This window comes from Haemaphysalis longicornis, unplaced genomic scaffold, assembly GCF_048455015.1.
Source record: "Haemaphysalis longicornis isolate Haplotype H1 unplaced genomic scaffold, Haemaphysalis longicornis Haplotype H1 scaffold_1, whole genome shotgun sequence".
Taxonomy (NCBI): domain Eukaryota; kingdom Metazoa; phylum Arthropoda; class Arachnida; order Ixodida; family Ixodidae; genus Haemaphysalis; species Haemaphysalis longicornis.
The window spans coordinates 485,886,908-485,958,996 of NW_027526203.1; the positions used below are offsets into that span (position 1 = coordinate 485,886,908).

Below are 72,089 nucleotides of genomic sequence, written 5' to 3' on the forward strand. Positions count from 1 at the left end.
TCGGACTCAAACTCAGTCGGGATCACTTGGCTCAAACTCACTCAAGCTCAAACTCACCATGCCACACTAGCCTCGCACTCACTCAAACTCAAACTCACGCGTGAGTTTGAGTCCAAATGAGTCTGAGTGAGTGGACTCATGAGTGAGTTCGCCGACCTCTGGCCTCAACAGACTGCTCTTCGTCAACTCCAAACGAACACATACCCACACCCTACGAGGCTGCACGCTATACACCCCGCGCTCTATGATCCTCTGTCCCTGCCACGATTTACCACATGGTATGGCAATGCGATGTTGACCCCGACATTGACTCCATCCCAAACCCCTCCCGAGAGCAGTGGGAGAGAGAACTCGCTAGCTCTTGCCCCAGCAGACAGCTGCAGCTGATCGAACAGCCGAAGAGGGCGGGTCGCTCCAATGGCGCCTTGGACTGAGGGCTCCACCCACAAGACTTTTCGAAACAATAAAAGTTGTACTCCTCCTCTACCTCCTCCATGGTGAGCGCGTCAGCGGTCCGTTCCTTAATGAGCACCAGCTGGCCTACTGGGTGGGGGTGGTGGGGAGGTGGCGATTCCTTCCTGTCTGTAGCATAGGGGGATTTTAGCTCTAGCATGTGCTCGGCTCCCCATGAGTAAAGATGGTCCTGTAGTTCATTTCCCCGAAGTCCGGTGTCGATCAGGAATCCAATCGCCCGGGCTCCGGTTGATTTGGCAGGAGGCTGGCAGGGCGATGGTGTTGATGTTCTTGGAGATGGCGGTCGAATTGACGAACTCGAGGCGTTGGGGTTGATTAACTGAAACGGAGAGTTTATATACAGCTATTTACAGTAGGATAACTGGGTACATGAGTAATAAAAAGAAAAACTTCAAACTGCAGCTAGACGCTAGCTCCGAGTGCGCATAAATCACTCGAGCTCCTCAACTTCGTCTAACTCTGCTATTCTCGGAGCGTACACAAACCACTCGAGAAACGACGGCCGAGACCCTGTCTCGCCGCAGGATCCGTCTAGTTGCCCGGTACGGCGCTGCACCCTAAACCTCCTACGCGATCTTAACCTCGACTAGGGGGCTCACAAATCCCAACCTAGCTTTAACCGTCGAGACTCCTTGTCCCGCCGGGAACTGCCCAGCTCGGCGCTCAGACGAGAACGATTTCCAACGGCCAAGTTCGGCCTTATACAACCTCGAGATCACCCTCTCTCGGGAACGCCCCTGTAGCGTTCGTACATGCGTAAGGGAGTGCCCAAATTCACGTAGACAGCTGTCACTCAGCACGCCACGGAATATTCAATGAAGCGCCGCCATCTTTGGGTCAACGGCACGCTCGCAGACGAGCAGGTGCGCGTGACCCCGCGGGGTGAGAGCTAAACACGGCGACCGTGCACTGGGCCGGCCAGTGCGTGTTGACAATGCTGTCACGCGGGGCGCGCGCTTCGACGACGGTAATCCCACCACCTCCGTGCGTCATGCAGACCGTTCCCGGAATCCGGCGGCGCCGTCTGCTTTCTCAATGGGGGATTATCCCTGTGGTATGCGGTAGGCCAGACAATCCGTCTCCCGTGCGCGCCGTGACGAATTGGCGACGGCTGTAGCGTAGAGGCTACAGTGCTGGGCCACCAGACAGAGCGGCGGGTTCTCACGCGCAGGCCGGGCGCCTGGCCGCTAATCTCAAAAGTGGCCCGTACACCATGCTACCCCGATGCGGTTCAACGGGCGCTTTCGGTGCCTCCGGAGCACGTGAAGTGCCTCGAGCGTCGAAGCAGTCTGCTGCCCACCCTCCGCCGGCAGTGTGCCAGCCGCCTCCCAGTGAAGTGAGCTGGCCGGCGTAAGGCGGTTGCCCTCTCCCACGTTACTGTATAGATACGTGAGGGGACGGCAATTTACCACGACGTCCAATTCTGTCAAATTGGTGGCCACTTCATGCCAGCCGAAAACTCTCCTCGCGATCACTTTCTCCAGTGCCCCTTTCACTGAACGCACCAGCCCTTCGTAAAAGCCTCCCCGGCACGGTAAAAAGAAATTACGTTCCCTAAGGAATCGTGTTCATCGCACACATGTCATCTACAGTACTGGCAGCCGTGCCAGCCGAAGGGGCCGTACGAGACTTCTCTCCTGTCGGTCAATAGACATCAGAGTCGCCGGCGTTGCGCTCACCACGTGTAAAAAACAAGGCGTCAAGTGATTAGCTTCAGATTGTTGAAATATTGCCGCTTCCGCCCAAAGCGATGCGAGAGCTATCTGATCTCACACGGAACAGCAACCAACCCTGAGAGCTGCTAGCCGAATCTGACCTCGGACGTTCTGCGGCACGGCCATGGCACTCGAACGCGCCGCCGTAAACTTTCACACAGACCAAGCGGACCACCAGTTTCCTGACGGACTCACCGCCACGTTTACTTTAGCGATTGGATTGGGATTTTGGCTGGGAATTATTGTGCCACCTTTCCTTCGCATCATAGCAGCGCGATGACTGTGGTGTATTGTTACGGACCGGTTCCGACCAGTGTTGCGACCGAGTGGGGCACCCGATCCGAGCTCCGTGGCCTCCGACATACGAGTGGTAGCGTGTATGATGCGAGCGGCCAGCCGCTGTTGCAGCCGTGAAGAAGTCCAGAAGCCGTAGGCTAACGTAACTGTTTACTTCATAGTGAGAGGTGAGCCGAAGCCAAGGAACAATGCCCCGACGGGCGAGGTTACAATACAGGACTCGAGCAGAGTGACAGCATGGATTCGCTGCTCTAACAGGAATGGATTACAGCGCTTGGGCGGCTTCTATTTATACGCAAAAGCCGTAACGGTCAAAACGCCAACAAGCGGCAACACGCCACGAACGTCACAGACACACACAACGCTCTTTCCAGATTTCTGAGTCGTCGGTAACCTCGGTGCACGTTGAGTCCGAGAGAGGGGAGAGAAGAGGACTCCGCTGAGATCGCGAGGCCTCTGTGTCCTTGAACAAGTCTCGACGTGCCGCTGGCAACCGCCGGAGTTTGAAGCGCGTTGAAAGCGAGGCGTCTGGCCCGGCTTGTCGAAACTTGAATGATGAGTCACCGACATGGTGGCGCCTGACGGCTGAAAGGCTCACGCAGTGGCTTCGCCGCACAGCCGAGGAGTGATGCGGAAAAGTACGGCGGCGCTGGCCGATTCATAATACCAGTGACTCATCTTTGCACCGCTGGCGGGCCGACTCGTGTATTCTCACGCAGGGTTACTAACCGCCCCGATTTTGCGGTACTGTCCCGACTTTTCATACAACGCTCCGAGTCCCGCACCGTCCCTGTAGGGAGAGCTATAGGTCCCGGTTTTGTTCCGGACCACCCGGTCAACAATTTTTTTCATCCAAAGCACGCTCAACAAGGCGCGTCACGCTCCGGAACACAAAGTTAGCGCGAACTTGTCCAGACAGAGCTTCAGGTATCACTCTACAATTGGTCACGCGTAGTAAGCGTGAAATACGCTGCTTCGCTTCGCTAACTTCTTTTTTAGCACCACGTGACTCAAAATACGCGTTGTTTTCTTCCTTCCAAGCGTGAAGCGGGTCGAAAAGACCCACATTGGCTTTATGTTATGCGTGATGCAGGATTGTATGCGTCTGAACCGGAAAAACCACGCTTACGAAAACCCCGCACGGGCGATCGCGCCTCTTTTTATCACGCATATACGGCCTCCCAAATTTTTAGTAACATGGCGGGAGCGACGACCAACCGGCATGTCAGCGCCTTATCACGGTGTTCGGCAGCAAAACAGGCGAGAGTACGCGCACGCGCATATAGCTACCTGCTGTATAAGTGTCGTCTGCTAGACTGTTTCCTTGAGAGTGGTACACCCCCTACCACTGCATCTGAATCACTTTGTGCCCCACGCAGCTTAGCTACCTTTGGCGGTAGCGACACGGCCTTGCAAGATAAGAGAAAGAGGGGGGTGCGGTCCTGAGAAAAACAGCGGAGCAGACCGCGCTCCCACAACAGATAGTTCTATGCTCGTGCGCGTACCCTCGCCCATTTTGCCGGTGATCACCGTGATAAGGTGCTGACATGCCGATCGGTCGTCGCTCCCGCTATATTATTAAAAATTTGGGAGGCCGTACATATTGATTGATTGATTGTAGGCTTTAACGCGCCGACGCAACGCACGCGATGAGGCGCGCCGTTGTGGAGGACTCCGGATTAATTTTGACCACCTGGGTATCTTTAACGTGCGCCGAAATCTTGTACACACGGGCGTTTTTGCTTTTCGCCTCCAGCAGAAAACACCCATATACATAGCGGGATACATATCCCCAATGGGGCCGTGCGACGTGTTGCTGCATGCGGCTGTGACTCACGCTTATTTTGTTTCTTTTTTTTTTTAACGCGACGGCATTGAAAGGTGGCGCTCGCTTCAGTGATTTTGGCGGGAAAACGGTGTTAGAGCCGTGCGAGGCATCGCAGGAAGCAGGAGCTCTGTGCGTCGTGTCTGCCTCCCATTCAAGTGTGCACTGTGCGGACTGCTCGCTTTCTTGCGGCAACAATTTGCGAACAAGGAACCACCTGATGAGTAACTTGACATCGATTGGCCCGGTGGGGTGCCGCACGGTAGGTGCGAGAACACCGAGTGTCGACTTGCGGGAATTCTCGCGCGACTGGCCGGAATTCTCGCGTGGCATTCTTACAGTGGGCACTCAGCTGTCATGCACGGTCACTATATAGAACCATCCAGGTAAGCGACGAAATATTTACTCGTGTCTTTGCTCATGGTGTGTTTAGAACTATTTTCGGAATAACGACGTTTTTAGTGTGTTGTGTAGGTCTTTCTGTTGACCTTGGGACGTCGCATTAGTGCCAGGCCGAGTTCTGTTTGAAGCTTCTGTTTGACAAGGGTCATGCGCTCGACCGGCAAAGAGGACCAGAAAGACGGAAGGAGTGCGTTTCTCGTTGTCGCGGCTGTGAGTCGTTTCTCTCCTTCTCCGTCCGGTTTCTGCCCGTCTCCGTGTGTCGCGTTAGGCCTCTTCGGCGTTCTGGCGGTAAATTTCGCGGCTGCGCTCGCGGTTCTCGTCGGTGGCCGTTCTCGGGTGAAGAGGCGCCACACCGCCGATGAAAGAGCCGCCTGCTCTCTCCGTCCTCCGCAGAGCACCCAGAAAACGACGAAAATATTGTATACCGGAATTCACACAGTCGACGTGCACATTACGAAACATTGAAAATCGCGTCCCATTCTACAGAAACGGGCGTGTTTATGCTGCACACCGCAGCAGCAGTTTGTGTGTTGTATGACAGTTCGAATGCATCGTTCTACAAGGTGCCCCACATTATGCACCAAGATTTCAAAAAAGAGGAACGGCTTAACGCGAAGAAACCTAGTGCATAATGTTTCCAGAACAGTGGAGTAGCGGCCAGTAAATTATTTAATAAATAATTGTAAAATTGTAAATAATTTTAGAATTTGAGAAGTACTGTCCCAATCATTAAAGTGTAAATGGCGCACTTGTAGGTGCCCACGGGAGACATCTGACTGCTGAATTTTAAGCGACGTGCTTATTGCGTACTAATTTAATCTGACGGAAAGCCCGCGAAATATGAAAAATACCACGTGACTGCTCTTCAGACCGCCCCATAAAGCAGTGACATCGAACAGGCTCCCTCTGAGTTATAATGCAATAAACGAGAGAAAGAAAGAAGAAATCGTGACCTTGTTTGTGCCTTATCTGCCACATGCGCCCCGTGAAACTTGCTGTTGCTGCTCCTTCGTTGCATGCCATTATCAAGGTAATGCGCGGTCTCTTCGTGCGGGTGACAGGCGAAGCAGTTGCTTTAATAAGGACTGGTCCGCAGCCACGGGGTATTTTACATGTTTCGCTGGGTTTCTTTATCAGTCAAAATAAATTAGTACACAATTAGTACATCGCGGAGAATACTGCAGTTAGATGTTCCTCGTGGGCACCTTCAAGTGCCTCATTGACACTTTCGGGCTTGGGGCAGTACTTCTCGAGTTCAGCAATTAATTACAATTAGCTAATTAAATATTAACAACGAAAACAATTACTGGCCGCATGTCCACTGTACTGAAAACATTATGTACTAGGTTTTTTTTTTTAGTTACGCTATTGCTCTTTTTAAAACCTTGGTGCATGGCAGCAGGCACACCATGTATGACTATTATATTGAAGCCGCTTTTTTTTCTTTTCCAGGTTTCACCCGTGGACATCGTTTGCCGGGGCACTGCATGAGGCGACCACAAGCAGCTGGTATGCTGCAGAACCCAGAGAAGTTGTGAAGTTGCAACTGGACACTTCACTGGAAAAAGCCTTGGTGATGTGTTTGTGTGCGTTACATAGAGGAAGTTACGTATCCGTCTGCTTTTCGCAGGTGCTAGGATTTCTTCGGGTAGTAATTATACGTGATAGAATCGACGAAATTCCATGGGCGCTCAAAATGGTGCGTGATTTGTTGATGTAACTACACTTCGTCTGAGTTAAGGTCATAGCAACGTTCATGTGCTGCTTTAAAGCGACATGAAGAGTTCACCTGGAGCCCATTTTATGGTTCAGCTGTCTTTATTTATCGGATTTGTCTGTATGGAAGCAATTTTGTAAGTTATTGGGAATAAAGAGTTTCAGCCAAATTTCAATGTTGTTTAAATTTCTCGTTCTGTGTTGACCCTCAGCTTTGATTCAAAACCTCGACCTTCGCAGCAATCCTCACAGACGTTCTCACTTAATTTTCTTCATCTACGTATAGGTTATAACGCTGAAAGAATGCACGCTCCACGAGCTTAAGTGTATGGGATTAGCTTGGTACACTTGTTCAAAATGCTTTATGAACGTTTGTCTTCCACAGCCTTCAAGGGCGTTTAGACTTTATAACAACCGAAATTCAGAGCCAATCTTAAACCCTTTTGTTCTGCTTACATTACTGAGTTTGGGGCCGTGTATAACGAAGAATTAACGACGCAATCGCAATGCGGGTCTTGTCGATCCGTGACTGGCGACCTTCCTAACGCTTAGTGAAGGTTAAAAAAAGGATTTGTACGTACCGGATGCAGCATTCTCTAGCGGTGTATAAGACCCCTCTCTGACCATCAGAAATTATTTAGAAATAAAGCTAAAAGGACACAACGTTTGCTCTGCTGTGTTTATGGGTTTGGTGGGTGCTCCAAGCTACACAGGCCATAAATACGGCACCGAAACTATTGTCTTCTTTCAACTTTATTTTGCTCAACTTTACATGCTCCAGCAAAAGCAATTGTTGCGAGCAGAATTTAGCCAGATGAAGTATTACTTAAAGAGGCCGCAACCCTAAAGAAACAATGAATTTGTCTGGAAGATACTGCCATAAAGAAAACTAAGTTCGTTGCCTCCCTATGTAAGAGTAAGCCTAACCTGGTGGCTGCACCCGTGCGCAGAGTTCCTCCGTTCCGACAACGAGAAGCCGGAGGCCAAACTTAAAAAGTGTAGCATAAAGTTACAGCAGACAAGCCTGCGGGAAAAAGGCCAGCATAAACTCTCAAACACTCTGAAGCTCTGTTATCGGGGCTCTGGCTCAGATGCTCGCGCGTGCCAGAATTTAAGGAGCAATCCAGTTCGGTCAAAGATATGCGCACGGAACCACATAGTGTTTGAGCGGGCGTCAAACAAAGTAAACAGAAAACAGTCACCGTCCATGGCAAGCGCGCGTTCTATGCTAGCACACGCCGGGCGCATGCGGAGGCAGTCTCCTGTGCCTGATGGACCGAACCAACTTATCCTCATGTATAACAAGGTAGCACCCTCAAGAGCTTTCGTGGTATGGCTCTTCAACATTGCCAACGAAGTGTTGACGAAAAAACGGGTTTGTCTGTCCGACACCAACATCGAAATGCAACTCGTGCTGAGTTCAAACAAAGGACTCTACTAAGTTGTGAATATGTATTCTGGACATTCTTTTTTCACTCAGACTGTAATATTTAATCACCACTCATTAAACATTCTATGTATTGTTCGTTTCGATGCGGTTTCTTATGCAAGACATTTATGTTCGTGCAGATGAGTAACTTTCTTTTTGCACATCAGAAGCGCAGTATCCTGACTGCCCATTTGAAGACCCAAGTGGCAAGCGCCATACGCGTTGAACTTGTAATAGACGAGCGCCACCCTTGCAGTTAAACATGTCTGGAATATGTGCGCTGCTCCGTGAAAAAATTCGTCTAGGAACGTTTCTTCGAATTCATTTTATCTCCGGAAAATCTTCTGCCGGCGGTGTTCATATACGCACAATATACATAGTTCGATGAGACTGTTAAATTGCTCACTTCATGTCGCCCTAGGATTACCCCACACCGGATTTTAATTTCTAAATCAAATGTAACGTTAACGTAATGACACGTTACACTGTCCGAAGTGTAACTGGAACGCGTTCCTTTCTCAATGTAGGAAATTGTAACGGGAACTCGTTGCAAAAATGGGAAGGAACGAGGAACGAGCTTTCGTTCGGATTTTAGAGGAACGTGTACAACACTGCAGTATACCGTTGTGCCTCACGACACCCACCAAGCACTTCCCACAAGGGAAAGTGCAGGACAAACTGCTCAACGCCGCAAAGAAGATCCCTAAGGACCAGGACGAGGTCCAGGGAGACAAGAAGCACACCATTACAGGATCATCCGTGTTTGGCCAGGCCAGGTAAGACGGATACATCTGTCGCACACAGGCTGCTCAGGTCCGGCGAATGGAAAGCCAAACGCCAACCCTTTCCCATACCCCCCGAAAAAGGAAAAAGAGAACCACTCCAACGTAGGAGAAAAATGAAAAATGGCACTTTCCCTCCACGGGGTAGACCTTGATTGTCCCTCACCTCGCATGGCCAAGTCGTTTCTGATTACAACATACCCCCCCCCCCCGGGGGGATTGACGTATACCAATTATACTAAGGGAGGTTTACTTATGTCGTCTTCACTTACACAGCCCCTTAATGCTCCTTTCAGGGTATTACCCCTGGAACACCTCCATGGATCAACCATGCAACAAATATCAACCTCAGCATGTTACGTGGTTGTCTCTTTGACCGTGCAGTAGCCATCAAGTGCCCGATGTCGCACTGAACGATTTGCATAATATTGTTAAGGAGTTTTCCGAAAGAATAAAAAGAAAGAATGAGTAGTGCAGTTCAACTTCAGCAGGTAACCTCCGACCCTGACAGCCTCCACGCTCAGCTGTTCCCTCGTAATTGTTCTCATGGTAAATAAGGAGCACCCAACGACCTGGTGCCGCACGACTTATTTAGACAATATCGTACAACTATCAACCGTGTGTTCAATGAGCAGATCTAATCATCAGCCACAATTACGGCCCACGCCACCCAGGATGTGCTAACCAAGGCACGAGCAATTCTGGAATGTCCACCAGCATAACAGCACGCTAAACACGAACTCGAGAAAGAGAGGAACCGCCAGGAGTAACATATTAAATTCACGTAATAGCCAAATAAAAAGTGTTTCAAAATAATAATGCCGAGACTAACGAACGCAAGTCCTGCTCACTTCAGCGACGTGAATGTCCGTGGTCCAGTGCCGACGGTAGGAATGCCAGTCACGACGTGTACCGTTTCCGACCCTCCCCACTCCATTGCGTGCCCCATATATTCATCTCCGCCACCGTAGCGACCTCCCAAGAACGTCGTATCAACCACTCCAATTGCGAAAGTGCTCACGTGCGTCTCGGCTACAGCACCAGGGCGTGCCAAGGAGGCAGCCAATGCTCCTCGCAGATCTAGACCTGCCGCCACAGAGCAGTCGCTGGAGGGTTCCGAGCACGGTACTCATTCACGTACGGACTTAGAAACGTCACGAGGGCATGCCAAGGGGGCAGCAGATGCTCCCCACGGGCCAAAGACCGGCCGCCACGTGGAGTTTATGTGCCCTTTTCCAGAGAATGCGGGAGCACCGGCGGGAAAGCCTGGCGACCCTCGCTAGGTGCCGAGCACTAATGGGCTCGCTGTAACCACGTACAGTCCCTCGTCGTGCAAACGAAGGCAGGCGGGCTGAACCTCCCTTCAGTGAGACCCCTCACTGTATCAAGTGGGCTGGGGATACCTCAAGGCAAAGTTCGCCAATAGCCGCTTGTTGGAAAAGCAACCATCGAGATTCAATCAGTGCAGGGCATATGAAGATTTATGTGCTCAACCATATCCTTTAGGATATTCACCGCCCGCTGGTCACGCAGGAGCAGGGGTATCGGCTGGGCTAGAGAGAGAGAGAGAACAAACCTTTATTTAACGCAGGACTTAAGCCCAGGTGCTAATTTCGGTGTTCAATTCACCGGGTCCACGTAGTACTGCAGGAGGCCCGTGCTGATCTGGTGAACATGTTCATAGAGGACTCTCTGGGCAGCCTGGATGCTTACTGTCGACGGGGGAGACAACCAGAGCTCCCAGGAACTGATGGACGAGAGGGATGGGGCAAGAGATGGCGGGGTGCAGTCCCAATAAGAATGAGGGATTTATGGGTAGGAAGAACAGGTGGGCAGGAGGGATGGCTGCAAGGTACCGATAGATGCGGTATGTGATGGGTGGGGACTGAAGAGGTTTGAGCCGGCCGAATGACTCACGCAGCCTCACGAGTTAGACGGGAACTGTGAGTGGGTACAGGGTGTATGATAGGCATTGGGCGTGTAATTGGTGATGGCGAGAAGTGCGGTGCTTAGTAAGAACCATCGGCGGATGGTGATGATGGTAGGCAGCCGTTCATGATATGAGGGAACGAAAAAGGGAAGGGTAGTCAAGCGTGCGCGCTGAGCATACTGGCAAGGTCGGCGCTTACGGATCGTCGTTGCGCGCCGATGGTGTGCCGACGAGGAAAGGCGTCCGCACGGGAAGGGCTTTTGGCGTCGCCTACGACGTCGCCTGCGGTTGCAAAGCTGTAGTGCAGGGATGGTTGTAAAACCCCAGTTCGAGGCAGCGAAAAGGTCTTCTTGTGTACCTGTGTTGAGGTGCTGCGGTAGCTTAGCGTGGAAACGACTGGTACTTGAGTGACACAATAGTGCAGTCAATTCAGCCACGATTGGGGTGTCCACGATGGATCTAAGAGTGCTGAGAACCGACGTGTACGTAGGGACTGCAAGTGTACCCATGACGTCTTCTTTGATCAGGGTTTCAGGGCCACAGAAACTGGCACTGGATAACGTCATCAGCGTGCGAGGCACAGGACTTTCCCTACGTCGAGTAGGCGATATCACAGGGGACGTGCCTTGTCTGGCAGGCCGCCCTTGCGATAGAGTCCCGGCTTGTGTAGATGGCGCTTTTGGGAAGGATGGAATGGTCACGGAGCGCTAGCCTAAGCCCTTGCATGGGGTGGTAGAAGGGGAGGAGGAGGGCTGCGGCTGGTTGGCGTCCGTGACGTCATCGGCTGTGAGTATGGTCGGTGTAGGTGTGGCTCCGCGCTGGAGGTGGTGTCTACGATGGCGAAATGCGTGGCAGGAAACGACGCCGATGGTGCAGAAGGTACGATGTGCGACGGCGAAGCGTGCGTGGACAGCGCGGGTACCTTATCTGCTGCAGGCCGAAAGCAGTCGTCCCTGAAGCCGTAGTGCGCGAGCACGGCAGCGCGAAGGTCATCGTAGGGTGTTTCGCGGGGCGGTGGTAGGGCGAGGACGCAGCGGAGCTCGAGGGGAAGCGTCTCCCAGAGGATGGAGTGTTTGAGCGGCTGAATCGTGACGTAGTTCAGCGAGAAGGTGGCCTCAAGATTAAAAAACCAACCCCTGAGGTGGCGTGCGTCGAACACCGGTATCGGCGGGTACCCCCAAGTCACCATGTCGGTGTGCCGCTGGCCGGGTCACCACCTCTAGGAAAGGGAGCCGTCGATTAGGTGATGCATTGTGGCTTCCTACATTTATTCAGGTGCGTAAGGCCCGGCCGGAACTTAGATAGCGGCATAGACATGTGACCGCCCCTCGAGCGCAGTCGTGTACCAACTCCTGTGGCGCGTGGCACTGGTGACGCTGCCCGGCAAGCACCCCTGATGATGATGGTAGGCAGCCGTTCAGGATGAGGATAGTGGCTCTGATATTAAATGAAGCTACCACCACTAGAAGCTTATGAAAGCGGAGCTGCAACCGTGGGGTGCTGCAAATGTTGACGATGTGTAGTATGGTTCGGGCTGAATCGTTGGCGATGGGTTTTATGAGAGGGTGAGGAGAGGAAGTACCGTTAAGCTCCATAATATCGGCCGTAAGATTGCAGTGGACCGGTAAGGCTATTTCTGATTTTTTAGTGTCTTATATACCGTGAATTGTATCATCTGAGGTAGGTATTGTCGTCAGAGGATCAGTGGTGAGCGGGCAAATATGGTGTAGAGGTGTTAGGCCTAGCTCCGGCAAGCACTGTCACCCACCTTCACGATGACGAAACGCGGGCTCTCTGAGTGTCGATACTGATTCAGGCAGTGACCGGGTGCTTCTAACGATGACGGAAAACGAGGTTCTGGTCGTAAGTTTGATGCAGCATGTGCGGAGAAGTAAAATTCAGAGACGGTCCAGGCAGACCGAGCGATCGCGTCTTCGTCGTCGTCGTCTTACAGCTGGGGGATATGTCCGCCGCAATCGACCAGCCAATCGTTCGCAAAATGAGGAGGTGCCGGAGCACGTTGACTTGTAGTGATCTATGGAAAGCAAGTCGACCCGCTAAAACATGTTAGGGAGGGGAGCAGCGATAGACCATGCAGGTAAAAGCGGAACTTTCCGGGCCCCGTGATTAAAAAGATAACTCTCTTTTGGGGTGGAAAATTAGGTGGCAGAGACCATAGGTTAGGGATCCAATTAGAAAGTTTGGTATCCCTTTGGATTGCAGTTCATTCGGCGAACCAGTGCTTCCATATCTCGACCTGGAGCGCGGAGCGCACCGCGCGTGCGGAAAGAGCCGCCACCCGGCCTTCGCCCACTGAACATATGCGCAGTGCCAGATGGGCAGCCCGCTCATTCACGGATATACCCACATGTCGCCTGACATGAAACAGGTGGAGGTGGAGTCTTGTTGATAGCAAGGCGTTCAACGATCTGGTGTCCTCTACCTCATTACTGGGAGAGCGGAGCGATGGCCATGGTGAAAGAAAGGACAGACAGTCAGAGTATATGTGTAGAGGCTGGCCCGTGTTATATCCAACGAGATCGGCGGTGCCCGCTCGACAATGAATTTCCACTCTATCCCCGCGTGAGAAAAGTGGTTAATCGCGTCTGGATGGCGTAACACGTTCCACAGTTTGAGCAGTCATTTGCTGGCGCACTTGAATGCCGAGGCGTTGTCCGAGTACACGACGCGACAGAGCCCTCTCCGAGACCCAAATCGGCGGAAAGCTAACAAAAAACTTGCAGTTGTCATGCCATGTACCCGTTCTAAATGCACAGCTCGCGTAACCGCGCAGGTGAATACCGTTACATAGGCCTTGCGGGTGGCGCCATTGTCTCTAACGGAAAGTGGGCCCGCAAAGTCAGTGCGATCACTTCGAACGGATCTGATCGGGTTGTCCGATCACCCCTCAGTGCTCCAGTTGGGGCGCACACTGGCACGCACTACCTTTTTCACGAGTTCTCGGCCTCGCAGAATCCAGTATTTCTCCCGAAGCTGGGCGACGGTGTCTCTCACTCCTGCGTGCAGAACCTTTCGGTGGGCGTCGATAGTCAGCAGCGTTTATTATCTGTGCTGTTTGGGGAAGAAGATGGGGTTTCGCTTGTCGTAAGCTATGTTCGCCGAGTGAAGGCGACTCCTGATCGGAAGCACTCCGTCGTCCTTGAAGGTGATGAAGTCTCTGATAGAAGAATCACGTGGAGACTTGGTTCCTTCGGTCACACATTTTAGATCTGCTGAGAACGCTGACTGCTGCTCATTTCGCAGCCAGTGCGTTCGCGTTGATTAGATCTCCGTAGCGGTCACGGGTCCAGATCTTTTTTTCGGGGTTGTGGAGGAAGCGGAACATCCAAGCGGTCGTTCCGTTGGCCTTGGACGCCGAGCTGAATCTGGAAATGTCGAGCACTCCTGCAGATGGCTCCGGGACAATCTTTTACACATCAGCCCGCCGTAGCCGTTCCTGAAGTGGTCTTGTAAGAGGTCAGCGCGTTTTCCTTTCGGCCAATCAGTCGCCGGCAATGACAACCATTTCAGCCCTCTCCACCAAAGATCATGCGACACCAGTTTCGATGCCTTCAAACCTTGAGTCATCAGGTCGGCAGGATTGTCTTTCCCAGGTCAGTGATGCCATGTCCCCCAAGAATTGAGTGAGATTTCTTGCACGCGGTTTCGGGCGAAGAAGTTCCATCTGCTCGCGTCTCCCATTATCCAGTGCAAGGTAATCGAGGAATCGGTCCTAAAGTGAACGTCGTTCACCTCAATCTCGAGGCACGTTTTGACGTACTTATACAGCCTCGAAGCTATCAATCCGGCTATCAAGCCGGCTATCAGCTCGAGCCTCGGCAAGGTGACCTCTTTCGGCGGTGCCCCTCGGTCTTTTGCCCGAAGCAGCGTCGTCATTGGGGCTCCACGATCGTGGGTAGTTAGAAAGTAGACGACAGCTCCATAGGCCACCGTGCTGGCATCTGCGTAAATTTGCAGTGCTCGATGGGCCACGTCTCCCAGAAACTCCGTGGCGTAATACCTCGGCACGCTGATTCCCTTCAGGTTCGCAAGTTCATCACACCAAGCGATCCCTTCCTTCAGTAGCTGCTCGGGCAGTACGTCGTCCCATCGGTGGTTGCGTTTCCAGATCTCCTCAAGGAGGATTTTGGCCCTCACGACAAATGGTGACACAAGTCCGAGAGGGTCGTATAATCTGGCTGTCGTCTGGAGAACGAAACGATTTGTGTCTCCTTCGCGTTGTGCGAGCTCGAGGCGGTCGTCCCTGGGCTTCCAAGTCATTCCCTTGGAAAGAAGTTCCTGCGTTTTTGCAGCCACCTTTTTCCATAGGGGCTATTTCTTGTGCAACTGGCGAGTTGAAGCACAGCAAAGACGAGGACAGGAACACAGACGACGACACACAGGGTTCTGTTCCTGTCCTCGTCTTTGCTGCGCTTCAACTCGCCAGATGTACCAACTCGCCCAAACCAATACTTTCCTGTGCAAGCCGGGTGAACTTCCCAAGTGTTGTAGTCCCACACAAGGGCTGAGCGCCAGGCCGGGGAGCCGCTTGTACCTATTCCCCAAGGCACACGAATGCACATGGTGCCTTCCACAGCCACGATGGACGCTCAACTCGCAACCGCCTGTGGCAGGACATGTCGCCAGACTCTTTCACCCCCGGCAACGGCAGCCCCGCCAGATGGGCAAGGGTCAGGCGCCCCTCGCATGGGTAAAGGCAGCTTCCCAGACGTGAAGGGTCCGCACTCGCCCAGGGACGCCTGTACCCACTAAACAAACCGGTGGGTACTCGGTGGTACGTGGATTCGAACCCGGTACCTCCCGCATACGAGGCGAGTGCTGTACCTCTGAGCCATCGCTGCGGAAGACGAAGACGAAAACGGGCTACCGGTTCACTGCTTTCGCCGCTGTGTGAGTTTTCATTTCTTCGTGCCATTGCAAATCTTCCCGCCCAATATGCTGTGCAGTATGGCGTTATACATGACTACGGACGACGGCGACCCGGAATAACTTCGTCAAGAAAGCAATTCACGGTCCCAATAAGCGGTCCCTGCTTTTAAGCGAGGGGCCGCCATCACTGGTGCCTCATGACTCGATTATGGAGCCTTCTATTATGGCTACAACGTAAAGGAAGCACCGTACAACACCCCTGCCACCAGAGGACAAGGGTTTACTCAATGAACATGACCCACCCGCCGTGAAAAAGCGCGCCATCGAGGAACTACAACGTCACACAACCGTAGATCTACATACAGCTGAAGAGGAAAATCAGGCTGCATGTACTGTAGTCAGATGTAAGAAGTCTAGGCCTGCCCGCATCGCAGTTGTGATTCAACCAATGCAACCAGGTTATTTCTTCTGGAGTCTTGATCCCAATGTGCTTGCATCGGCAGTCGTCTCGACTACCCAGAAAAAGTTCTTACGCATCGCTTCAACAAGGATGGTGGTCTTTTCGTCACCGTATAGTCTCTCAACGCTGCCAACCGCCTTCTTGCCGTTACGGCGCTGGTTGGAATGGCGGTACAAGCTCGTCTACCACGTTCCTATTCTGCGACGTCTGGAAAGATTCATGACGTGCCTCCTGAGTACACAAAAAAAGAAGTACTTTCCTACCTGCGAGATCAAGGTGTTACATTTGCCAAAAGGCAAGCCTCTTATGATCGGGGCGAAAATGGTGTAGTTGCAGAGCGCAGCCAAAAAACAGTGTTTTTGGAGTTCCCAAACGGCTCTGCATTACCAAAGCGCATTTTCCTTGGCTTCTGCAGTTATCCCGTTGAGGAATACTTGGGAACAGCAACCCAGTGCTTCAAATGTCAAAGGCACGGTCACGTTGCGAAGAGTGCAATGCGCCCTTCCGATGCAAAATTTGCGCAGGCCCCCACCCGTACAAGGACTGCACTTCGCGCGCGCACCCTCGATGTGCGTATTGTGATGGACCACATCCTGCAACCTTCGGTGCCTGCCCAAGGGAAAAAGCTGCAACCCTTGCACGCGCAGTTGAGCAACTGCAAGAAAGAGCTTCCAAACAACGCGAGCCGCCCCGGAAGCCAGAAGTAGTTCGTGCAACACCTAGCTCTGCTCAGGGTTCGCTTATATCACACACCAACGCTACAACGAAAAAGTCCTATGCACCTACTGTTCATGAAAAGAATGGTCGCCATCCCGCCCTGCGAAAGTGGATGTCCGTCGAAGCTGTTGTAAATCACTACACGTGCTGATGGGGGAGGGTATGAAATGTTCTTCGTCTCGGCCGGCGTGTCGCTCGCACTCGACTTTTCTGCCAGCAAATGCTGGGTCCTGCCTAGCCTGACGCATGCGCTCCGAGTCTTGGGCAAGAATTGCTCTATTTAGTGACACTAGTTCTGCCTAGCCTTCAGACATAACCTTCAGATAAAATCTTTACCAGGAACACATAATGTGGGGCGTCCCATTGTTCATAGGCGCCTTATCATCGATAATGCGATTCAAATGCCTGTTTTGTGTTGCTTTTTAAATGAATACTGAGCCCTATGCTGTATGCCCGATTAGCCTGGCGCATGCGCTCTGCGTCTTAGGCGAGAACTGCTGAGTCCTGTCTGGGTTTTTTGCTTACGACACGAAATTTTCCGACCAACTAGAGGCTAACAGCCCCGCTATAAAAGCCCCAAAAGCCCCAGCCTGAAGAGCAACAACAATCGACATAAGCTTCAATTACCAATGTGCTACCCATTGCGACTCAGCGTGCAACCGAGCCGCCAGTGGAGACCCACGCTCCTAGAACGCAAGTCGACTTCAGTAAAGTGATAATTCCCCTGTTATTTGCGGCCTTATCTGCGCCATACCATCCTCAAGCAGCTTGCCTGAAGTTGCTGCTATCATGGCTCTGGAACCTCTGTTCACAGCATCTTACTCCCTACCTGGTGTGCCATTGACGATCGGTAGACAATGACGGCATCACCATCGCCAACAGTGTCCTTGAACAGTCACCTAAAATGATGCGTCATTTTCGAGTAGAACGATCGTGGTCTGCTGTCTAAGCTTGGTGATCTACGTCAGCTTCTTCAAACTTACCGATCCCCATTCATTGTCATTTCAGAGTCACGAGTAGATCAGTATTTCCGCCTGAGTGGTTACTATTTCATCCACTCACAAAGAGTAAACGGTACAGGCCGGCTTCTTATCGCTTTCCGTACTGACGTTCCGGCAGTTGAAATGCCAGGCTCGCCCCACGAAACAAATGAGTAGGTTTGCACAACTACAATTATTGGTTCTCAGACTTTCACATTCATCGCAGCGTACTTAAAACCCAACACCAAGTTTGATGAGACCAGGCTGGACAACCTCATTAGGTCGACTACCAAGCCGCACATTATCTTTGGGGTTTTAATACTCATAATCAACTTCGGGGCAGTTCCCAAATATGCCTACGTGGTGCAAAAGTCGCAGACCTCCTAATTAGACATGGCATTGAGCCCCTAAATGATGGCAGCATTACCTTCCTCAAATCCCTCAACATAACCAGCTGTATTGATCTATCATTCGTCACTGGTGGTTTTTCCGCAAAATTCACGTGCGTGCACACACTTAGACACAAGAGGAAGTGACCACTACCCGATTTTGATATCAACTCGTGACTTAACCTCACAGACTTACAAAGAACAGGTCGCGTGCACAGACTGGAGAGCCTTTGTGGAAGCTATACGCACCTGCATTACGGCTGCAACTCGAGATGACAAAATTACCCCAATGATACTTCCCTGTTTTCGGAAATCCGCATGCTTAAGAACAAAACGCTGAAATCAACCCAATAATGACGCTGAGTACCAATAATTGTGTTCCATTCGTCGCCGTGCGGAGCGAAAAACCCTCCGTACGAAATCTGTAGAAGATTTACGAGCTTCTCGAAGGGCTCAGAAGCACTTAATTCGTCACCTATACAAGCTTCAGCAACAACGGTGAAGGAACTTTTGTGCAATGTTAAATACTCACACACCATTGACGCGCATCTGGCGTGTTGTCAAAGGGTTACGCACGCAACCTAAGCAGCTGCGCCCTTTCATTGCCCTCTCTCTGCACGAGCACTCCCCTTTGAAGGTGGTCGCAGAAGAATATTGCAAGTTCCTCTCCTCATCAACGCTGAGTACACTTTCCCCTCTTAAGCCTCCCCAATCAGCTGTTCCAGCACTGGACCTGCCTTTTACATTACAAGAACTGACAGCAGCAATCTCCGATGTAAAACCAAGTCGTGTCCAGGTTGGGACTGCGTCAGTTACGCAACCTTCACGCACTTACCTCAGAATGCCCTGCTCCGTCTCCTAGAATCACTACAATTCATCTTGGGTGAGCGGTACGCTGCCCTCTGATTGAAAACTCCCGCGAATTAATTCTATTCTAAAACCTAGCCGGCCGCCATCGTCTTATTTCTCTTTTCGGCCTAAAGCTCTGTTGAACTATATTGGACAACTGATGGAGAAGATGGAACATATAAGATGTCCTAGTTTCTCGAAAGCAGACGCCTTTACCCGCAAGAGATGAGTGGATTCCGTATGCACAGATCGTCGATTGATAATATAATCACCCTTATCTCGTCAGTTGAGGAGCAATTGGTTTCTAGCCACATACCAATCGCAATTTTCTTAGACATAAAAGCAGCCTAGGACTCTGTCGCACACACAGCCTTTCTTAAAGCTCTTGCAGTACATGACTTTGGAGGAAGACTCAACGCCTGGAATGAGGATTACCTTGCTGGACGTCAGCTTTTTATGCGCACTTCGGACGGTGACACATCACGTTTCCCCGTCGAAAAAGGCGTTCCACAAGGAGCCGTTTTAATTCCACTGCTCTTTAATTTGACTCTCATACAACTGAAATGGTGCCTACCGCGGGGAGTCAACATCACGATTTACGCAGACGACATTTGTATTTGGTACGCATCACGCTGCCGACGCACCACTCGCCAACGTCTCCAGAAGGCCCTTTTCTGCATTTCAACCTACCTTGGTGCTCGTGGACTTCACCTATCGCACGAGAAAAGCGTAGCAATGCGTTTATCAGGAAGCACATGGATAGGTACCCAATTCTGTTGAGTGGGCGCGCACTCCCGTACGCCCGGACCCACACATATCTTGGCGTAATCATCGACCGCAATCTCTCCCGGTCGCCTGAGATAAAAAGACTGTGTGGCCGCATCTCTGCGACGTCTCTGGTTCTGAGATACCTGGCCGGTTTGCGATGGAAGAGCAATTTCGGCTCGATGTTACAGCTTCACAAAGCTTACGTCGATGGCTTCATACGCTATAGCCTTCCCTTACTACACCGTGCAGCGCCACTAACAAAATGAAGCTCGAAGTGGCGCGACGGAACAGCCTGCGCATTTGTCTTCGTCTACCCAGATGTTCCTCGGGTGCCGGGACCATCGCTGCAGCTCGTTGCTTGCCTCTGGACGCACTCCTGTTACAGGAGTCGCTCCGTGTCCATTACCTGCATCTACTTCAACCTACACCCCACTGTCTGAGCCTGTCACTGCGCCCCAGAGTTCTGGGTTTGGAGATGTTATTAGCGTTTTGTCCCTTCCCAAAACAACGCAACCACCGCGAGCAATGCTGTCTCAGTTTCCGCCCTGGACATTAGCGTCTACTCGTATAGGTTTACGCATCCCAGAGATGACAACTAAGAAGGTGACGCCCCACGCTGAACTGCTCCAAGTGGCCGTGGACTACATCCACACGTTGCATTCCACCAGGGCTGATGGGACCAGGGCTGATTTTCACTCATGGCTCTTCGTTGCCTCAAAGTTCCTCCTCTTGATTATACTTCCCATCGACTGGTAAACTCTTCTCCTGCCATTTAGAAAGACCAATGTCCTCGATATCAGCTCAACTACATTCCCTCAAAGAGGCAATCCGCTACATCCTCCGTCAAGTTCCGAATGAATGGACCATATTCACCGACTGTAAACCTGCCCTTTAGTGCGTGCTTAAGAGCGGCAAGCACCTTACATGTCAACATGCCGTTGAAGATACTCTCTATCTACACCATCTTGCAGTAGGCGCTGGGAATAATACTGTGTTTCAGTGGGTGCCTGGTCACTGTGGCATAACAGTAAACCAAAAAGCTGATGACGCTGCCTCTGGAGGCCGCACCTGCCGAAATATAAAAAGAATACCTTTTTACCAAACGCGACGCTTCCACCTTGTTCACACGCTACTTCCTTTCAGAGAGAAAGAGAATCTGGTCAGATCCTACCCACCACCACAAGTTTCTATACTCCCTTGACCCTTAGTTGTAGTCACGACTTCCTGACCAGCGCCCCCGGCATCTCGAAACATTATTTCACCTGCTCCGACTTATTGCAGCGTACACCAAAAGCTACCCTTTCCTCATTGGGCTATCTCCCGATTCCAGGTGCAACAACTGTGGATCGGAAGACACAATTGAGCATGTTGTACTCCACTGTCCTGCCTACAAGGACGGTAGATCAATCTTGCTACACAAAGTTGCGCGCATAGGTTTTACGCAAGGACCAGTGACTTTAAAACCATTTCAGGGCACTGGCCTTTTTTTCTCAGCAACGCCTAGCCCTAAAATTTCTGTTTTCATACCTCAGCGACACTGGATTAATGCAAAACTTTAAATTTCATCACTCTGAGACTTTTGCCCTAGCTTTTTGTTACCTAAGTTCGTTGGCGCTCTCGAAGCTTGTATCTCTTTTCTGCCCTGCTCTCTCTTGGGCCTTTCTTTCTTTTCCCCCTCCCCTAACAGAATAGCATGAAGGCGATTTTGTACGCCGGCTAAACACTCTGTTTTCTAATAAAGAGCTTCTCTCTCTCTCCCAAGTCATTACCAGCACTTTCTGCACGTTCGCTGCTTGGCCCAACTTTCTTTCACCGCCGTCGTTCTCTATAAACGTTTTTGTCCCAGTTGCACTATTTGAGCCCAACTTGTGGAGTCTCCTGCCTGCCAGCATGAATATTTCGTTCGCTTCGGCATACAGTCGCTTCCCCTCCTCTTCGCTGGCCGCTCCAGTCAACAAATTGCCAACCTACAGCGATTTCCTTAGCGACCATGCAGTGCCTGGGTAGGCGCTCTCAATCGCTTGGAAGTGGTGCTGAAGGGTAGGGGACGGCAAGAACGGACTTACGCACATTACGCACATAATTGCATCTGCTAACAAAACACTCGGGTTCTTAAAACACCATTTGAGTCACGCCCCTAACAATGTAAAATTACTAGCGTATCAATCTCTCGTAAGGACGAAGTTAGAATACGCATCAGCCATTTGGAACACACATAAAGTATATCTATCAATCAACTCGAGTCACTTTAAAATCGAGCCACACGATTTATTCATTTAAAGTTCTCTTACGACGTCAGCATATCGGCACGAAAAACAGACCCTGGCCTATCATTGCTTGCGTCTCGTCGCCGCATTTTTAGTCTTTGCCTTTTTCAATTTTTTTACAGCTCACTCGGCAGGCCACCATGCATTCTCCCTCCGGCACGCATCTCCCATCGCACCGATCACCAGCAAGAAGTTGCGCGCCCGCGTACGCGCACCGTCACTTTTTCGTCTTCATTCTTTTTTCGTGCAGCAACGGACTGGAACGGCCTTTCTAATGAAATCCCCACCATAACCTGTCCTTCGACCTTTTTGAACACCGTAACAAATAACCTTGCACTGTATGAAAATATGGCTTTCATGTTTTCATGTATGTACCCACCCTTATGTAATACCCCTTCAATGGGGTCTTTAAGGAAATAAAATGAAATGAAATGAAATGAGAAACGAGAAAGACTCGAGCTCTAGCGCCATTGCCTTCAGCACGATCGCTTGGGAACAATTCATGCTGCTTAAGCGTGACCCGTTCATCCATGGACCGCCCATCCGAAAACGGATTCCACCGCTTCGGATTCCACCGTCCGGTCATCGCAGTCCAGTAGTGGTAGAATCCCAGCAGCATTTGAACGCCTCACACTAAACTTTTTTACACCCTTTTGGCCAAAAAGGGCGTAAAATAATTGAAAAAAGGGTGTTGGGAGGCCCTTACGCCCTTTTTCTTGAATCTCAACACCCTTTTTTGTAGCTTTCCACCCTTTTTGCGTGAAAAAAAGGGTGTTGACCAACCTCAACGCCCCTTTTTTTTTAAGGGTGTTGAAAGGGTGGGGAAAAGGTGTTCAGATCATCATTGATTGAGGTCATGCATGCAATATAATTTCAAAAAGACATCCCATTGTACCATCCACCCAACCTCGTCAAAAATGTTCAAAAGCAAAAAAAAAAAAAAAAGCTGCCAAATTCAATAAAAAGCAGCGGCAGCACCGACGTTGAAACAGGAAAAATATCAGCCCTTGCTTATTACGACATCGACAGAATAACACTCCCCCTCCCACTTTTTGTTTCCTACAGCCTTGCACGGAGCACAGCACAGCCTTGAACTGTGACATCTGTATCATCATTCCGTCGTTCCCTGTTCCTCTCCTGCCCCACCAGCACAATCATAGCCCTCTCTGACAACAGTCATTCTCGTCACTCAGTGGAGTTATAACGTACTAGCAATCACAATTTTATTCCATTCTTATTGTTAGCGACCGTAAATATTGTGTACAAATGCAATAAACAGACCACCTAGTTTCTCCTGCAGAAACAACGTTGGAGAACAAGGCAGATATCAAAAGAAAACAAAAGTTGGGGAGGTAGGGGCATGAAATCGGGCGCTAAATAAACAGACGCCAAATAATAATACGATTACTTACACTAGAACACTGCCAAATTTCATTGCGCAGTGTTATCTTACTATCTGCTGCTTTTTTTAACGTTCAAATCGAGCGCCATAAGCTTCAGTTCGCGTTTTCTGTTTGTAAACTTTAAATATCTAAGCTTCTTTATTATAATACACACAGTAAATAATAAACCTAAAGATTATGTTATATTCAGTAAAAGAGGTAATTATTTATTGTTGTCGTTTTAATTTGTTTACGCAACTCCCTGCCAACGGCCGATATCTTGAGTACGGCGCGCGGCGGCGTGGCCGGATTCCGGAACAGATACCCCGTGACCCGTCTTTCATCGGATTGTTTACGTGTTTACTGTGGTGTGCGGTTAAACAAGCGCAGTTATTATGATTAATTGGGCACCTCGTCGTCTTTGGTTGTGTCTGTCGTGTTCGACTTCGCGATGAAGTATTTGAGAACAACTTTGCCACCTGAAGACGGCTGATTTCGCTTGGCGCTTGCCTCTGAACGTCGCTCGCTCTTCTGCGTCGGCTCCTCTCGGTAAGCTGTCGTCACATTTGCCGCCTTTCTTGTCACTGGATGTCGTTTGTAGCTGTCATCGCCGCTTTAAGGATTCGTTAGCAGGAGCACGCGTGTGTGAATTGTTTAACTGAACTGGCGAGGTTGAACCTAGAGGGCTCGTCTCTAGAAAGGCGATGTGCGAAAGATTGTGGTGCTTGCATTGAGCGCTAAACGCACTGGCGCTCAGTAACGCCGTGGCGCTCAGTAACTCAATAACGTTTCCCATTCCGGAGCACTATATTGAACAGCTTCAGAGTTCACCACTGCGAACCACGTCTTATGCGTAGTTTATCAGAACACGGGCGTCTACTCCTCTAAACTGTGCTGCGCAGCGTTTTCGGCTTCGTTGATCACCGCAGTCGTTTGTGCCGTGTTGGGAATTGCGAGGGAGAATCGTTTGCGAGCGAATGTGCGCGCCTGGCAAGCTTCGTTGCGTTTGCGGCGAGCCACCTCACCATGTGTACGGTGCGGCGGTACGCGGGCAGTGATTTTGGCTGAATGTTGTGTTGCCCGAGACGTAACATTCGTGCACCTAATCATTTCCATTCTTGCATGTGTGGTAATCATGTGTCATCCCGTTTTAGACCTCTGGACGGTCTGAGCGCATCACGTCCCTCCATTCAACCGGACAAGAGCCACAAGCATTGTCAACAGTGTTTGGCTGCCAGAACGTAAGTTTTCAAACACAGTTTTGGTAGCACAGTGGGCTATCATACTTGAATAAGGTTCGATCACTTGAATGTACAAGTTCTCTCCCCCGTAACAATTATTGGTGTTTCATGCATAACCTAACATGTAGGCGCTCAATGGCAACCTTTATTGTTAATTTCGGAAAACTCAAAAGTTTCACCCAAAATCATAATGTGGGCGTAGCAGTTAATCACCATGTATACGAACTTCCTGGTGTTAGTCATGTTTACGGTAAAGCCATATTTCTGAGGTGGTGACACAAAAATGTTATTACCTTTGTAGTTTAGTCTTCGATAAAGCCTTACCAGTTCTGTTTTCAGCTATTTTTTGGATGTTTATCATGTGAATTGACAGTCCTTGCAGTCCACTTTTTCAAATAGTTATGTAACTGCCTGTACCATTTAAACAGGCCTGATTGGGGTTCTGAAGGCTGCGATTTACGCACGCTAGTGCTGTACCGCCAATAAAGAAACATCCTTCCACAAAGAAAAAGATTTGAAAATGTAAAGTATCAGCAGCATTATTCTTAACTGGAACATGCTAATTGCTAGGCCTGGGGCTTTTCCTGAAAGCACTGTGGATGTTATGAGAGAGGAAAAACCACTCAAACACATCTGCCAAGGCCGTTGCTGCTCCAAGATGCGTGCAAGCATTGAGTCTTCTGAGCAATACATTACACCCTTTTTTTTAAACAACCGACGTGCATGCTGAACGTACTCCTGATTGGGCGTTTGCCAGGCGCGTAGCAAGGAATTTTTTTTCGGGGGGGGGGGGGGGGGGGAACCGTGGTCGACCAAAAGATGGGACGGGGAAATATGTAGGCAAGGCATCTTGCGCGTTGTTTTGCAAACGAAGCTTGAAATAACTGACTTTAACATGCGATTTGTGTATGCTCAACGCTAACTGTAAAGCCCACCTTAAAGGAGCCATGAAGAGAAAATGCAAGTTGGTTTTATTCGAAAGATTTCGTGTTTTATAGTGCCCCCAGCGCTTGTCCGGATACAAATGGTGCTTTATTCACTGAGAAATTTAACAATTTAGGTTAAAATTTTGATTTTCCCGCTCAATCGTGCGTTTTCGTGGTCCCAAATGACATCACAGGAACCGACCGCTCTGCAGCCTAGAGTACCTTCATTCACGCATCCGCCGTACAGGACAGAGACACGTATACGCTGGCGGCGCCATTTTCGGTTGCTCGCTCGCCGCCGAAGCAAGTCATTGTGTCAAAACCGCGCTAAAATTATCGCCGCAACGCGGTTTACTTAAGAAGTTTGAATCATATTGTCTGTTTCGCGTTGCTAGGTCTCGTGGGAAACGAAAAGAATAACGCGTTGAGCCCGTTGGCCCAATTGCAGCGGCACGGGACCGTTGAAAGGTTGTCTCCACCCTGTACAGCGGTGTTGGTTTGTTCCCGCGTTTTTTTACGTTCTGTAACCTAGATGGCGCCACCATACCGTGGCAAGCGTTTGGTTTGTTTTTGCCCGCATTTAAATCTGGCTTGTTTTTGTTCTGGGAGAAAATATTCGTTCCCTGAAACAGTGCTCGCTCGACAAATGGGGTCACGTAAGACACCGTTACTTGCGTCAATCGGCCAGTGTCGTCTGAGACAACCCCAAGCCCCGCAGTGCTGTGCAGCTAAACCAAGCATGCTGTGCGCAGTACGAACAGCAGAACGCATCAGTACTTCTATGTTTACATGTGCTTTCGTAACTTCCACTGTTTGTCCCATCATTCTTATTGCTTTGTAAAGAATAGAATGTGCCCTAAATTTAAGCGCAAATCGCTCATTCGTCTAGTTTGTAAGCTCTACCTAATTGGCGTCTGCTTCTGCCAGCCTCCGCCAATCGCAGAGCTTAGCTCATGTGACATCATAGGTTCTGTTGCGGGAAATGAGCTGGTGGGTCGCATGACCATTCCCGTTTTTCCTAATTATGTAGCTTATTTGAGCGAAGTTTACGTTAAAAGTGGTGTCAGTATGATTCTAACGAGACAATCTTTTGAATGAACCAAACTTGTGTTTTCTCTTCATGGCTCCTTTAAGGAGCTTAGATGGTGATGATAATTATGATCACCTAAATTCCCGTTCGCTGGTCTATGGGCAGACCACGGGCGAATCATTCGTCCGCAGAGCAGGTGGTTAGGCGGACCCACGCTCGTGAGCGTGATCATGAGTGCGCTCGTGAGTGGCGCGCGGTCCCCGAAGTTCGTCGGGAGGAAGTGGAGGCCAACACTGAATGTTTGCTATCAAGATTCTCGTGTTTTAGATTTTCCTTTAGAAAAGGGACTATTAAGTTTTCTTGTCAGCGATGAAGTACAGTCGAGCACGATTTGAAGGTTATCGCGCCAGCATCGAGCGGCCAAGCGTGCCACCAGCCCACGGTTTCGTTTCGGAACCATGAAAATCTAGATTTCGCACTCTTCGCTCCCTTGTTGGCTGTTCCATGATACAACAATGGCACGCACGACTGACTTGCCACCCTTTGGGTTTCAAGCTGTACATTCGTTGTATCAAGCACAGACTTGGACTTGGTTGCCCTTTATTACGCCGACGATAACGAAACTTGCATGGAATATTTGCTAAAGCTGGTGTTCTTTCTGCTTCGTTTGAAAGAGTAGCTTTCCCGCGACAACCATCGAATCGCAGTGGACTGTACATGTGGCGCATTCGTATATTATGGCGGTGAAACTAGCAAACGTGCGTCTTCGTCCTTAAGTAATCGCCTTTTGTTATTTTTGGTGCTAGTAACGTGAGTAGTAAACTTGCGCTAAGCAGAACACCTTATTGCACTGCTGTTGAATGTTGAGCTTGTTGCACGTTTCTTAAATTTCATTATATTTCTATCTGTTAAATCGAAACAGACATGGCTTCAGTAAAATTCCAGTTAAGCAACTACAGAATGCTGATTCTAACCAAGAGGGAGGTCAAGGAAACAGTGGAATAGTGCCAAAAAAACAAAGCTCCGCAATAAGGAGAATTGTGTAGTTTTGTTGATGTGGAGGAAATACAACATGGGCAGAGCAATGCTTTTTATGCAGCAGAAATTATGGATCTGCAATAGTCAATGAAATGCGATGTCGGTAGAAAAATAAACATATCAAGGATTGATAGTTGACTGAACAAAATACAGCGACATGCTCTGTCATGTGATTATACTTTGTACCAGTGTAAAGACAAGGAATGACACGCTCCCGACCACATGTAAGCCTATATGAGGCTTTTCCTGCTGTTCTGCCATTCCCCGGCCGTGCTGTTTTGCCATTGAAACAGTAGGGCTGTTTTGATCGGCTCGCGGCAGGTTCCCGGTGCTTGTCGGTGTATCCGGCGCGAAATGCAGCCGGGCTGTATATATTGACAGGTACAGCATCTGGAGCGGGCGCAGGGATCAGACGTTGACATAGCCCTTGTTTTCAGCTTTATGTGAGCAAGAATGTCCTTAAAACTGCAGGTGACTTCAGGCGGTTTTTCAGGCTGCCTAAACCGCACCCCAGCCTTGGCATAAAACATTATGAAGGGGGGGGGGAGCACCTGGACCCCCCCCCCCCCGGCTACGCCCTTGGCGTGTGCTTATTCTTTCTTGCATCCACCACATTCAAGTCGTCACGTTGAATTGGGAATGCTGGAATCCAGCAAATGCTGGCAAGATAGAGCTTGAACACAACCCACTTGCCCGCAATGAGTTTTCAAAGATCTCCACCACCTGAAGGTACTGAAGTGAGATGTAAGCATTGCCTGAAAACCATTCCAGATAAGGGTACGAAATCATAGTTATGGGCCTTTCTCGCCCATTTACGTGTTTTGAACAAAAAAAGTGCCATTTAAAGGTAACACGTCGTTCCCTGCCGATTTCTGATGCCTGATTAAGTTTGTGGGGATAAATTTAGCAGCTTTCTCACATGTCTAACGTGTATGCGAGCTTGTTAGGAGTGAAGTAGGTAAAAATTGAAAGGTTTGATTGTAGTTGTGTATAGATTACCTACATTGTTTTCATTCCTAGAAAAGAAAAATTGAGGTAACCCTGCCAATTGTTCTGCATTGCTGCATTATATTATGCTTGTATGATTCGTAGAACCTGCAGGAGTTCAGCTGCTTGTTAAAGGAAAAATGAACAACTGTACAAAAAAAAGAGCATCTACTAAATAAAAATCTTCACAATCGCAGGATGCCAACGGTCCACCTACCAACTTGCGTCCTGCATTGTTTCTGCTGGCTGGAGCGGCGCATGGAGCATTTTTCAGCTTCTCGAAGTTTGTGATCAAGCGCTGCCCCAAGTGAAGGATGCCGCAGACGGATCTTCTGTTTTAATGCCACAATTTCATGTGCTGAGCACTTACTCGTAAGGCATTTTAAATATTCATCATCCCAGAGGGTATGCTACCTTCGTCTTGGGTGGAATGTGGCTGCAATCAGGTTATTTGTGACGGAAACAAGTGAACCACGTGGTGAGAGTCATTGAGGCCTTGTTGATTGCGCATGCTTCTGAAATAACGTTTTCATTCAGCTGAATACTTTCTAAATATTACAATTTGTGAACAAAATATGATAAAAGTCATGATTAGTTGTACTACAGTGCAGGAAAGAAATGCCAGCACATGTTTTAAGAGCCTCTTATATTTCAGGTCATTGGCTGGTGAGCAGTAAAACAGAACTCAAAATTGTTTAAAGTGAAATCAAATATTTGTTGTCACCAGTGCATGACCCGTAGTAAAAGGTATCTGGTCTCCCAATTTCAAATGAGACAGGAAATGCCAAAAAAAATAAGGGAATAAACAAGACAGCTTGCTACAATAAACCAATTCAAAGAATTGCTCAATGTCTATGAAGTGGTGATTCAGGCGGGTTAGTTCGGTGTTGATGAAATACAAGCAGGCACTCGCCTGGTGAAAAACAAATAAACAAATAAAGACGTTTTGGGGCCCCTACTGGTCCCTTGATCACAATGAAAGGGGGGTGAAAGGTCTCGATTATTTATAGGTTCGGTGGCGCAGAGTGCGCATGTGTATCTCGGGGAGATTACCCCGCGACCGGTTAATCGTGTTTTTAGTTGGTTGAATATGCACTGATTCTAAAAGTAGTCGTGTCGACAGGCGCTTCTCTGATGCGATTATGCTTGCGGAATCCCAATCGATGACGTGGTCAGTAGCCAGGTGATGATCCGCCAAGGCATTTCAGCTTACATTGCCCTTTTTGACATCATTCTGGTGCTATTGAATTCTTCTTTTAAAAATTTCCAGTGAACTATGTAGGATGCATCGCTATCCTTGCATGGAATTTTGTAGGCAACTCCGGGGAATCTTGATTTTTCTAAAGGGTCCTTCATGCGTACCAGCTTCTGCTTAAGCCTGTTCGTTGGCACGTGTGCAGTTTTAACGCCATATGTGCCAAACACCCTTGCAAGAGCTTCACTGATGCCTTGCGTGTAGGGGACGGCAGCGCGTTTTTGCCTGTCTTCTTCAAGAACCCTTTCGGAGGAGGCAACTGAAGCCCGCAATTGTTGCGTCCTCACAAGCTTTGAAGGGTAGCCGTTACTGCGAAGGTCCTTCCTTACCACGGCTAGCTCTTGCTTGCGCAGACCAGGCTCAGAGCAGATTCGTGATGCGCGTGAGAAGAGTGCAGCGGCGACGGAGCGTTTTTGGCATATAGGATGCGCAGAGTCGAACCCCAGGTATCTACCCGTGTGGGTCGGCTTTCGATACACACTGGTTGTAAATCCTTTGGCCGACCGTCTCACAAGTACGTCGAGGAAGGCGATCTGTCCATTATTTTCCTGTTCCATGGTGAACTGGATGCTTGGAACACAAGAGTTTAGATGCTCAATTAAAGGCATTACGTCTCGGCGGTGGATCACACAAAAACAGTCGTCTACGTAGCAGACAAAGATCTTGGGGCCGTCTTGTACGAGCATAGCGCAGAATTTTCTAGAGCCTCTAAGGCAATATTCGCACAGACTGCTGAAATGGAAGCTCCCATCGCTGTTCCAAACCGCTGCTTGTAACATTATACGTTGAAAACAAAACGTGTTCTGCAGGCCAAATTCCAGGCAAAATTACGCGGTCCGGAGTTGCAAGGATCTACTCGAGAACGATGCATCTCTGCCTTCACGTTCGCCAATTGAGACGCAAGACTTGTATTGTCTCCTGGAATTTGGCCTGCAGAACACATATATTTTGTTTTCAACGGACCAGCGGTTTCGAACAGGGATGGGAGCTTCCGTTTCAGTAGTCTGTGCGAATATTGCCCTAGAGGCTCTAGAAAATTCTGCGCTATACTCGTAAAAGGCGGCCACAAGATGTTTGTCTGCTACGTAGACGACTGTTTTTGTGTGATCCACCGCCGAGACGTAATGCCTTTATTTGAGCATCTAAACTCTTGTGTTCCAAGCATCCAGTTCACCATGGAACAGGAAAAGAATGGACAGATCGCCTTCCTCGACGTACTTGTGAGATGGTCGGCCCAAGGATTTACAACCAGTGTGTATCGAAAGCCGACCCACACGAGTAGATACCTGGGGTTCGACTCTGCGCATCCTATAGGCCAAAAACGCTCCGTCGCCGCTGCACTCTTCTCACGCGCATCACGAATCTGCTCTGAGCCTGGTCTGCGCAAGCAAGAGCTAGCCGTGGTAAGGAAGGACCTTCGCAGCAATGGCTACCCTTCAAAGCTTGTGAGGACGCAACAATTGCGGGCTTCAGTTGCCTCCCCCGAAAGGGTTCCTGAAAAATACAGGCAAAACCGCGCTGCCGTCCTCTACACGCAAGGCATCAGTGAAGCTCTTGCAAGGGTGTTTGGCACATATGGCGTTAAAATTGCACACGTGCCAACGAACAGGCTTAATCAGAAGCTGGTACGCGTGAAGGACCCTTTAGAAAAATCAAGATTCCCCGGTGTTGCCTACAAAATTCCATGCAAGGATTGCGACGCATCCTACATAGGTGAAATCGAGAGCATGATGGAATCCCGTCTGGCCGGGAGGGTACATTAGGAACGAAAAAGAGACGCCGACCAGTCCAAACAAAACGTACTGACGTTTGGGCTTCCAGCACCGAAGCCTTGTTCACAATAAATGCATCACCAGAAGTGGGTCGTTTAAGTGGGCTTCTATAATCGCTGCAAAGAGCGTGAGTAGATCGGGTTTAGATTTCCGTCGTTACGATTGACTGTGTTAGATGTGGTCTGAATGATTAGTTATTCCAGATGTAGCCGGGATGGTCACTTTTTCTGTAGCGACGATTCTTGCATTGTCCCAATCAATCTTGTGGTCATTCACGACGGCGTGTTTGGCTAAAGCATTGTTGCGGACGCTTTTATTCTTTACTTCACGTGCGTGCTGCTGCAGATGATTCTTATAATTTCCTGATTCCCCGATATACACGCCACTGCAGTCTGCACAAGGTATCTCGTATACCACACCGGAGAAGCGCTCCTTGGGCAAGCGGTCCTCGACTCTCACGAGCTCATGGCGCATCTTTTGGGCTGGAACGTGGGCCACCTGCACGTCATATTCCCGTAGGATACGTGCCAAACATTCACTTGTTCCTGGAAGGTAATGCACAGGAGCTTGCTTCATCGGGGCAGGAGGCACGTCCAGTTGTCCCCGTCGGGTCAGTTGGCGTTCTGTTACGTTTATAAAGTGCCTCGGGTAACCGCAGCTAGCCAGGTTGTCCTGTACCTTTGTCGTGTCCACCGCCGCATCCTCGGGCTTCGAGCACGATCTTTTCGCACGCTGCAGTAGCGTGCTAACAACAGCCGTCTTGCGGGAAGCGGGGTGCACGGAGTTGAAGTTCAGGTAGCGGTCTGTGTGCGTTTCCTTGCGGTACACGCTGAAACGTAGCCTCTGGCCCTGCCGAGACTCGAGGACGTCCAGGAAGGGAAGTTTGCCATCGGCCCCCTCTTCTGACGTGAACTGAATGGCACGTTCCATACTGTTGAGGTGGGCCAGCAAGCTGTTCGCCGCGTCTTTCTGAACGACGCCGAAACAATCGTCGACATAACGCAAGAACACTTTTGGTTGAGGGGCGAAGGAGGCTAGCGCGCGTGCTTCCAGCGCTTCCATGGTCAGGTTTGCCGCCGTGACCGAAATAGCGGCACCCATTGGAGTTTCCTGCCTTTGCTTGTAAAAATGGCCTATAAAGACGAAGTACGTATTGTTCAGGCAAAAATCTAGAAGCCTGCGTAGTTCTGGCTCATCCATCGGTGATCTCTTGGGCAACGTCTGATCAGCCTCGAGAGCAGCGGTGCATAGATTGACAGTCAGGTCAATCGGAATGCTCGTTAAAAGGGACTTCACGTCGAAGGACACCATCAAGTCGTCTTTCTCGATCACGGTGTTGCAAGTCTTCTCGACAAAATCGAAAGAATTACGAATGTGAGTGGTCCCTTTACCGAGGAGCGGAGCCAGAACTTGGTGCAGGAACTTTGACAGGTGGCCCTGCACCAAGTTCTGGCTCCGCTCGTCGGTAAAGGGACCACTCACATTCGTAATTCTTTCGATTTTGTCGAGAAGACTCGCAACACCGTGATCGAGAAAGACGACTTGATGGTGTCCTTCGACGTGAAGTCCCTTTTCACGAGCATTACGATTGACCTGACTGTCAATCTATGCACCGCTGCTCTCGAGGCTGATCAGACGTTGCCCAAGAGATCACCGATGGATGAGCCAGAACTACGCAGGCTTCTAGATTTTTGCCTGAACAATACGTACTTCGTCTTTATAGGCCATTTTTACAAGCAAAGGCAGGAAACTCCAATGGGTGCCGCTATTTCGGTCACGGCGGCAAACCTGACCATGGAAGCGCTGGAAGCACGCGCGCTAGCCTCCTTCGCCCCTCAACCAAAAGTGTTCTTGCGTTATGTCGACGATTGTTTCGGCGTCGTTCAGAAAGACGCGGCGAACAGCTTGCTGGCCCACCTCAACAGTATGGAACGTGCCATTCAGTTCACGTCAGAAGAGGGGGCCGATGGCAAACTTCCCTTCCTGGACGTCCTCGTGTCTCGGCAGGGCCAGAGGCTACGTTTCAGCGTGTACCGCAAGGAAACGCACACAGGCCGCTACCTGAACTTCAACTCCGTGCACCCCGCTTCCCGCAAGACGGCTGTTGTTAGCACGCTACTGCAGCGTGCGAAAAGATTGTGCTCGAAGCCCGAGGATGCGGCGGTGGACACGGCAAAGGTACGGGACGACCTGGCTAGCTGCGGTTACCCTAGGCACTTTAAAAACGCAACGGAACGCCAACTGACCCGACGGGGACAACTGGACGTGCTTCCTGCCCCGATGAAGCGAGCTCCTGTGCCCTACCTTCCAGGAACAAGTGAATGTTTGGCACGTATCCTACGGGAATATGACGTGCAGGTGGCCCACGTTCCAGCCAAAAAGATGCGCCATGAGCTCGTGAGAGTCGAGGACCGCTTGCCCAAGGAGCGCTTCTCCGGTGTGGTATACGAGATACCTTGTGCAGACTGCAGTGGCGTGTATATCGGGGAATCAGGAAATTATAAGAATCGTCTGCAGCAGTACGCACGTGACGTAAAGAATAAAAGCGTCCGCAACAATGCTTTAGCCGAACACGCCGTCGTGAATGACCACAAGATTGATTGGGACAATGCAAGAATCGTCGCTACAGAAAAAAATCGCGCCAATCCACCCCGTGAATGTGGTTGGAAAGCAAAGCTGTAAACGGCACCCGTAACAATTACCCATGCGACGTCACTTAAATTTACTCACATCGCTCTACAAATAGCAAAAACATAGAGAAGTGAAATGCACTTAACCACACCATTTATTACTTCAAAGAGATATTCTTGTTAAGGTTAAATCAACGCATGAAGCATGAACGGTATTTGGTTGAGTTGTATTGGTGTAGCACAAGAGTGGAATTTTTTTTTGTAAAATTAAAGTAAGCTCCAACCCAGTGTTAGACGATCTGTCTTCTCCCTCTCTGCGCCGCGGACGGAGGCGACGAGTTTTGCGGCAGAAAAGGAGGAGGAGGAAGAAATACTTCTGTTCAGATTTCTGAACGGCCAAGAGTGCAGCCCTGGGGAGTGATTCCTTCTTCTGTGGGGCCCTTATGCAGTCCGCGCGGCCTGAGTTCTGTCTACCCGCTGAAGCTGGGTAGCTAGAGAGGGCCTGGACAGCAGCATCTCCCATTGCTCTTGTTGGGCAGTTGACGGAAAGAGAGGAGGGTGCTCAAAGCTAAAGTCGCACACCCCGTTTACGGGGCGGAGTGTTCCTACTTTTGAGCAAAATTTACATTCAGCGTCGTAGCGATTCGGATACATTAAGTGAATTCGCGTAGGCTGTGGGAAGGAGCCCGGATTGTAGGAGCCGTAGGGTAGTTTATTGTTCTCTGGAAAGGTCAGGGTAAGGCGAAGGTACGGTCTGTCTCAGAAGGCGACAATGCTGGGTTATCTCTCTGAACGTGACAAGCGGGTGACTGTCCTCGTGCAGCTCCATAGCACAGGAGGTGAAAGCGCAGGCTTGTTGGGTGGGCGTATTTGTTGCCCTCCATTGAAGCGTGATGGGTTGTCCAGATGAGCTAAATGGAACCGTTTGGGGAGTGATTTTTTTAGCACGCGCCGTGCAGGTCAAGACACCCAACCCTACTGGTAATTCCAGTAGGCTTGCTCGGAATCGATGACTACCCTCCGAACCCCTGGTTGAGCGAGAGCCAAGGTGATGGCTGCCTCTTCTGCTGCCGTCATTTCTTGGGTGCTAAGCGAGGTACACGGAAGGAGGTTGGTTCTGGAGGTAGCCACGATGATGGCGTATTGCTGCCCTCGATGTTTGGAGGCGTCTGTGTAGATAACTGCATGATCCCCACTGAGGGTGGTGTTTAGCGCTTGAGCCCGTGCTTTTCGGTGACCCTCGTCATGTGAGGGGTTCATATTTCTAAGCAAAGGGAGCATCTTTAGTTTTAGTGGCCAAGTGTCTGGGAGTACGTCAAGCGGAGTGACATTCTGGGCTGCCCAGCCAATCTGGTGAAGCATGTGGTTACCCATCGCAATTCTGAGTCGGACCTTCTGGTTAGAAAGATGGCCTTCTATCAGCTCTTTCACCGTGTTGTGGATCCCCGTGCTAAGCAGCCTCTGAAGACCAATGGCGTGCTAGACCGCCTTTCTAATCATTATATAAAGCATCTCTATGTCTTCCTTGTCGAGAAGAAGACAGGGGGTTGACGTAAGTAACTCTCGAGAGGATAAAAGCTTCAATTAATCGAAAGGTACCGGATTCGTTTAGGCCTCGCGTCTTGGTGGCAACTCGCCTGATCATGTGTATGATTTGATTAATGCTGTTTTTGAGGCGCTGCAAGGAGACGTCACTCTTCGTGTTAGCCTCGAGGTGTAGGCCCAGGATCTTGATGTTGGGGCTTGGAGTGATAGCCTGGCCATCAAAGAGTATTTAAATGTATTCCTTGGTTTGACGTGAGGGCGGAAGACAAGGAGCTGTGATTGTTTACGTGAACAGTGGAGGCCACAGGCTTTAGCACATTGGCGTACTAGAAGTGAGATGCCATGCATTGGTGTGAGCTTCCTTTAATTTTTGTAACTCTTAGCCCATGAGCAATGTGCGCACCGGGCCGCTAGACGGGGGTGAGTGGTCGCGTGAAGCTTTCACGTGGCATTCAGCGTGAACGCTAGGGGTAAACCTATAGATGTGCTTGATGAGTACACCACCTGTCTTCCCAGTCTTCACGTGTGCTCGTAGATAAATCGGTAAGACAACGGGCTCTCGATTTGTTAGTCTATTAGTTCCAGGTTCGATTCCCGGCGGTGCCAGTAAATTCTTTTACTTGTTCACTAGAGTTTTCTGGTGACACCAACGGTCGCGAAAGAACCCTTGGGGGGTAGAGGTAAAAAGCTTTGCTTTAAAAGTGACAGCATCACGGCTACATCTGGAATCACTAATCATTCAGACCACATCTAACACAGTCAAACGTAACGACGGAAATCTAAACCCGATCTACGCACTCTCTTTGCAGCGATTATTTAAGCCCACTTAAACGACCCACTTCTGGTGATGCATTTATTGTGAACAAGGCTTCCGTGCTGGAAGCCCAAACGTCAGTACGTTTTGTTTGGACTGGTCGGCGTCTCTTTTTCGTTCCTAATCCTAAATAGGTGAAACTGGAAATTTTTAAAAGAATTCAATAGCACCAGAACGATGTCAAAAAAGGCAGTGCAAGTTGAATTGCCTTGGCGGATCATCACCTGGCTACTGACCACCCCATCGATTAGGATTCCGCAAGCATAATCGCATCAGAGAAGCGCCTGTCGACACGACTACTTTTAGAATCAGAGCATATTCAACCAACTAAAAACACGATTAACCGGTAGCGAGGTAATCTCCCCGAGATATACATGCGCTATCTGCGCCACCGAACCTATAGATAGTCGCGACCTTTCACCCCTCTTCATTGTGAACAAGGGGCCAGTAGGGGCCCCAAGGCATCTTTATTTATTTGTTTTTGACCAGGTGAGTGCCTGCTTGTATTTCATCAATGAATCACCCTCCCCTGACGTGTTTTCGTCGAACCTTGGACTCTGTTAGGTGTCAGTGGGTTTACACAGCCAACTTGTGGGGACGCACATAAGCTCTTAACAAATGAGCTGCATAGTGGCGATGCACTAGCCATGGTTTTTATTAGTTGCCTTGATGTATATGATCTTCTGTCGCAGTGTTTTAGGTAGCTCACTCGCAAATTATTCCTTTGTTTTTGGACATTGTGGAGTGTCCAATGATTATTCGTTCTATTTCTGATTTTTATTGCAACTGTAAATATGTCAGGAGTCCCGTAATGAGTTTCTGGCAGTAATAGAGCACTACTGTGTGCATGAAGGCAGTCTAAACAGAAAAATTGGCTGCCTTGCCTTTGCTTAGAGCGGCCATGCAGACAACCCACAAGTTCGGTTCATTCGACAGATTGCCTCGTTAGAATCATACTGACACCATTTTTAACGCGCCTTTCACTCGAATAAGCTATATAATTAGGAAAAAGGGAATGGCCATGCGACCCACTAGCTCATTTCCCACAGCAGTACCTATGATGTCATATGTCCCCAGCTGTGCGATTGGCTGAGGCCGGCAAAAGCAAACGCAAATTGGGCAGGCCTTATAAGCATGCCGAACGAGCTATTTGCGCTTAAATGTAATGCATATTCATTTTACAGCAGTAAAAATGGGGCAGTAAACAATGAAAGTTATGAAAATACGCGTACACATACAAGTACCGATGCGCACTGCTGTTGGTACGGCGTGCACTATGCTTGTTTTAGCTGCACAGCACTCCGCCGCATTGGAGTTGGCTTGCACGGCCCTGGCCGATTGGCATAGGCGATGTTGTCTTACGTGACCCTGTTTGTCGAGGATACCTCATGTTTCACAAAACCATTACTTTCTACAGTAACGAAAACAAGCCAGGTGCAGACGCGGTCAAAAACAAAGCAATGGCAAACAACGGTTTGTGGATGAGTATGGTAGCTCCACCTGGGAGGACTGATGGCTAGCAAGGCTGCAGACCCGAGTGACGCAGTAGGTTGTTTGATTACATGCACTTATGGCTTCATTGCTGACATCCCAAAAACACACGATATGGTGGGAGAATCAGACTTTTAACCTAAATTAATTTCTCAGTGAATGAAGCGGTGGGGCACTATAAAACAGGAAATATTTCGAACGAAGCGAACTTCTATGTTGTCCGAATGGCCCCTTTAATGCACTGTATTGTATTTTTGGTTCCTGTAGTGATGTCACCATGAAGGAACCGCAGTAGACAAAGGTAATGTTAGCGCTTTACCATGCATTTTTTTTTGTGTTTGATGGAAACAAATATAATACTCTAACCAAGGACTTTATCCGAAGCGTTCCCAACGTTTCGGAACCTACTTGGCTCCTTCATTAGAACTGTCTATGTTTGACCAAGAGCAATAGTTCTACATATAAACAATTTTTTTGTTTGCTGCAGCGGATCAGAGGCTAGGGCACAAATAGGGGGTAGGACAGCTAGATATCTGTTCATCTTTCGCCGGCTTGCTTGGGTGTGACAACTGTATCTAGTTGTCAATTCCAATTTGTTGTGGTCAGTTTTTCTCAACTAAATTGTAGCTTTTTTAAAGATTATGGAAGGTTTTGTGGGCCTAAAGGGTTGCTGCATTGCATGTTTGGCCTATGTAGCGTTGAAAGCGGATATTTTGCTTCAAAGTGGAATGTTGGCCTAGCATCATGGTCCTGTGGTTGCTGCTCACTTTCATTCATGCCATTATTTTTTATATTATCACTTAAAATTAAAAGTTAACCAATCTGCTGTCATTTTAATTTTGTCACCTGCTTTATACTTTCTTTTTTTTCAACTGTCTGTAAGGAGTGACAATTCGTCTTTTTATGATACCAAGGCATCGGACTGTGCTAGTTGGTACATGTTTGAATGGATGAAAAACCAGTGGAAAACACAGGGTACGGAAGAGAACGACAGGATAAGCTTGTCCCGTTGTTCTCTTTTAACTGTGTCCTGTGTTTACCGCTGGTTTTTCATCCATTCAATTTTCATGAATTTGTTCAACAGTGATTAGTTTAAGTGCTCAAGCAATTTTTGGCTTGAAGGTTCCCTGTAGCATTTATATAAGTGCTCTCTGCTCTTTTTTTACCCAAGACCCCATTACCAGCCTTAATGAGATAGTCTTTTGTAGACATGAAGTTGAAATAAATATTTGTTTGCATTGCTTTGCATATTTTGAAAGAATTGCTTGCTCACTTTCTTTCAACCCTGTTTCTTAATCCTGCTTAAAGCATTTTTCCATGTTTATTTTTTTTCAGAACCAGGAAGGGTGCTCATCCTCGGTTCTTGCTGAAGCACCAGTATCTGTACTTCACACGTGAGCTTTGAACACGCAGTAATTATGGTATGAAACATTTTACCAGTATTAGCTTGCTTTGTAGATGTCAAAGCTCTCGACAGTGTAGTACATTGTCTGGTGTAGTGCACAATCTCTCTATAACAGCACCCGCTGGGTGCTGTTGTAGAGAATAATTTTGTGGCTATAATACTTGAGATTATTCTAAAATGTACATCAAATACTAGTAAGAATAGCTCTCTAAATTGGTGGCCATTTTCCTGGTGGAGGCAGAAAGTGAAAATGCCCATGTGTGGAGATTTAAGTCCACAATAAATATCCCAAAGTTGCCAAAGCTAATCCAGAGCCCTCCTCGCGGTGCACTTAATATCCCATGTGCAGCTTTGTGTAAAAACAGCCAGAAATGTATGATCAATTTAAATTGATTTTAATGTTTCTAAATGCAAATATTCTAAGTTTAAGCTGCCTTATTTAGTAAAATATTTTCTAAAAATTGCATAGCTACCAAAGGTTTACAGAAAAGCTTTCATTGGTTATGCACCTTCTCAGCGAAACAAAAATGTCATTAAGAAAAGCAGAAAAAACCTAAATATGGAAAGTAGCAACACTAAAGCTGCTAATAAAAAAGATGCTAAACGTTTTATCGATAATATTGCTGATTTTATTTCTAGTCAACTCTAAAAAGGGCTATAGACGGGTTTGATGGTTCCCATGACGCACCTCGTAATACTAGACGAAACTAATGGGCACTGGCTGTTGGCTTTTCATTTGCAACATCGAAAAATGACCCCACATCCACCAGCAGGGACATAATGCAAGGCACCATGCACAAGCTAGACTCATGATAAAATACTGCTATAACAACAATGTCATCACATTTCAACCAGGGAACTCATATGCATTGTTCTGTGATGTTTACAGTTCTTGGTATTGCTATGTGGGGTCATTTTTCATGAAGCAAAAAGAATAATGTAAAATAAAATAAGTGGCAGTGGCGACCCAACTTTTATAGGTAGAATAAAGCCACAGTACGTAGGGAAGTATACATATTGTATTTGGTCTGCCTTAATATTGAGCTTTTCTGCTCAGCTCAAGAATAAGGCACTAAACATTGCGAGTAGCTACCGTGATTGGAAGTTTGATGAAATGCTGAGAAGCCAAGGGTTTTAAGGTTCGAAGAACTTTTGTGCAGTTGATCTGTTGCACGCCTACTTGCTTTCACTGCATAACACGTTTATGCTGTGCAGTGAAGCTCGAAGGATGTGCGCTGCAGTTTAGCAAAATGAACATAAAATTGAATTTTTAACACCGTTTCGAATAATCAACATCCTCTAATGATACAACTTCTGTACTGCGATTTGGCTGTAATATTAGACTTTATAAATGGATGTTTCAAAAATCGGTGGGTCAAAAAGTTCAAGTAAATTATCAGCTGACATTGAGCTTTAATGGAATGTCTCATAGAACGGAGCTTGGAAAGCGCGAATGTTTCATACCGTAATTGTGTGTCATACTGTGCCATATGTGGCTGCACACCTGCAGCGCCATTTGTGAACCGAGGATGATGCACCCTTTGTGTACCCCTTTAGGTGGGTGCTTTTGCAGGAAAAGCTCCTACCTATGATATTTTGGGCAGAAAAGGGTGCTCCTGCGGCGAAAGAATCCAAGCACCCTAAAGGGTGTGCTTGGATTCTGGCGGTACTTGTCCGTGCTAAGCGCATGATATGGTTTGGACATTCCAAGCTCTAGCCCGCCGAACACAAAGTAATGCCTTGACTCCAACGCGAGTGCTTTTAATAACAACTTTGATGACACCACTGTTGAGAATCGGTTGAAACGGAGCAGGCGACGCACGTCGGTGTTATATTTTTCTTCGGCGTGCGGCCGCAGTGGCACGAGCCGCGCGATCAGCCATGTTCGTGGCTATTTCAGTGTTGCCAAACGAAGAAATTGACAGCTAAACTTTTCAATGAATACCGGCTATAGGATGTGTCAAAGATAAATGTTCTTTATAGTTCAGACTGCTGTGTCCACCTCATTGCATTCGGAGGGAAGGAAGTTCATAATTGCTTGTATCTTAATATTTGGTATGTGCTTGGCTGTAAATTTTTAAGGGAAGTTGCCAAAATGTTTATTAATAGACACCTCAATCATAGTTTATGGTTGTGAATTAGTTTTAGTCTCAGGATTCATGCACAGAATTTTGCAAACATTCTTGTTTCTTTTTTTGTGTTGCAGCATTTACTGTCGATTGTAAAAGTTTGTTCGGGAAACGTGGTTTCATTCGGCTTGAGTCTCAAGATTTTTGACACAAAAGAAATTTTGCAATTTATGGTCAATAGAACTTATAAATGTGATTGTCTGCCTTTTAAAAAAGTTGTGACGACAAATACCAATACAAGTTCTCTACGGGTGCACATCACATGGGATATTGTTTTTGGAAGCTACCACCAGAAAACATGATTGCAATTGTAGTGGGGGTCCAGTTCTGTCTAGTTGTATCACTTGAATGCTAATGTGTAGTGAGCACACTGATAACGGTTTTCAGTGGTCCCTCTAGTGCACCAATGTTGTGATCGTCACGTGCATGAAATTGTGAAGTTCTATTATTTCTTCTTTTTTGGTTCAGACTACTACGTTTTTTTTGTGTGTGTCATGTCAAGTTAACCGATATTTCAAGATATCCGAGTTTGATGCCACGAGGGATCACTGTATATATAACTTAAAATTGTGGCATTAGTCATAAATTGTTGCATTTCATTTACTTACAGAGCCTCCAGACATACACCTGTCGCCATGAATTGCATTAGGACACCTTGGTGATAGGCCGCAAGCCTCCAAGGCTATGGTGATGACATGCGCAACACCATGGTACTGCGCATGCCATCACCTTTAAATAACGGTGTGAGGATGCTCAACACCCTTTATTTAGGGTGTTGAGCGTCCTCACCACCCTTTAAGGGTGTTGAGCGTCCTCACCACCCTTTAAGGGTGTTGAGCATCCTCAACACCTTTTTTTTGTTCTTACACCCTTTTTTCGTCCGTACACCCTTTTTTTGCGAAAACACCTTTTAAAGGTGTTAGCCATGGGACAAGGTTTTTACACCCTTTTCGGCCAAAAAGGGTGTAAAAAAGTTTAGTGTGCTCGATCGCACTTTCCGCTCAATTCGTCCCCAACTGAGAAGCCAATCTCATCTAACTTGGTCAGAATGCTTTCGTGGGGGCTGACAAAGTTGTGCCCGCAGGATTTGGGCGTTTCTAGAGGGTCGACCTCAATTTTTGTGTCATTAAGTCGGCTTCTTAAAGTAACCTGAACCCCCCGAAATGTGCGTTCTTTACTTTCCCCTCCGAACACGCCAACCACCAGAATCATCGTTCCGAGAAGTTTGCAGTTGAGTTCCCGTGACAGGCTTTCCGTTATGAAGGTGCCTTGGCTGCCGCTGTCAAACATTAGCCTGGCCAACTTCCTCTGTCTGCCACTCTCAACCCATGCCGTAACGGTTTGTAATAGAGCGGCTGGCCTCACACTGCCCTTCTCTGTAATCTGGAGACTGATGGGCTCGTTCGGCTCCTGTTTCTTCGCTTCTTCGGATAGGCCAGGTGTCCGTTTAGGTGGGGTGTAATCAGGGTCACACTTGCTGGTAGCATGCCAGCCGTGACACTTGCCGCAACTCAGTATGCACGTGGACATTCTCGCAGTCTGATGCGGCATCGTGCACCTAAAACACCTCCTGCCTTGCTGCAACATGCGTTTCTTCTCTGTGAGATCGATTTCTTCGTTGCAGTCTTTCGTAGCATGCTTTTTTGATTTGCACAAAAAGCATTCCATCCTTTTCACTGTGCTGTGCAGCGCGTCCGCTGATGGTTGTCGGGACTTCGCAAACTGATGTGGTTTCTTGTCACCTTCATACGTAGGAAAGCGAGATGGAGGCTTGCAGTTCCGTCAGGTCGCTTGATGATGGACTTTTCCCGGGTCTGTATCTGGAAGCGAAAAACGTTCTGAAGGTGGCTCAGCATGCCGAGGTGCACCAGCTTCCTTGAAGTCTCGGAGCTGGTATCGCGGGTCGATGTTCCCGCAGAGCTGCCTCTTCCGCGTTCCTCAATGTCACCTTCCTATTGTAGTCTAGGCCCAGGTCAGATGGAAGTGCGCAAAGTAGGCGGAGATACAGCAAGGAGCAGTACGACTCCTCTCCCACACCCAACGCCTTCAGTCCTCGGAGGTGACCTTGGACGTTGTCGTACATACGGCGCAGTGCTCGGACTTTCCGTGGTGACGAGACCGGTGTTCGGTTCATCAGGCTCTCGACGTGGTCTTGGATGGGCGCCGTCTGGTTTCCGAACCCCTGCTACAGGATGTCGATGGCGTCATCGTAGCACTCCGATGTTGGCTGCAGACCCGCAATTGCCACTGCTCCATCTCCGATCAGCGCAGCCCTCAAGTAACTGAACTTTTTCGATGGCGCCAAGTCCGAATTCTCCCGAATGGCGGTTTCGAGCTCCTCCAAGTCCGAATTCTCCCGAATGGCGGTTTCGAGCTGCTCCCAAAAGGGCTGCGAATCCTTTCGGTTGCCGTTAAATTTTAGAATCTCCAATTTTGGGAGTTTCACTATCACCACCGTTGCTGTCCTTGTCGTCCGCTTTGTTAGGAGTTGCCACCACTTAAGTTGTTGTTGCTGTTTCGTTTAGCTCTACCCTTCTGTCTCGTCAGGCAAGTTACGATCTTGTCCCTATACTCGATGACATAAGTGAACTCGTGCTCTGTGTCTTCGTCGGTCAGATACAGGCTCAATTGCCACGTTCACTTCTTTCAGTTGAGCCTCCAAAAGAAGACGACGTTCGATCAGCACTTCAAGTTCCTCGACACTGGGCGCAGACAGCGGTGGCAACATTTCCACATCCCAAACAAGGCGACTTACTTGAGCCCGCAGAGCCTTCCGCTCTTATGAAACTCCATGCCGATCGTCGTCCACGTTCAACGGAGGAGTCGATTCCTGTTTCTCGTCGATGCAGTCACATTTCGTTCATCTTTCCAGACCCCGGATTTCGGTACCAAAATTTTGTATCAGTGAAGATCTGTCGACCCTTTTGGTCGCTGTCATTGATCCACAAACACCACTACTCATTCAAGTGCCACGGAAAAACAACAGGAGTTCTTGATGTAGATGTACACAAGGTTACAGCGTTCCGTGTTACATGCTTTCAACGAACCCACTGCTGCTCCCAGCTCCTTGCCGCCGGTGTCCGTTGTTTTGAGGGAGAGAGGGCTGCGTTCCCCGCTGAATCAAGAACCGCGCGGAGCCCGCCGACGGTCCCTATTGTGACTTTGCAGAAACAGGGAAGTGACCGGCAGGAAGCACACGCTGGCTAAGTGCAACACGCGTATATTCGGTTACACAACGAAACAGTCTTAACAAAAGGAAGAAAAGGGCGGCTGCTTATATACAGGCTCGAGCCACTGTCACACCGAGGAACTGACGTCCCAAGCAGAACAGTCCGGGGCCACCGCTGATAGCGAAGCGCGTATTCTGCAGCACCGCGATGCACAAACCCGATAACACCAGTCCTCTCACTCCTCTCCCCTCACGAGTTTATCTCACGGCACCTAATGGTCTGGCAGGCGCCTCAACCGGGTAGAATGTCGAATCTGCGATGATGATAGTCCCGAGGGGTCGCCGTTATGGGAACTACGGTCCAGCGTCCGACCACTGTCGCGTAGAAGGTCCGGATTAAGCCCTGCCGTATCAGCTGCTGGTGAAGTCCGGTTCAATGCTGGTTGGTCCTGAATGTTGAGCCGAGTAGGCGTGCTTAGCCAGGTAGGCTCCCTAGTGTCCGTGAAGAGCGGACCACCGTCTTCCACTCTCGGCCCGTGCAGTACTGTTCTCGCCGCCTTAAGCCAGTTCCGGTTCTCCTGAAACGTATGCAGTCACAGGTTATCAGCGTGAACATATCGGTCCTCATCTCCGAAGCGAACAATGTAGTACATGCAAGCGCTGCACCGCTAAGCAATTGTACCCAATAGCCATTGGTCATCGTCCAGGCGGACTCCTTTTACCAAAACGTGGTCGCCTTCACTGAATTCTCTCAATGGCCTTCGTTTCTGGTCTGCGTGTAGCTTCGTCTGCTCTCACATTTTGCGCATACATTGTTCTATTTCAGGGTGCAGCGGACTCAGCCTGGTTCTCGGCTGCCATGGCAGGAACAGCTGGGCCGGGGCCTCACCAGTGGTGCACGATGGGTGTTGCGATAACTGAAGGAAATTGGTCTGTACGGCGTTTTATGGACCTCCTAGCTGTTTCCTTTTCTTTCTTCGTCTAGTATCTGTGTAAAAAAGACCTTTTTGAACGACTGAACGCACCGTTCCCCACTACCATTCGAAGCTGGGTGATGGGGAGGCGATTTGAAATGACGAATACCATTCTTGCTCAGGAATGTTTTGAAGTGCTGTGATGTGAATTGAGGCCCGTTGTCGGTCACGATTTCCTCTGGTAGTCCGTAGGCCGCAAAAACACCTCGCAATTTCTGTACAGTCTTTTCACTAGTTGTCATGACAAACACATCAACCCACTTCGGATGAGCGTCCATCAACACCAAAAAGAAATGCTAATCCATTTGCTCAAAATCGAGATGAACTCGCTGCCATCTAGGCGTTGCCCAGCCCCACGACATTAGTGGCACTCTGGGCGCCGCATTCTGTGACAACTGACAAGTGATGCATGTGCTGTGTGTTTATGCCGAGGCGCAAGGGAAACCCGAGCCGACGGCGCACAGCCGGCGGCTCGGCCTGCCCGACGAAGGAATTATGAGGGCGTGACCCGGGGAGGGGAACTGAAAAATAAAGGCACTCTCAAACTGAACGCCAAACGGATTACGAGTCAACACATCCAACGAGCCAGTACATCCAACGTGCCATCACATCCAACGTTGGATGTGATGGCACGATGGATCTATTTACATGCTTTTAGATGTAGCTTCTCGTTGGATGTGGTGGCTCGTTGGATGTAGTGGCACGTTGGATGTAGTTGCTCACGCATCTGAAGAGGAAAGGTCTGTAACAAAACGGCTGGGCCTCCTCAAGAGCGGCAGCCTCAAGACAGCATTTTTAATTTTTTCGGTCTATCGATCCTGTTCGTTAAAAAACTTAGGTATAACCATCGTATTAAAGGTAAGTTTTTTAATCGGTAAGGCTTCTTTGGCAACCACAACACTAACAACGCTCTTTACGTGGTCGGAACATGGGAAAGGCATACAGAACGAAATGCCGGCAGTCTACAACGCCAAAGAAGGCATAGGGGAATGGTTAGACTATTTTTTACCATTAGTGACGTTACATTTTTTTAATTATTACGTGAGAAAAAAAGAAAGAAAAACACACGCCCAGAGTGGGGACCGAACCCACGCCAGTGAAGGAGAACACAGTCGCCCAGATAGCCGAATTGGTAAGGCATTCGAGATCTAATCTAAAGGCGTGGGCTCGGTCCCCACTCTGGGCGCGTGTTTTTCTTTCTTTCTTTCTCACGTAATAATTAAAAAAATAATGTAACGTCACTAACGGTAAAAAATAGTGTAACCATTCCCCTATGCCTTCTTTGGCGTTGTAGACTGCCGGCATTTCTTCCTGTATTTCCTAACGAGCCCCTGATTTCCAAACCCCATTATCGTGCGAAAGCTAAGCGGGGGCCTCGGTTCTGGCAGCCTTGATGCCAAGGTAGCATAAGAGGGTTCCCCGCCAGTTACCCGCTTATGAGAGGATGTAGACGTTCGCGTCACACCCAGGGGGTTGAAAAGAAGGTCCCCTTCTCCCCGTGTATTCTAAGTGGCGTTGGCTACCACCCTCAAGCGTCAGATACAGTTGCAGTAAATATAAATACCCCAGAAAGTGAAGGAGAACACAGTCGCCCAGATAGCCGAATTGGTAAGGCATTCAAGATCTAATCGAAAGGCGTGGGTTCCGTCCCCACTCTGGGCGCGTGTTTTAAATGCAGAGCATTTCTTAGCCTCGCCTCTTCCTGTGTCGGACGGCGTCCACAGCTCCGCGTCCGCAGCAGGTGCCCCTCTCCTCCTTCCCTCCTCTCTCTGAACAGCAGCTGGCGCGCGCATGCGTCGTAGTCAGCCCGTTCGCTCCGTCGCGGTCTCGGCGTAACAGGTGCGTGATAGCAGCGCGGTGGGGCGTGGAAGGGCGCGCGCTGATTGCGCATGGGCACTCTCCCCCCCGTACTGCTCTCCCTCTACTGCGCGCGCTGCAAATATAAAGCGGCTAGCGGTCGTTCGTGCTTCAGTCACTGCGTTGCTCCTTCCTTCCTTGGTTGACGCTCGCTCCACCCTAACGGGACTTTACTCTCCTCTCTCTACCCCAAACCAACACCAACGCAGCTACGACCCAACTACCCACCCTAACGCGACTTTACGCGGCGTTAACGACCCCGAGTGCTCTGCATTTACTCGTGTTCCACTCGCGGGAAGGCGCGGGAATTTTTTTCTTTCTTTCTTTCTCACGTAATAATTTAAAAAAAATAATGTAACGTCACTATCGCTAAAAAATAGTCTAACCATTCCCCTATGCCTTCTTTGGCGTTGTAGACTGCCGGCATTTCTTTCTGTATTTCCTAACGAGCCCCTCATTTCCAAACAGTATATATATATATATATATATATATATATATATATATATATAGTGAAAGAAGTCGGCTGACACGTTTCCCGTTTTTGTTTCCAACAGTTTCGGTGTTAGGAACTCCTCCTTCAGGGCTGTATTTTAATTTCTCACGTTTCGCCTTTATACAAACACTTCTGTGAGGGAGGGTTACTTCCCTCATCCCTTCAGGAGAGGTCGCGGGGGAGGGGTGTTTCAACCAGTTTGAGCAAGTGAGTCATTCCGATTGGCTAGAAAGGTGGAAGGTGAGGGAAGGGGAGAGAACACGGACACGGACGAAAAGGCAGTAGGAAAACCCGATAACAAGAAGTAAACAAGCAAACGCAAAATCAAAAACAAGAGTGAGCCCTGCGTGCGCCGTAAATGGTGTAAAAATAGTCAGCGGGAAGGGAAAAGGGGAAGAAAATGGGGGTGAAGGGAGACGGACATAAGATGGCGGCACAGGCACAGATCTTCGATTCGGTCAAACTGCAAGGCCGCATGCCTGCACGGCCCGCCCAGTCGAAACATGGTCCCCGCGCCATACTCTGAATTTCCTGTCCCATTTTCGGTTTTGTTTTACTCCTGGTTAAGCCTACAGCAGCTCTCGTCTTGGCGCCACTTCGACGAAACCGAGTGGTGCAGCAAAGCTTTGCCGCACGGCCATCGAGCCGCGAAATAAGTAACACTAGGATTTGGTCTCGTTTGCGGCGCATTCTTCGGCCGTTTGTCCACTGGTCGGCGACTTTGGCTAGTTTCGGTTTCCGCAATTGTGGCGATCCTAGCGGCATGGTGCTGCGGCGTGGCCCTTCCCTTTCCCTCGCCGTTTCTTTCTTCCCACACCGTCAACGCTTCCTTGCCTCCTCACGCATGCGCAACAGCTCACCGGCGCCAATATTTTTTTTTCTTTCTCTCGGCGCGCACGGCGGCCCAGTTCGGTGCGTGCGTGAGCGAGACGGCCTGCGAAGGGTTGCGCGCGTTGCCTAAACGCCTCCACGGACTGAAAATTTCGCTGCATTATAAAATACATCCTAATGTATTCTAAATATGGGGTAGCGGAGGAAGGAGCGTTACCACTCCTGCGCAGCTCTGTGGTGCAGCAACACAGGGCGGTAAAGTTCGGCCAAGTTTCTCGCCTTCTCCAAAGACGACAGGTAAGCAAATTAGCTTTGCACAAGTTATAGTGAATTCCTTAAAAGCCGACCGATCGCACTCTTCTCTTTTCAAATTAATTCGCGCATGTAACGTGAAGTTAATGAGACATTTCACTCGTCTTGGAGTGGAAACTAATGTGCAAATATATCCCAGCTGTGCAAGTACGCAAAGTTTTGGTAGAAGTAAACGCGTCTTTGGCACGCACACTCTTGCTCGCCAGACCAATTTGTGGTGGCATTGCCGTCTTTTAATCGCCTTAGTAACTGCTGGAATATCGATTCAGTATACTTATCAACGTATTTTTTGTTGTTTCGTGCAGCAGGTATGAGTCTAGGTTTGGGCCCCAAGTCGAGGACGGTTTGCGACTTCATTGGACGTTTCCTCCGGTGACTCTCCTCAATCCATCCAATGTCATCACGACGCACCTGCTCACAAAGAAGGCAAGCTCAACTGTACGCGCTTCTTGCCTTTCATGGCGTACCTACTACCACAGCGATTGGTGGCATGGAGGTGCTGCGCCCTAAGCATTTTTTTTCCTCCGCCGTCTTGCTCCAAAACGGGTATTTGCGGCGAAACTACTGTCAAGCGTTGCTTCAGTGCTCCGAAAAACAAGACGTAACACCGCGGTGTTCAATGCAAGTCGATTTTCACATAAAGCAGTGGAAGGCCGAACCGAAATACACGCGTTGTCCGCAGCCGCCATTGCAAGCGTTTCGCTCATTAAAAAATAAATAAATAAAACAAAGTAGCATTGCCGGCTTTGCTGATCAATCTAAACTGCGCGCCCGCGCCTTGTCATCTTATCGCGAGTGGGTTTGGTGTTCCATAGTTCTGAAGTTAGAATGGTCATGCCGTATCGGACAGGATGAGATAAGAGGCGCTGCCCGAGCTAGAGGGTAGGTTGTAACAACCTGGCCGATATCTGCGGCTTACAATATAGCAAAGCTTTTATTTCTGGGTGTCTTCTCCCCCCGCCTTCCCTACCACCCGCGGTAAGCAGACTGTTCATTCACGCGCCATTAAAAGAAAAGATGGGTGCGTTCGATTTGTGCTCTGTGTTCTACGACGTGCACATGGTTGCGCATTGTTTTTGTGCGTAGATATAATCCAGCAATGAGTGTCTACAGTGCGGTCATTGTGTTGCAACAGTTTTTTATGGCTGCATTTTGTTGGTGTGAACATGATTTCTCCGAAGTGTATGCAGGTTAATGGGCTGTTCAACGCTTTCTTTCAGAGTTTGCGTTACTCTCCCGAAAGGCAGGGCTTGAAGCATACGTGTGCGTGCTTTCGTTTAACATATAGGTTCCCAATTATTGTGTCTCTGAACTGAAACGAATTTTTTTAATGTCTAAGGAACATTCCTGTCTCGAGGTGAACCCAAGAAATAAGTATACACTGAGTGGAACTTTCAAGTGCTTTTCTTCTCCCGCCGAGGTGTGCGCGAAAAAAAATCTCTGTAAGGACTAGAACTTTCGGAGTTCTTCTTTCGTAATCAAGTATTGTGTACCTAAATGTGTATTCATGGCTGTAACTTTCGCGCAACTTTAGACGGAGGCAGATACAAAAAGGGACACGAAGACCTGTATCTGTCTCCGTCTAAAGTTGCGCAAAAGTCACAGCCATGAATTCAGAATACCAACTAGCCCGCTTAACCGTGTTATTGTAAATGTATGTAGCACGTTTTTTTCCTATTGTACAATATTGTATCCCTAAATTTGCATATGTCATATTTTTGCTTGGTCTTATACTGTGTACAAAAAATGTATGTGAAATATATGATTGTAGTACATGTGTTTTCATGACTTAGAATCAAAGACGTCCTTATATGAATTTTGAATAAACGCAAAGCAAAAAGAATGTTTGTGTGACACTCCAGTTAATATCGCCACAAAGACAACAATTCGACACCAAAAAACATACTATAACCTACATGTTTTCTTCGTTCAATTATTCAACACGTTACTTCAGACATAACAAACGACGGGCAGCGGCCATTTGGAGACATCGCCGCCGCTCGTCCAACTTTTGCGCCTAGTGTCATTGCCGAGCGGCCCATGAGGCAGCGACCGGCGGCAAGCGCGAAAGTTGGGCCAGCGTCGGTTTCAAGGGCCGGCGCGCGGCAGCCCGGCCTGGCTTGCACGGGAAAAATGACGTCAGCAGCGTCCGCGACGTCACCAACCTCCTTTCTCCTCTCGCCACTCGTTGCCATGACGATAAGTACAACGTTTTTCAGACGCCACGTACTACTAGGGGAGGATTTGGCGCTGTTGTTGCGAATTACGCGGGACCACGGTGGATGCTAAAGAGGCCGCCCCGTGGTTTGTCTGTCAGCGGTGCGGCGGTCATACTGTGCGTCGGCGGGCCCGCGGGGCGCGCTCACAGCTGTTCAAGGTCACTGATGAGCTGGGTGGTGGAAAGCGGGGTTTCCTTTTTTAAGTGCGATGCACTTTATAAGCGACCCTGAATCCGCCGTCCGCATTGCTCCTCCTCCTCTCCCCTAGCAACGGCGCGAGGAGCGGAGAGGAGCGTCTGTAGCAACGGCGCAGCGACGTCACACCCCACGTGACCCGCGCGCGCTCCGCCTCCCACGCCGTGGCTGCGCGCGCCCGCGCCGGCTCCCGCACCTCTCCTCGCGCCGTGACGTGACACTCCCACGTGACCGCGCGCTGGCGTCTTTGCGTCTGCGCCCCCTCTCCTCGCGGCGTGACGTCACATGCTCTGCAGCTGGCGCGCCTCTCCCCCCGTTAGGTTTGCACTCACCCTCGGCGCGCGCCTCTCCCCTCGCCTGACAGCTCCCCCTCGCCGGTACTGCGCCTCTCAAGGCGATGGCAGAATTACTACGCCGTGTACTCTCGGCGCAAGAAATGCATTCGCACTTCCTCACGATTCCCTTCGGGGAGGTGGGGGCAATTTTTCCGTCTTGCTTTCTTTTTTTAAGTTGTATGCACGGTCCCGGTTCCGCGCTCACCCCCTCCATCGCTCGCAAGGCCCCGATATTTCCGTCTAAGGCGCAACTTTTTGATGGATTGATCAAGTTCGCCCACGACATATCTCAAGATACTATCAACTTTTTGGATGTAACCCTTCAGGTACATGGCAACTCCCTCGCGACCACCGTCTACAAAAAACCCACGGATCGCCAACAGTACCTGCATTTTGACAGCAACCACCCACGACATTGTAAAGTTGGAATACCATACTCGCAGGCATACAGATACCGCCGAATCTGTTCTGATGTCTAAGAATTTAACAGAAACTCGCAAAATCTAAAGAACATCCTTCGGAATCTAAATTACCCAGAAAATATAATTGATGACGCAATCAACCGGGCCCGCCGAACAGACCGCCAGTCAGCATTGTACAAAGCCAATTCACAAAAAAAGGAAACACCCCAGACAGACCTGGTATTAACATAAGGTGCGAACATGCCACGAGTAAACAAAATACTCAGCAGGCATTTCAACATGATCAGACAAAGTGAGCACCTATCAGCTATCTTCCCCGGACCACCCCGTGTAGTGTATCGTAAAGACAAGAACTTAAGAGATATGCTTGTTAAGGCTAAAATTGGGGTCACGAAACAACAATCAGGCTGCCGCCCATGCGGGAAAACGCGCTGCAAAATCTGTCCCCTCATCACTCCAACCGACACGGCGAAATATAACTTTTCCAAATTTTCCTTCCGAATAAAAGAAAGCGTTACTGTAATTCCAGTAACGTCGTATACAGACTGCACTGCGAAATGTGTGGCAAGGACTATATTGGGCAGACCGAGAATGCATTGCGGCTCAGATTCAACAACCACAAATCCCACGTCACCTCACAGCCGGATCTACCTTTTTCCAAACATATGCGCCTGCCGGACCATTCCATTGAGCATATCAGAATTACTCTCCTGCAGTCCGGCTTCCGCTCTTCCCTCGAACGCGAGCAGAGGGAGTCCTACTTTATACACAAATTCCAGGCATTCACCCATGGCATCAATGAGGACCCGGGACCGGGCCCGTTGGGCCGGGCCACCTCTTGCGGCAAAAAGCTGCGCCTTAGACGCAAATATCGGGGCCTTGCGAGCGATGGAGGGGGTGAGCGCGGAACCGGGACCGTGCATACAACTTAAAAAAAGAAAGCAAGAAGGAAAAAAAATTAACGCCAATCCACTCTGTGAATATGTTTGGAAAGCAAAGCTGTGAACGGCACCCAGAATGCTTACTAATGCGACGTGACATAATTCACTCACTTCGCTCGACAAATATTGAAACCAGAGAGAAGTGAAATTCACTTTGCATACCCTTACTCTCTTTCACGAAATTAAAGCTCAAACCCGGTATTAGACGATCTCACTTCTCCGTCTCTGCCGTCGCGAACGGAGGCGGCGAGATCAGCGGCAGAGACGGAGCAGGATCAGGAGGAGGAGTAGGAGAGGCAGAAGGAGGAAATACTTCTATTCAGATTCCTGAATGGCCCAGAGTGTGGTCCAGGGGAGTCGTTCCTCCTTCACTGTAGCCCATATTCAGTCCGCGCCACGTGTGCTCTCTCTACCAGCTGAAGTTGGGTAGGCAGAGAGGGGCAGGACAGCAGCATCTCCCATAGCTCTTGTTCGGTAGTTGACGGAAAGGGAGGAGGGTGCTCAGGGCTAAAGTCGCACACCCCGATTATGTGGCAGAATGTTCCTACTTCTGAGCAAAGTTTACATTCAGCGTCGTAGCGATTCGGGTGCATTAAGTGAAGACGCGTCGGGAGTGGGAATGAGCCGGATTGTATGAGCCGTAGGGTATACGTTGTTGTTCTATGGAAAGGTGAGGGTAAGGCGAAGGTAGGGTCTGTCTCAGAAGGCGATAAAGCTGGGTTACGTCCCTGATTGAGACAAGTGGGTGACCGTCATCGTGCAGCTTCATAGCAGGGGGGCTAAAAGTACGGCTTGGTGGACGTAGTCGTTGCCTTCCATGGAAGCATGAGCGGGCATCCAGATGAGCTGAATGGAACCATTTGGGGAGTGGTTTTTTAGCACACGCAGTGCGGGTCGGGACACCAAACTCGACAGGTAATTCCGGTAAGCTTGTTGGGAAGTGGTGACTACCTTACGAACCCATGGTTGAATGAGAGCCAAGGCGATGGCTGCCTCTTCTGCTGCCGTCATGTCTTCGGTCTTGAGTGAGGCACAAGCAAGGAGGTTGGTTCTGAAAGTAGCCACGATGATGGCGTACTGCTGCCCTCGATGTTGGGAGGTGTCTGTGTAGCTAACTGCATGATCCCCACCGAGGGTGGTGTTGAGCGCTTGAGCCCGTGCTTGTCGGCGACCTATACAGGGTGTCCCAGCTATCATGCACCAAGATTTAAAAAAAGATAAATCGCGTAACTCGAAGAAAACCTAGTGCATAATGTTTGCAGTTCTGTGAAGAAGCGGAGAGTAATTTTTTCGTTAATGAGACTTAATTAACTGATTGTAATTAATTATCTAACTCGAGAAATACTGTCCTAATCACTAAAGTGTCAATGAGGCACTTGTAGGTAACCACGAGGGGCATCTAACTGCGGTATTTTCAGCGACGAACTAATTGCGTACTCATTTATTCTGACTGATAAAGGAAACCCGCGAAATATGAAAAATACCACGTGACGACGCTTACGCGCGCATTGTAAAGCAGCGTCCCCAAACAAAGCTGATTGAAAGCAACTGCTTCGCGTGTTACCCGCCCGAAGAGACAGCGCATCACCTTGATAATAGCATTCATGGTAGGAGCAGCAGGAGCAAGATTAGCGGGACGCGTGTGCAGATAAGGAACAAACTCAGTCGCGATTTATTCTTTCTTTCTTTTGTCTATTTCATTCTGGCTAACTCAGAGGCAGCCTGTTTGAGGGCGTTGCTTTACGGTGCGCGCGGAGGCGCCGTCACGTGGTATTTTTCATATTTCGCGGGTTTCCTTTATCAGCCAGAATAAATGTGTACGCAATTAGTACATCGCTGAAAATACCGCAGTTAGATGCCCCTCGTGGTTACCTACAAGTGCCTCATTGACACTTTAGTGATTAGGACAGTATTTCTCGAGTTAAATAATTAATTACAATTAGTTAATTAAGTCTCATTAACGAAAAAATTACTGTCCGCTTCTTCACAGTACTGCAAACATTATGCACTAGGTTTTCTTCGAGTTACGCCTTTACTCTTTTTTTAAATCTTGGTGCATGATAGCTGGGACACCCTGTATAGTCTGAGGGGTTCCTATTTCTAAGTGAAGGGAGCATCTTTGTTTCCTGTCGCCAAAGGTCCAGGAGTACATCAAGCGGAGTGACATTCTGTGCTGCCCAGCGAACCTCGTGAAAGATAAGGCAACCCGCCGCATTTCTGCTCATTCGGAGCTTCTGCATAGAAAGATGGCCCTCTATCAGCTCTTCCACCGTGTTGTAGAGCCCAGTGCTAAGCAGGCTCTCTGTGGACGCACTCATTGGAAGACCAATGGCTTGCTCAACCACCTTTCTAATCATTATATAAGGCATGTTTACGTCCTCCTGGCCGAGAAGAAGACACGGGGTTGACGTAGGTGATTCTCGAGAGGACAAAAGCTTGAACTAATCGAACGGTATGGGATTCCTTGAGGCCTCGCTTCTTGGTGGCAACTCGCCTGATCATGTGTATCATTTATTGATGGTGTGTTTGAGGCGCTGCAAGGATACGTCACTCTTGGTGTTGGCCTGAAGATGGAGGCCCAGGATCTTGATGCTAGGTCGTTGAGTGATGGCCTGGCCATCAAGGAGTATTTGAATGTGTTCATTGAGGTATCGATTGGCGTGAGGGGGGACGACAAGGAGCTAAGATTTTTACGTTAACACTGGAAGCCACAGGCCCATTGGCGTACTACAAGTGAGATGCCATGGGTTGGTGGGAGCTTCCTTTAATCGCTTTAGCGTGGCATTTAGCAAGAATGCAGGGGTTATACCCCTAGATGTGCTTGGTGAGTGCACCACTTGTCTTCCCCGACTCCACGTGGGCTCGTAGCTTAATCGGTAAAACAACGGGCTCTTGCTTTGTTGCTCTGTTAGTTCCAGGTTCGATTCCTGTCGGTGCAGGAAATTCTTTTATTTCTTCGCGGGGGTTTTCTGGTGACACCAACGGTCGCGAAAGAACCCTTGGGGGGTAGAGGTAGAAAGCTTTGCTTTAAAAAGGAAACCCCGCTTTAGGGACTAAGTCAAGGAAAACAAACGTGTAGAACGCCCCCCCCCCCCCCCCCCCCCATTTTCCGCTCGTTAGGCAACCACCACCCGTCTCATCAGTGACCTTGAACAGCTGCGAGCGCGCCCCGCGGGCCCGCCGACGCACAGTATGACCGCCGCACCGGGTCTAGGTCTTTTCGGTACAGGGCGGTTCGGTACAGGGCGTTTCGGTAGGGTCTTTTTGGTACACGGACGGTTCGGGACACGGGCGTTTCGGGACGCGGGCGTTTCGGTACAGGACTTTTCGGTACAGGGCAGATCGGTACAGGTCGTTTCGGAACGAAAACGAATTCGAGCGAGCGTTGGAGGCAGCAAAATCCGCGCGCGTTGTTAACATGAGAGTTGCAAGCACGCAAATCGAAGGTGTTTATTACTACTGTTGTTGGTCATATTTTTGCGTTATTTTAGGCCAGTTAAATTTAGCGGCCTTGCCAAAAAAAATGCCTATCTATTTGCGTAACAGTAGCCAGAAAAAGTACAGCTCGTTCATTACTTCGTTTTGTTTAGCTACAGTATCATCATGTATTTTCTCTCGTTTTTTTATGAAAAATCAGTGACAGTAACTATTTTCTCCCCTTTCCAGAAACTACAATAACAGCTGCGTAATTAAGCGCCACCACAGGGGCTAAGGAAGCTGTGTCTTTCTAACGTAATGACGACGAAGATCTTGCAATAGTTTGGCATTCCGTATTTGTGGGTGTTGCTTTCTCCTGATAACGCAATGCACATACCGAGTCATTATCAATTCCTTCCTGAAGGCACCTGTTGTACATGCTTCCGTCCCGGCCTTATCGTCGTTAGCAGTTACTATGCTGGGCGTAGTGTTTGTGATTCAGAAGTTACAAAGTCTCTGGTATAATATTGAAAGCTATCTGCAATGTTTTCTGCAATCTACGTCGATATATTTTTGCCAGGACTGTTCGTTTGTGATTTTCAACGTTCTGCCAGAAATTATACTTGCCATAATTTGGTGGGATTTTATTCCTATCAGAGATAAATGGCACCTGCAGCTCCCCACCATCAGTATTTTTAAAGACGTTGGTCTTTGTTGGGCTCATTAATCACGGCAAATTTGGCCTCTCTGTATGTCAGTTTGTCTGCCTGTCTGCATGTCCCTCGATTCAGCCGCCCGGCTAAAGTTATTGCAGAGGTTGAGCGATACGATTATAGGTAGCATTTTATAAACGCGTTGTTGAATAACGTGTTGTGACTGTGTTGATTAGCTCACTTCATACATTCGCAGGTACTTCAAACGTACTGGGGCCGCAAAGGCAGCGGATCTGTCAGTCCGCTCTGGGCACAAACACCCCGCGCTAGCGCCATGACTCGGTCCAAGGTTCATCTTTTTCTCGTTTCGTCCCCAGGGGAGACGCCCGTCTTTTTGTTGCAGGACGCATTGGTTCAAGCTCAGGTATTAGTCGCTGCCACTTTCCCTGACGATCTACTCATCTACTCACACCCGAATATTTGAACTGCTAACTATATCGAATTCAAACAAGTTAAATGATGTATACAAACACCCCATAATTCCTCGCACGTTTTTGTCCTCCTGTGCTTCCTTTGCTCGTTTTTTTTTTTGCTCATCAAAGCCTGTGTGCATTTAGCAACCCCCGCAGAGTGATTAAAGTGAATACACTAAAGGACTGCCACATTAATTCTCTTCATCCATGCAGTTTTTTTTATAAAGCGGTGCAACGCAGCTGTTGCGTTAATTTACCTCGCTGGCGTGCAATACTCTGACGGATACAAAGGTTTATTGACGCATCGGAAGCGACTCCCACTTCAGCCTGCGCGGTTATTTTACTTAAAATGACGGTATTATTTAGGTTATGTAAAGTATCTAAAATGTGAGTGGGCCCATACTGCTGACCGTCACTCAACATAGACCTGTACTGGTGCACCACGCTCAACGATTTACCCCTATTTCAAAGAACTTTACCCGATGAACGGTTTACTGCGTCAGCTGAGCCAAATTACTGTGCTCGCCACCTGAAATGCTTCTATATCTTCAGTTCGGATCAGCGAAGGGGCGCAAATCAAGATTTCAGACATCGATAATTTTGCACCTTGTAGCTTAGAAAATTTTGCTTTTTGCCGAAAATAGGCAAAACTTAGCTATGAACCTTTCTGCAGTACTGGTCCCTCTCGCGGTCGCCACGGTGAACCTAAGCTGGCAGTTAGGCACGCCCCCAAAATGTTTCGCTTTCGGGGAACTTGCTCACGAAGCATCCTGGCTTTGCAGTCCCTCTCGCACCCACCCGTCACAGGCTCCTTTGCCCGTGCGGTGGCACTCATTTACGCAGCCGTTGTCGTAGGGACAGCACAAAGTGATACAAAAATAGTTGATCTCACTCATTCTCGATAAAAAAAACAGGTGATAATAAGTCGTTAAAAACAGGTGAAAAACACAACGATGCTGTCTCTGATTTGGTCTATCAAATACTGGTGATAATAAGTCTCTAAAAACGAAATAATGAACAATAGCTTGTGTATAATATTCAATACATAAACAGACGTTTTTTTTTTTTTTTTTGGCAAGCTCGTATAACCACCTCCTTGCGTAAAATAACGCAAAATTGGGAACAAGAACATCTGTAATAAATAGGTACGAATTGCGTGCTTGCAACCAACACGTCGACAACGCGCGCAGCCTGAAGCGCTCGCCGGAATTCGTCCGAAACGCCCGTGTCCCGAAACGCCCGTGTCCCGAAACACCCGTGTCCCGAAACGCGCATGCACCGAAAAGACCGTAGCCAAACGCCCTGTACCGAAACGTCCTGTACCGAAAAGACTGGAGCCGCAGCCGCACCGCCGCACCGCTGACAGACAAACGGCCAAAGAATGCGCCGCAAACGAAACCAAATCCTAGTGTTACTTGTTCCGCGGCTCCATGGCCGCGCGGCAAAGCTTCGCTGCACCACTCGGTTTCGTCGAAGTGGCGCTAAGACGAGAGCTGCTGTAGGCTTAACCAGGAGTAAAACAAAACCGAAAATGGAACAGGAAATTCCGAGTATGGCGCGGGGACCATAAGTCGACTGGGCGGGCCGTGCATGCATGCGGCCTTGCAGTTTGACCGAATCGAAGATCTATGCCTGTGCCGTCATCTTATGTCCGTCTCCCTTCACCCCCCTTTTTTTGCCCCTTTTTCCTTCACGCTGACTATTTTTACACCATTTACGGCGCACGCAGGACTCACTCTTGTTTTTGATTTTGTGTTTGCTTGTTTACTTCTGGTTATCGTGTTTTCCTACTGCCTTTTCGTCCGTGTCCGTGTTCTTTCCCCTTCCCTTACCTTCCACCTTTCTAGCCAATCGGAATGCCTCACTTGCTCAAACTGTTTGCGAAACACCCCTCACCCGCGACCTCTCCTGCAGGGATGAGGGAAGTGACCCTCCCTCACAGAAGTTTTTGTATAAAGGCGAAATGTGAGCAATTAAAATACAGGCCTGAAGAAGGAGTTTCTAACTCGAAACTGTCGTCAACAAAAAACGGGAAACGTGTCAGTCGACTTCTTGCACTATTTTTATACTGGCCCATCGAACCTCATGATGTCTCTCTCTCTCTCTCTCTCTCTCTCTCTATATATATATATATATATATATATATATATATATATATATATATATATATATATATATGTATATATATATATATATATATATATATATATATATATATATATATATATATATCAAAAAGTGGAGGCCGACGCACGTCTCAAAAAACAAAAAGGTTTACTGACATTTCGACTGGAGGACCAGTCTTCATCGGAGTAACAAGTACAGAACCTTGCAGCACGCTTTTAAAGGTGCCTAGGACGTTTCGGTGCAGGACGTTTCGGTGCACGGACATTTCGGTGCACGGACATTTCGGTGCGCAAGCGTTTCGGTGGCCGAATTATTGGTTCTTTCTTGTTTGAAACACCCGTTAAATTTTCATTTCCGCATAACGTGAGTGATGAGCAATAATTAGCGCGGTGATTGCATCTTTACTGTGATGCTGTGTTCGATTCTTACCAGCTATTGTTAGAAATTAAACATTTGTATTTTTTTTCTTTACTACTTTGTTCAGAGAACACCTGTTACGCAGCCAAGTGATTGAATTTTTTTGCTCTTTTTTAAATAATGGCAAGGGGTTAATTTACATTCGCTGCTTTTTGCGGCACGCAAATCAGCTAAGACAATTAGCCAGTATTAATGGTGTAATGCATTTCTATGCAGTTTGACTATCCAGAGAAAGCAGCTTTACAAACATTCGGTTGCACCCCAAAATTCAGAAAATCTTATGAACCAAGTTCCGCAAATAAAAATATTTTGTTTGTTTTACGTACGGAAATATTATATTTTTTATTGCCGATCGAAGACGCTGCGTCCGAAAATGCTAGAAATGGCATTTGAAATCCTAAATGTCTTTCTCGGTGATCATTTAGGGGAGCGAAGGTTTAGAAAATACTAAAAAGAGAAGCTTCTTGCAATGATTCGTAAAAATTTCGTGATTTACTGGAGGGGGCTTGTAACCAGAGCGGGCTGACAGATGTGCGGCCTTTTCGGGCCCCGATACGTTTGAAGTACCCGCGAATGTATGATGGGAGCTAATCAACACAGCCACAACACGTTAATCAACAACGCGTTTATACAATGCTATCTATAAACGTATCGTTCAACCTCTGCAACAACTTTGCCCGGGCGGCTGAATCGAGGGACATGCAGACAGGTAGACAATTTGACGTACAGAGAGATCGTATTTTCCGCGTTTAATGAGTCCCTTAAAAAATACTTACGGTTGGGAGCTGCAGGTGTCATTTGTCTCTGATAGGAATAAAACCCGACTAAATTATGACAAGTATAATTTCTAGCAGAACAGTCTGAAAATCAGAAGCGACCAATCCTTGTAAAAAAATATATATTTATGTAGGTTGCAGAACATATTGCAGATAGCTTTGACTATTATACAAGAGCCTTTTAAGCTTCCATTTCACGAAAAACAGTAAACCCAGTATAGTAACTGCTAACGACGATGAGGCCGGGACGGAAGCGTGCGACAATGTACAACAGGTGCCTTCGGTAATGAATTGATAATGACTCAGTATGTGCATTGCGTTATCAGGATACAGCAACGTCCAGAAATACGGAATGCCAAAACATTGTAAGATCTTCGTCATTACGCTGGAAAGATACAGGTTCCATTGCCCCTGCGGTGGCGCCTAATTACACGGCTGTTATTTTAGTTTCTGGAAAGTGCAAAAAATAGTTACTGTTGCTGACTATTCATAAAATAAGCGAGACAAAATGCATGATGACACTGTCACTAACTAGACAAAGTAATGAACGAGCTATACTTTTTCTGGCTACTGTTACGCAAATAGATGGGCATTTCTTGGCAAGGACACATAAATTTTTACTGGCCTAAAACAACGCAGAAATACGAGCAACAACCTTTAATCCACAGATTCGATTTGCGTGCATGCAAGTCCCATGCTAAAACGCATGCGAATTTTGCTGCCTCAAAGGCTTCGTTTTTGTACCGAAACGACCTCTACCGTACTGCCCTGTACCGAAGTGTCCGTGTCCCGAAAAGACCGTACCGAACCGTACTGTACCGAAGAGACCTAGACCCATTTATATTTGAGAAAATGGATGGCTGGAGATTAAAAACAAGAACGCTATTTTACTGAAGTTTCGACTGGAGGAACAGTTTTTATCGGAGTACTCCGGTCCTTATTTTGAACAGCAGATATGCGGAGTAAAAACGAAGTAATAAAATAGACAAACAAAATGACAGGTAAGTAGGAATATTTGATTTATTAACACGTCTATTTATAACACTGAAAGGGAATAGTTCCAACGTCGTTTCTGAAGCTACAGACACACAGAAAAACACGGATAAAGAGCGTTTCCTTATTTTTCGTCCAAAATGACAGTTTCTGTGAAAAGATCACACCACTCCACGATTAGCACAGAACTCCATAGCTTACGCCGAGGGCAGGATACCGATGCTGGAGATTTTGTCCAGGTACTCGCAAATGCCACCAAACGACACCTGGTTGTAGGTCACATGGGCCTGGAACAGTTCAATCTCAGCGGCAAGCTTGGAGTTTCGCCGCTGGACGGCAGGATCCTGCTGCCTGGGAACGGCCAGTTGGTCGTGAAGCAGGGAGTTTATCCTTACTTGTGAGCAGTGTTGCTGTGTGCGTAAAAACTGAATCACCTCGGAAAGTTGAAGGGTGGTGGTTGGGGAGCTGGTTCCTCAGGCCGTTGTGCCAGCCTTCAACGTGGTTCGTTGTTCTAGGCCCCGCGTTTTCAAAGTGGCCCCACAGGCCCTGTACTGCTGGAGAGTCAATCCAGAAGCTCTGGAAGTATGCTCCAAAAGCGGACAGTTGGGCTGTCACTAGTGGTGAAAGGCCCTGCGGGAGCGACGTTGCCAAGTCGCGTGAGAACTCAAGCCTAAACGCTTCGGGCAAAAAAGGCAGATGCCTTATGCGCGAGAACCATAGACGCACGTCCGAGTTGTTGCGGCAGACGGAGCGCAGACCGAGGGCGTCCCGCTTCTCATTGACAGCCTTTGAGAAGTGAAAAACGCAGCCGTAGTCACTGATTGGCTGAAAAAGGGCATCTGCACTGAAAAGTTTCACAGCACTTTTTATGGCGGCAACTTCGAAATCAAATAACCCTGTTGTAGAATTTTGCAAAGTGCCTAGGTGGCCCACAACTGCCAGAATGGCGGCCTTCAGTGTAGCGAACAACTCTTCGTACGCGGCTATGTCGCGTCGCTTCATCAGCGCGTACCCTCTAATCCTTGTAACCCATAATGTAACTTCTAAACGAAAGTAACCTATAAAATAAAGGTTACAATAGATCCATGTTGATGTTTTCTTTATTCCAGTCCATTCTAAGGGTTACAAGCGTGAAGTTAAAAGCGGTTCATAGGTTACATTATTGATTTATAGGTTACATCAACAAAATCTGACATGTAACCTTTACGTTGTAACCTATAAAACGTCCTGTAACCTATAAGAGATGCTCGTCGCGCCTTCTCTCCAGGCGGCCGTTGATTTCTCCGTTGCATGACGGGATATAGAGAAATGGCGGCGCCCGCAGGCCCGGTGGCCGCGTTTTCGCGCCACTCGAGCCTTTTTACCGCTGTGATACTCCTACGATGAAGCGAGGATTGCTTTTACAAGATTTATTTGTCGGCGCGAGTCGCGGAGGCTGCAACGAGCCCATTTGTGACTGGCAGCGCTACACGGCCCGTTCTTCTACGATTAGCATCAAGTTCGCATGTTGGACCAATGCCCCGGCACCAGTGAAAGCGAACTCGGTGAGTTTATTCCTGTAACGGTTTCCGTGTTTTCATTGTCTGTATCTTTTCGCTGGGGGCTTTTCAATTTGAAATTGCAGCATTCGAGATGGATGTTCGTTACCCGACTGGTTGCTTCGCTGGACGGTTTCTGTTGCCTGCGGCGGCAATTAAATGAAATCACGGGCTTGCGTTTGTTGCGTCAGACTAGAGCGCACGATCGGGAAAGCCCGTACATTATAACAGATAACGGCGCTCGTGACCTGCTTTCTGCTCTGCGCGCCTTCGTCATGTGTTGAGCGTTTTGTTTACGCTGTTGGCTGCATCGGGCGCACTTGAAGAGTTATTGGCCCATGTAATTGTCAGGTAGCTCTGCTTGAATATCTGACTTTTTTCCCATTAATGTCTTATATTATCGCGCTATTCTCTGGGTATTATCATTTATTTTTCAGCCGTCGGGAAATATTCATTTTTCTCGCTACATATATTCGGAATGGTGTCTAGTTTGTTGGTCTTGTAGTAATATATCCGGATAAACACAAGGTTTGTGCTGCAGAAAAGTAGTCCACTAAATGCTGCCCGAAATTTCTAAACTCACTTTTGTCCAGCACAAGCCTCTTTTTTTGTGAAAGTTTGCCCTATCGCACAATAAAAAGTTTTCATATTCACAACACTCTTCATTTTTGTCATTCTTTTCCTTGAGTGGGTAAATTTGGTGTTAGTCATTTTGAGGTAGCGGGGCATTTTCACCATGTTAAGTGGGTTTATTATTCTCATTCGCACAAATCAGTCGTTTATTTATTCGCGTGGTATTGCAGGGCAAATGGTTGTCTCGCGTGATACTAGTGTAGTGCAGTAGAGCAACTTTACAGAATGATGGTATGTATGAGCCAGCATGCAGGCTGCTTGATTGTTGTTGTTTTTTGATGATACAGAAATTGTGACGAATTACACAGAGACAAGTGCAGGTGTAAAAATGGGTGCCGCACCCTCATCGGTTACTGGCTGTTCGAAAAGTGTGGTTGCATCTGGCTACCTATGCTATGACTTATGAGCACTACTGTTTTCCTTGCAGGCAGTGTTCCTTGAGCTAACAACCAGGAGTCCCCTGCGTATGACATCAGTTGAAATGAAGTCTGATTTTCGTGGAAACAACGGTATGAAAATGCAATAACTAAAGCACATTCATTCAAATATTCTTTGTAAAGATGGCACCCAGGCCTGCATGGACAAAAGTATGATTCACTTGCAAAAATGCGAGGCCTTTCAAGTGTTATGATGTTATATTTCGTATCTTATTTTGCCTCCTGTTTAGTGAATCTTTCTATCAGTTCGTACTACATGAACGTTATGAATTCACATAACGATTTCCTCAGCATGGAGCTTTGTAGTTTTTCAGCAACTCTACCTATTCTATAAGATGAGTGGTTTTGCAGAGCCAACAAGAACAACTCTTTTTCGAAAAGAGCTCTTTAAGAAAGCTCCAGTTGTTAGTGAGGGCTTATGCTGTGTTCTTTTCTTCGTCTTGTCAAGTTTGAGGTGTTCTTTCATTATGAATCTATACCAACTGCCCAGCTCTAAAGCCTATTACATTTTAACCCAAATAACCCTTTGAGTCATTACAGGTACATACCTCCCAGGAATGCCACTTGAAGATCTGTGCAAGTTCTAGATGTATCCTCTCCCACAACACATTTGGACGAAGAAAAAATGTAAGTTGGCGATTCCTTTTTACGAATAGCCGAGGAAGAAACCACCGGCAGAAGATCACTTTACTGAAATGAAAAACGTTTCGGCTTCCGCGTGGGATCCTCGTTGAAAATGAAACTGCCAGTACAAGGGGGGGTGGAGGGAGTTGTTTAAGTACAACCAAAAATGTGACGCAGACGGCGTCAGCATCGTGAAAGCACGTTTTGCTGGGTTTAGTGCGACGTTCGCTCTGTTGCGTGTACTAGTGATTCCACATGAAGGCTCGGAAATGTTTTTGCTTTCTCTTTTGCATATGTATGTCAGTTTATCTCGTAGCCCAAAGTTTCTGCCTGTTCGGGGTGAGCATGCAGAAACATTTCGTGAGATAAACAGGAACACGGCACGATTAAAATTCGGGAAGGTTGGCCGGTATGACTATAGTGGCTTCGCGTTGTTCTGACCAATGCGGCCAAATTACTCTGTGTAACCATTACTGAAATGATGTGAAATTATTTGAAAGGCCGTAAATCACTCTTTCTCTGGTGTGGCCTTTAATTTCATTCTCTGGTCTCCGTCTTCATTTTCGTGCAATATATTTTTCGTACTTCACATGCCCGTGGTTTGGTGTGAGGGGCTTATGGTTGCACTGGATTTTGTTCTTTTTCTGAAATTTTCTGTAGATGGCTCTTCAAGGTGGGCAAATCCAAGTGACGGCCCCTCACATATATACCTCCATCTGCGGCAACAGTGAACAAGTTATTCAGATGACCTCGGGAAATCTTCAGCGTGCCCTGATTTTGTGCCTGCTTGTGTACTAAGTAAATTGCGAAGCTTATCTCTGAGTTTTTCCAAGCGCCTTTTTTCATGCAGGAAATTATAGATCCCATTTAAAGTTTGTTCAAAAGACAGATTGCAATCGGCCTAGAAACTTGTTAGTGCTGCATAAAAAACGATAACTTGGCGTGGGAATCACAACTCAGGTGTAACTGTAAAGAGGAACCTAAGAGGGAAGTGTTAAGATGGATTCGTAAAGACAAGTGAATTCCAAGTGTAATATTAGACTCTGAGTGAAACAGAGAATGCAGGGAACATAGCCATAAACACTGCTTTGTATGAAACAGTGAATTTGTAATAAATGTTCTTTCTACTTTCCCACATTCTGCGTTTTTTCTATGGGGAACCATGACAATAACGCTGTACTGGGAAAGTGCACCTCTGAGATCCATCTTATAAATGTAGCTCAAACTCGAATTCGTCTGAAATTGTTCAATTGCTGTACCAAACAATTCGAAATACTTTGCATACATACGTGCGAATATTGAGGTAAAGAATCTGTATATTTGGCCATGTTTGTGAAGCTGTTCATGCAACATTTATTAAATAGGTTTAATAAGGATATATGAATAAACCGAGTTTTACCTGGAAGTCTAAAACAATATAGGAAACACCAGTTCGCCCAGGAATCCGCACTCGTCTAATACTCATTAAGGAACGATAATTACATTGGGGTGGCTCGCAGCTTTGCTTTTTAATAAATAGCTCACAGGTGTTTCATAATAATAAATGTGAATGTTCAAAACTACTGATGCCAAACTTCTTGAAATGTGCTCCTGTTAAATGCGCAAATATATGTGTGCATGTACTGCAATTCTCTTTTGGTAATCATGGCCTAAGTTGTCAGACAAGAATTTTTGGCTTAAGGCTATGTCAGCATAACTTTGGCGTCCTTTTGAAGTATGCTATCAAGTGCATGTTTCCACTAAAGCTTGGTTTCACTAAAGCCTAATGTTGTTTAACTAAAGCTAAAATTCATGCCCGCAATTTACCAAAAGACCTATCATGCATGTTTGATACTGGTTTCTTAGGCACAAAGCTGATGCAAACATCAAATTTAGTTATGCCTGTTTATAAGACTTAAGCGTTTCCAATACTCACAAAGATTTTTGGGTGACAACCTGGGTAACGATTATCGAACAGGTAATGCAATGCATATTTATTAAGAGAACATTTTCAAGCTTTTTAGCACCGCAATTTTAGGAATTATAAAAGTAACTTCTCTTTAAGCCCCAGCCGTGTGGCCGGCAGTTTATTCAAGGGACGAACAAAAGACACCCGACGCAAAAGTTTAAACGGCGCAATGGACAGCATGGTCGCACATATCGTCTTCCACTAACGCGATATTTGTTTACCACGCGGAAAAGGCGCCTTCGGGGCGTCGCCACAGCGGCGCCGGCGAAAGCGCGCCTGGCGCGCAACATGACACCTTCCACGTGTGTGGCCTTGGACGGCGGCAGATGTAACTTATATAAAGGTATACATGCTGAAAGTGGCAAAGTAACCCATAACTGAGTAACCCTTACGTGTATACTTATATAAGGGTTACGAAGATATAGGTTACATTTGTACCTTGAATGCAAAGTTGCCATCACAAATCACAGCTTCGGCGGCAGCGAAATGCTCCATGTCTTTGTTGGAGAAAAAGATGAGCATTTCTTCACCGGGTGTAGTGTTTTCATGCCGCAAGAAGGCCGCGTTCTGAACCGTCAGCTGAAGCTCGTTTGGAATGTTGCTGAGAGTAACTTTCTTGTGTGAATGCAGGTGCCGGTTGTAGGAAACAGCGCGGCGCTTCGAGTGGAATCCATATCCTGATGTTAACTTTTGCTTGATGGCTCCGTGAACGTCGGCGTCGTAGTCTTCAAATCTATCCGGCACCCCTACAACAGCGTCGTTGAAGGCCTGACGGGGCCTCTTCCTGGTTTCCCGGATGTGAGTCCTAGTTTCATACATGTAGCGTGACGCCAACACTTCCACAGAACTGGCTTTGACGGTGAGTGGATCACATGAGTGCGATGTCGAGGGATTGTCTGGGTCCGTTAGAAGCACACCATTCTTAAGAGAAACATGGGCCACAGGGCAGCTCTCACCTTCCAACCTTTTCCTTGAGCTCAAGTCGAAGCACGCGATGCACCGGTAATATTCGATAGTAGGGTCCTTCCTGTATTTATCTTTGAATGAAAACTTGAGGACTGATCCTTCCCATCTTTTGCTCTTATATTGCAAAATTGGCTTTCCTGATCGCCGGTTCGATGGCACAAACACGGGCACGTTCAACTCCATCACGTTCTGTCACAGGCCGTGTGAGAATGCTATAGACTGCGCCAGGGAGATCGTACAACTGGGCCGGAAAAAGCACGAGCTCCTTCTCGCCAATGGTTCCAGTGTACGCACGATTCTGTGCAGTGGCGGTCCCAAGGGAGGGGGGGAGGAGGGCGAAGGGGGCGATCGCCCCCCCCCCTTAAAGAGGTCCTCAGTTTCTTATTTTTTTAAGTATCCAACTTGTGCGAGGTCGCAAACGTGCTGCGACCGTCAGAAATACGGGCACCACCGCCTAAAGAGCCCCCAAAACCACTGTGCCGCCAAGTCATTTGGGCGCAAGCGGGTTACACCGCCTACGCGCACACGCCGGCATGGTTATCACCGCCCCGCAGAACTGGCGCAAGGAGGGGAGCGGTTCTTTATCGAGGCTGCTACCATGGCCGCCGAACCATGTGCACTTGTTTCGAAGAAGACGCTTCCTTTGCAAGTTGCCGATGCCTTGGGCGTCTGCAAAACAGCCGGCCGGCCCCCATTAGCCGCCTTTGCCCATGCCTACACACACGTGTTGGGTTACTGCGGCTTTCCTGTGTCCCGCTGGACTGCAAGCCGCACGCTTCCCCACCGGCCGCCTCCCTTCCACCGTTTCTACGAACTGTGCATGTGCGTGTGCACACGGCACAGGACGCATTCCGAGAACAGTGCGCCAGCAGCTTCCGAGGCATCACGGTGTGTGTGTTCTTTTGCCGTTTGTGTATCGGAGGGTCCTGTCAGCCTGCGGCCTTTCAGGACGTTCCGCGTGCGTCAAGACGAACGGTTTTAGGCCATCGACTGATTTGTAGCGGCGGTTCGGCCTGTGACGTGACGTTATGCGCGGAGTGCAGGCTTGGGAACAAGTCAAAGATCCTCGGACGTGCAGTAAAGCAGTAGAATAGACAGTTGGGCTAGTTGGTGTTGATGCATCGCAAGTAGCTCTTGAAACGGGACGACAGAAGAGAAGACACACACGACGGCGCTAACTCACAACTGATTTTATTACGCATAAACACAAATATTAACACAAATATAAACACACAAAAGACGTGTTCATTCTGAGTATATATTTGTGGGCATTAAGCAACAGGGTATTACGCACTAAGTAATGAAACGTTGGAGGTGCTCACAACTGATTTTATTACGCATAAACACAAATATCAACACACAAAAAACGTGTTCATTCTGAGTATATATTTGTGGACGTTACGCAACAGGCATTACGCACTAAGTAATGAAACGTTGGAGGTGTGGTGCAGTGGATGTACTGGCCGAAATTGGATGTAATGACACAGCTTTGGATGTGATGGCACGTTGGATGTGATGACACGTTGGATGTGGTGGCGCGTTGGATGTAGCGGCACGTTGGATGTGATGGCACGTTGGATGCAGTGACCAAAATTGGATGTTTCTGCTCGTTGGATGTGATGGCACGTTGGATGTGATGGCACGTTGGATGTGATGGTACGACATTGGATGTTTCTGCTGTTGGATGTGATGGCACGATGAATGTGTTGGCCCCAAGCGCGCCAGACGTGTCGGTTGTACGTTTCTCGCGCTCCGCGAACATTACATAGTGGCAGCGTACGTTCGAACCTGCTATGAAGGCACTGATGGAGGGGTCGCAAGCCCAGGAAAGAAAAATGGCTATGTCCAGTTTTCAATGCAAGCCTCCGGAGGAATTTACTTTCGCAAGCCCAAGTGAGTGGCCGCAATGGAAGCGGCGTTTTGGACGTTTTCGCATCGTGAGTGGCCTCGCCTCCAAATCCGCTGTGGAACAAGTTTATGCATTGGTCTACTTTATGGGTGACAAGGCAAAAGACATCCTTGCCTCATTCAAGTTGACAGAGGAACAGAAGAACAGCTACAGCGATGTTTTGCAGGCGTTCGGGAACCACTTCATAGTTCGAAGAAATGTCGTGTAGGAAAGAGCGACATTCTTCAGAAGAGAACAGCGGGAAGGAGAAGGGGTCGAAGAGTTCGTCACTGAGCTGTACCGACTGGCCAAGTTGTGCAGTTTCGGAGAACTGCATGACGAGATGATCCGGGACCGGATAGTAGTGGGTATCAGGGACCACAAGCTGTCTGAACGAATGCAGCTGGACGCGGAGCTGACCCTCCAAAAGGCCACCAACTTGGCGCGACAGTCGGAAGTCGTAAAAGAACAAGCTGCTACGCTCCACGGACACAAGGAAGGAAACGTGGGCAGAGTCGGCCAGACTGGTAAAACGACTGTACCTCCAAGAAATAGAAAAGGGTCTGAAACACGAGACACGAAGCCGCCTGAATCCGAAACAAAGCAGTGTATGTTCTGTGGCTACTCACAGCACACTACAGGGATGTGCCCTGCACAAAACGTGACGTGCAACACGGGCCGCAAAAAGGGACATTTTACCCGTGTCTGCAAAGGAAGAGCATCAGTCCGCGAGATCGTCGGTGGCAACGATGCAATTCTCGGAGCCGTCTCATCTAGCTGCGACGACAAGTGCATGGCTACTGTGGGCATCAATGGGTCCCCCGTCACCTTCAAAGTGGACACTGGAGCTGATGTGACTGTGATTCCTGTGAAAACGTACCGGAGATATTTCAGGGGTCTTCATCTCCAGAAGCCAGAAAAGGTTTTGAAGGGACCCAATGAGCGAGAACTTCCTGTTTCCGGGATGATAACGGCAGACATGTCATACCGCGGTACGTCGACGAAAGGAAGCATCTACATTGTGGATGGTCTTCAGAGGCCTCTCCTGTCAAAGAAAGCTAGCGAAGAACTAGGCATTGTAAAACGTCTTGATCAAGTCATCATTCAGAAAAGAGAAACTGTCAACCCACAAGGTGAGTTTCCCGAGCTGTTCTCCGGTATTGGTAAAATAAGCTCGCATACAAGATCAAGCTTAAAGAAGATGCTGTACCGTTAGCGTTGACCACTCCTCGAAAAGTTGCGTACCATTAATGTCGAAGACCAAAGCAAAACTTCAAGAGATGGTTGAGCTTGATGTTATCGAACCAGTTGAGGAGCCAACAGAATGTTGCTCTGGAATGGTCATTCTTCAGAAACCTGATGGAGATGTACGCATATCCGTAGAACTGACTGAGCTAAACAAGTTTGTAAAGCGAGAGGTTCACCTTCTGCCTGTCAGTGAACATGTGCTTGCGCAGCTTGCCGGAGCTCAGTACTTCTTCAAAGTCGACACCAATTCAGGATTTTGGCAGTTTGAGCTTGCGGAAGAGTCTCGCAGCATGACCACGTTCATAACGCCATTTGGCAGATACCGGTTCAAGAGACTACCGTTCGGGATCAGTTAAGCGCCTGAATTCTTCCAAAGGAAGTTGTCACAGTTTTTGGATAACCTGAAAGGCGTCGGGTGTAACATGGATGATATCCTGATCTACGGCAGGGCACAGGCAGAGCACAACGCCCTTCTCAGAGTGGTTCTGGAAAGGTTACAGAAACATGGCGTCACGTTGAACCGTGAAAAGTGCGAGTTCAATGTGCAAAGGGTAAATGGGACACATCGTTCATAACCAAGGAATTCATGCCGACCCTTTAAAAGTGCAGGCTATCTGACATGAGACCACCATCAAACACTCAGGAGCTGAGAGGGTTCCTCGGAATG

The 72,089-nt window shown here is 48.4% G+C and overlaps 2 long non-coding RNA genes across 3 annotated transcripts; both read left to right on the top strand.

Moving 5' to 3' along the window:
- The first annotated feature begins 23,497 nt into the window (after window positions 1–23,497).
- Window positions 23,498–39,824, top strand: LOC144156370 (uncharacterized). Of its 2 annotated transcripts, XR_013319761.1 has the most exons (4): window positions 23,498–23,821; window positions 24,427–24,513; window positions 28,692–28,866; window positions 39,337–39,824. It is a non-coding gene; the product is annotated as an uncharacterized LOC144156370 (long non-coding RNA). The 2 variants fall into 2 exon arrangements; XR_013319760.1 differs by lacking the exon at window positions 39,337–39,824 and having other exon boundaries at window positions 23,499–23,821; window positions 28,692–29,944.
- Window positions 39,825–48,942: 9,118 nt separating this feature from the next.
- On the top strand, window positions 48,943–51,042 carry LOC144173866 (uncharacterized). Its single transcript, XR_013323397.1, has 3 exons — window positions 48,943–49,157; window positions 49,478–50,546; window positions 50,620–51,042. It is a non-coding gene; the product is annotated as an uncharacterized LOC144173866 (long non-coding RNA).
- Window positions 51,043–72,089: the final 21,047 nt, after the last annotated feature.